General features: G+C 50.0%; 6 protein-coding genes and 3 long non-coding RNA genes across 11 annotated transcripts; 2 read left to right on the top strand and 7 right to left on the bottom strand.

Moving 5' to 3' along the window:
- Positions 1 to 1650: 1650 nt before the first annotated feature.
- LOC146543814 (uncharacterized) lies at positions 1651 to 3901 on the bottom strand. Its single transcript, XR_014884633.1, has 3 exons — positions 3763 to 3901; positions 3451 to 3643; positions 1651 to 2831 (listed from the first exon to the last, which is right to left on the bottom strand). It is a non-coding gene; the product is annotated as an uncharacterized LOC146543814 (long non-coding RNA).
- A 345-nt stretch (positions 3902 to 4246) lies between these two features.
- On the bottom strand, positions 4247 to 8395 carry LOC146543815 (RANBP2-like and GRIP domain-containing protein 8). The gene is made up of 6 exons (XM_085229563.1): positions 8321 to 8395; positions 6954 to 6955; positions 6628 to 6693; positions 6044 to 6155; positions 5136 to 5288; positions 4247 to 4507 (listed from the first exon to the last, which is right to left on the bottom strand). The coding sequence occupies exons 1-6, from the start codon at positions 8393 to 8395 to the stop codon at positions 4247 to 4249; spliced, it is 669 nt and encodes a 222-aa protein (XP_085085689.1).
- Positions 8396 to 20980: 12585 nt separating this feature from the next.
- LOC104911862 (uncharacterized) lies at positions 20981 to 30315 on the bottom strand. 3 transcript variants are annotated; one of them, XR_014884641.1, is made up of 3 exons: positions 30139 to 30315; positions 25257 to 29502; positions 20981 to 23514 (listed from the first exon to the last, which is right to left on the bottom strand). It is a non-coding gene; the product is annotated as an uncharacterized LOC104911862 (long non-coding RNA). The 3 variants fall into 3 exon arrangements; XR_014884642.1 differs by lacking the exon at positions 30139 to 30315 and having other exon boundaries at positions 25257 to 25500; positions 27344 to 30132; XR_014884640.1 differs by lacking the exon at positions 30139 to 30315 and having other exon boundaries at positions 25257 to 30132.
- A 3074-nt stretch (positions 30316 to 33389) lies between these two features.
- Positions 33390 to 35536, top strand: LOC100545707 (uncharacterized). The gene is made up of 3 exons (XM_010714109.4): positions 33390 to 33548; positions 33639 to 33789; positions 34291 to 35536. The coding sequence occupies exons 2-3, from the start codon at positions 33748 to 33750 to the stop codon at positions 35257 to 35259; spliced, it is 1011 nt and encodes a 336-aa protein (XP_010712411.1). The 5' UTR covers positions 33390 to 33548; positions 33639 to 33747; the 3' UTR covers positions 35260 to 35536.
- A 1299-nt stretch (positions 35537 to 36835) lies between these two features.
- On the top strand, positions 36836 to 41243 carry LOC146543816 (uncharacterized). The gene is made up of 2 exons (XR_014884706.1): positions 36836 to 38561; positions 41034 to 41243. It is a non-coding gene; the product is annotated as an uncharacterized LOC146543816 (long non-coding RNA).
- A 7539-nt stretch (positions 41244 to 48782) lies between these two features.
- On the bottom strand, positions 48783 to 49612 carry LOC104916727 (beta-keratin-related protein). Its single transcript, XM_010727741.2, has one exon. It carries the CDS (start codon positions 49352 to 49354, stop codon positions 49025 to 49027), a length of 330 nt encoding a protein of 109 aa, XP_010726043.1. The 5' UTR covers positions 49355 to 49612; the 3' UTR covers positions 48783 to 49024.
- Positions 49613 to 54071: 4459 nt separating this feature from the next.
- On the bottom strand, positions 54072 to 56839 carry LOC146543817 (beta-keratin-related protein). Its single transcript, XM_085229745.1, has one exon. The coding sequence runs from the start codon at positions 54440 to 54442 to the stop codon at positions 54113 to 54115; it is 330 nt and encodes a 109-aa protein (XP_085085871.1). The 5' UTR covers positions 54443 to 56839; the 3' UTR covers positions 54072 to 54112.
- Positions 56840 to 58960: 2121 nt separating this feature from the next.
- LOC146543818 (beta-keratin-related protein) lies at positions 58961 to 60182 on the bottom strand. The gene has a single exon (XM_085229275.1). The coding sequence runs from the start codon at positions 59530 to 59532 to the stop codon at positions 59203 to 59205; it is 330 nt and encodes a 109-aa protein (XP_085085401.1). The 5' UTR covers positions 59533 to 60182; the 3' UTR covers positions 58961 to 59202.
- A 4068-nt stretch (positions 60183 to 64250) lies between these two features.
- On the bottom strand, positions 64251 to 64621 carry LOC146543819 (beta-keratin-related protein). Its single transcript, XM_085229471.1, has one exon. The coding sequence runs from the start codon at positions 64619 to 64621 to the stop codon at positions 64292 to 64294; it is 330 nt and encodes a 109-aa protein (XP_085085597.1). The 3' UTR covers positions 64251 to 64291.
- Positions 64622 to 68542: the final 3921 nt, after the last annotated feature.

Below are 68542 nucleotides of genomic sequence, written 5' to 3' on the forward strand. Positions count from 1 at the left end.
TATTGCTTTGTAACTTGTTGTAATGCAAATAGCAACGTTAGTAATGGTATGATATAGTGGGTGATTTTCCTGTATTATCATTGCAGTCTCAAGAATTAGAATTATTAGGCATTATCTGGGTTCTTGTGTGCTTCTCCTATTTTTGTAGTAAATCAAATGTGAATTTGATCGTGCTTGATCAACCTGGTGGCCTTCTATGATGTTGTTACATGCTGGGTGGATGGGGGAAGAGCGGTAGATGTAGTCTACCTTGATTTTAGAAAGGCATTTGATACTGTCTCCCACGACATCCTTATAACAAAGCTGAGGAAGTGTGGGATAGACGAGTGGACAGTGAGGTGGGTTGAGAACTGGCTGACTGGCAGAGCGCAGAGGGTCGTTGTTGGTGGTGCAGAGTCTGGCTGGAGATCTGTAACCAGTGGTGTCCTCCAAGGGGTCTGTGCTGGGTCCGGTCTTGTTCAACATCTTCATCAATGACCTTGATGAGGGGATAGTGGCCTCCCTCAGCAAGTTTGCTGATGATACGAAGTTGGGAGGATTGGCTGACACGCCTGAAGGCTGTGCTGCCATTCAGCGAGACCTGGACAGGCTGGAGAGCTGGGCAGTAAGAAACTGGATGAGGTTCAACAAAAGCAAGTGTAGGGTCTTACACCTAGGGAGGAATAATTGCATGCACCAATACAGGCTGGGGGATGAGCTGCTGGAGAGGAGCTCTGCAGAGAGGGACCTGGGCGTCCTGGTGGACGACAGGTTGGCCATGAGCCAGCAGTGTGCCCTCGTGGCCAAAAAGGCCAATGGCATTCTGGGGTGCATTAAGAAGAGCGTGTCCAGCAGGTTGAGGGAGGTGATCCTCCCCCTCTATCTGCCCTGGTAAGGCCTCATCTGGAGTACTGTGTCCAGTTCTGGGCTCCCCAGTACAAAAAAGACAGGGATCTCTTGGAAAGAGTCCAGCGGAGGGCCACAAAGATGGTGAAGGGCCTGGAGCATCTCCCCTATGAAGAAAGGCTAAGTGAACTGGGTCTGTTTAGCCTTGAGAAAAGAAGACTGAGAGGGGACCTGATCCAGGTTTATAAAATCTGAGGTGTGGCGGCCATAGCGGTGAGGCCAGTCTCTTTTCAGTACGTGGAGACAGGACGAGGGGAAACGGACATAAGCTGCAGCATAGGAAGCTTTGCACGAATGTGCGTAAGAACTTCTTCACGGTGAGGTGACGGAGCACTGGAACAGGCTGCCCAGGGAGATTGTGGAGTCTCCTTCTCTGGAGATATTTGTCACGGCGTTAACGAGATCTATCTACACCCGTGACAGGGGGCGGTAGGCCCCTGCCCTCCCCTCCCCAGCCCACAAAATGGGAAGGAAGGGAGGAAAACAAAAAAACAGCGGCAACAATCTATGGAGGAAAACTTATTTTACTAATTATGATATCGGAATGCAAGATAACACAATATAATACAATCTGATTGAAATTGAGACTAATAAATCAAATAAAACAGGAGAGAGAGAGAGTTCCTGATACCGATTCAAACCTGAAAAGCTTGGAACGGCCAGGAAAGCACCCTCCAGCATCCAGTGCCAGGCAGTAAGAGACTGCCCCACCCGGAAGGGCCAGATCCCATGACTTCTGTAATGTATAGGGATAGGTGCCTGGAATTGGAGCATTAATACTTTAACTCCCAGTACACTACATGATGTTTTGATGCGGAATACTGAGAACCAAAACAAAACAAAAACATAAAACCATGACACAGAGTCATGTTTATGTGGAGTTTAAGTAGCATCTCTTACCAATATCGTATTTACTCAGTTCTACTTGCTCTGGTGCTTGGGGAGTGACATCTCCCATATCATCTGTGCTGAGAGAAGACCTCTCTTTAGAAGCTCCACTCCCAAAGAGGCTTTCAAACAATGTAAATAAACCACTTTTGTTTGCAAAAGATTCCACAATCTCTTTCAAGAAGTCCTCCTTGCCATGGCTTAAGTTCAGCAACATATGACCTAGAAAAACGTCATGTCACATAGGAACACTCAACTTAATCAAGGACAACAATATTTGATGCAGTGGGTTGTTCTTGTTGCTTCAGGCTGGCAATCAAGATTTCCCCTTATGATATTTACAAATTTTTAACTTACACTCTCCCTATAATTAAGTCACTCTTTTAGCGTATGGGCTGACAGCAGTGCCAAGGCATTTTTAAATCCAGTTCTCCAGAATTACTGTGTATTTTTATTATAAGGGCACTGCAATTGTCTTCAAAATAAGTAGCTGTCAGTCTCATCTATTCAGGAAGAATTCAGCCTGATGCCTGGTGTCTTCTTTGTTTTCATCTACAGCCCACAGGATAGTGAAGTCTGGAAACGACTACCTCAGCTTTACCAAAAAAAAAAAAGAAAGAAAAAAGCAGCAAACCTACTGGAACAAAAGTGACAGGAGAAGAACAATATTTTCTTTTACACTTGGGACTAGCAATGCTTACAAATAGTATATTAGTAGGCAAAAACCAGCAGACTAGGAGACATTGAAATTTAAATTCTATCTTAATATCCTGGAGATAAAAAGAAAAAGCCCATTACGTGTCAGGATCAAACCGCTGTTTTGCATTTCATACGCAGCCAAAATATAGAACGTCTTACAGTGTGTTCCAAGATGCCAAACGTGCTCTTTAACAAGCCATTAAGTCTGACATCAACTGTTCATAAGATTAAAATGGAACTACAGAATATTTATAATTAGTAGTTTTTATTACCAGACTGCTTTTTCGGTCACAGGCCAACATTTCCAGCATATCTTGCCCAGCACAATCTCTTATTAGTTTTGACTTTGGTTTAGGAATCTGGCAAAGAAAGAAAAAAATTGCTACAGCTTCTTCACAACAAAAAGCAAATTACTTCATTTAGTCTTGAACATTAGGGAACAGATTCTTATTGCTAGCACAAGAAAAGTTAAAAAACAAGCTTGTTTCTTTCCTGAAAAGGACACAAGGTGAGTAATTGAACAGTTGCAAATAGCTGTAAGAGCGCACAAGAGAAAGCGATGTCTTGAACGCAAGCAGCTGTGCAAAATGGAAAACTGATTCTATAAAGCAAAAAATTAAGCTTGATCAAGCTCTGCTGTCTACACAGTAAGTATGTGAGAGCTACTCAGGTCACTCCCCTCCCTCCCATACCAATAACCTTAATATTAGTTATTTTAGCTGCATTACAGAGAAGGGAATAGCCTACAGGAAATACACTCATTAGCCCTTAAGAATCATTTTACTTCTGACAAGTTAAACACATGAGACAAGTTCACACCTCTTGAAATCTTTTAAACAAGTATAGAAGAATAAGATTTGGAGAGGAGACAGCCTTAAAAACAGTAGCTAGTTTTTGGAATACAGGCATTCAGTGCACGTACAGTGAGAGCGTTTGAGAACTACAACAACTACGGGCACAAACTGAACAATGACTTACATGGAAACTTTTCAGATAACACAAGGCTGCGAGTTCACATGCATCTCTCCATCGTGCCTCATTGTTCTGGGCCGTTTTCAACAGGAAAGTTCCAGCATGCATGTAGAAGTGTCCTTTCATTTCAAGGAAGGTACGAGACAGCTCATCAGGTCCATTCGCACACAGTCTCACAGAGTGAAGCACACGATCGAAACTGGAACATAGAAAAGATTCATTTTCAACCATTTATACTAGACCCCTATCACTGAGTCTTCTCTGAGGCCTGTAGCTCTATTCGATTTTTTTTTTTAAACAGAATAGTTAAAACAATACCTTTCAAGGGCCCCTCTGCTTTCTCGAACATCTCGAGAAGCAAGTGTCATTTTAACCAAGCTAGAATAGGCCAGCAGATGAGCCTTCTTGACAGTTCTTCAATTATTTTTATCAGACTCCAAGTCTTGTACTGATTCAAGGTATTCCTAAAGAATAAAGTTCATCAGAGAATGAGGAACCACCATCTTTCTATGAAGGCAAGAGCTTCTTCAGAACACATTGCTACATAATCCAGTTTCCCAGGTGAGACATTAACATATTCTTCAATTCCGTAAGGCTTGGAACAGTTCTCTCCCTGATGGAGCTGCTGTATCTAGCTTAGACTTGAAGTTAGAAAAGAAACAAGGTTTAACTTTAGGAAGAAAATCCTAAGCATATCATTGGTTTCAGCAGACATTACATTTGAAGGAGTTCAGCCACTTGAGAATTAGCTGCCATTGTAAGGATACTAAGAGAATAACACCAGTTTCAAGGACATGGGAGATTATGACATGATCAAAACATGATTAAATACCTCGAATGTCTTTATGACGCACAAACACCATTCCAAGCTGGAGTCTACAGGTATTTTCTTCTCTGCCTCCTGACAATGAAGCACAGCATCTCTTAATCTATTATTTGAACGGTAGAGAGCAACCAGTCTGATGTTAAGGTAGGGATCGTCAGGTCTCGCATAGAGCTCGGTTTGAATCAAATCAAAGAGCTGATTCCAGCCATTTTTGCCTTTACACTCCAGTAACTGCTCCTATCAAATACGAAGGCAACATGTTAAAATTTCATTCTCCACAAGAGCCTCTTCAGCAACTACGTTACCTGACTGTTTCCTCACTGCTACTACAGACTACATTACTCAAACTGCTCTGCAAAGCTGGTAGGTGCTACAGAGAGTTTGACAAGCATTTTAGAAGTGGGGAGAAAAAAAAAAACTTTATAGAGTTTGCATCTTGTAGATGCTAAGTTAGAATCTAAGTTAAGATAGTCAAACCATCTGATTCAAAGATGCCACACCTTGATACAGAACAGCTTGTCTAAGAAAATAATAATAATAATAACCACAAAAAAAAAAACCACAAAGCACAAGCCTCCCTAGACTTCAATTTCATTGCTGTTGTGCTCCACAAAAATAACGCCTGTACAAAAGTGAGATCGTATGACTGAAAGCAGTATTAAGGGAATAGCAGCATCTCCTACACTTGACAGTTTTTAACTCAAATTAAAAAAATCTAGAAAGCAGAGTAGTCACGTAATAGAGACAATACTTAACCTATCTAATCTTGATCTCTTGGATATTATTACTACCACGGTTTTCCCATCACTTGACGCAACTGAAGTTTCTTCTAAGCACAGAACAGAGATCAGAAGTTGGAATTTACCTTCAATCTGTAAGCAGCAGGATTCCCAGGGAAGAGCCTGGCAGCTTTCTCAACCCAGTACTCTGCTCTTCCATCAGTGATGTCGTTACTGCATAGTAACTCTGCAATCTTCAGTACAAGATCTTTCTGCATTGGATTCAGCTCCACTGAACGCTAGTTTTCCCCACGCACACACACAAGAAAAAAGGATACCAGTAACATGATCTTGCAGTCCATGTAGAACAAGAAAGAAAACATGTCCCCCACTAAACAGACCCAGCAAGTCAAATTAGAACTATCAATAAATACTTTCTCACTACTGTAAAAAAAGCCTCCCTTTTGAAAGGCCACCATTGGTTTGTAACACCTGGACAAATGCTGGAATTCAGAACACCGTAAGAGAATCAATGCCCAAACCAGCTCCTCTGCCTCTCCCACTAGCTGCTGCTCTACTCAGACAGCGGACTAGGAGTACCTCTAGCCTAACCTAATACGGAGGCTTCCAGAAAATAGAATTAAGTCACAAAGACTGATGGCACTCAGTCACTGTGCTGGCAACAAGACTTGTGTGTGTATCCTCTCCCTCCCCAGTGTCCGAATAATGAAACGTGGACCATGAAGTTCACCTTTATACGCTTGCCTAATCAGAACTGTATTTGCTCCGTTCCCTCTATTTCTGAGGAAACAAACAAACAAAAAGCCCACCACTAACAAAAAAACAAACAATGCAACTGAAAAACACTCTCAGTCCAGTCTTTCTGTAGCAGCCAGATTACTGCTGTCACTATGGTATCCCTTCTGCAGAATTCTACAGGGCTAACAGATTCTTAGTACAAAGGGCAGCAGGAAGAAGACTATCAGAGCAGGAAGATCAAGTCCGTTTACAAAGGAATAAAGCCAGACATCAGGGAGGTGAGTGAGGTGCTTACCCTGCAACACGCAAAAGCTTTTTCTGTGTTATCCTGAGCTTCATAGATCTGTCCCAGAAACCTGTGAGCTTTGGGATCTCTCTCTCGGACACTGAGATAAATAGATGTAAATCTACAGAGTAAATAAACAAAGAAAGAAAAACCAGAAGGATCAGTATTCCTTAGTATTACAAGTCCCCCCACATCCTGCAGCTAACGTGGGAATTTAATCAGTCATCTAGCCATATTTACTTGTAGGTGTTTAATCTAGACCTTCAAGTAAGGAGCAACATTATTTCTACACGTACAGATGCTGCATGTTTGCCTGCAAGTACTGGCTTTCATTAAATAAAGCAGTAGCTCACAGAAACTATAAGGACATAACACGATGGCATAAAAGACATTTCAACCAGATAGGTTTTTACAGCACCACATAACTACCCATCCTTTAAGTTGCTGTTTTAGGAAGATTTAAATGGCACCACATTCTCCCATTTACTACTACCTTAAAACAGCATGACAACGGTCTTGATTTCTCCACTCTACTTCATTTAGCTTTCCTATCACACTTTAAAGAACAGAACAACATATGTAACATTTATTACCTTTTTGCAAGTTCATATTCTTTTATCTCAAAGTACAGCTTAGCAAAAAAGAATCCTTTCAACGATCTCGAAAAAAAATATGACAGGTACATTTTAGATGTACAGTACTTTTGAAGTAATTGAGTAGGGAGACCCTTCTTTTCAGCAGTGCCTAATACTTCCTAAAGTTTCTTCACAATTATCAGCTCCAGTTCACTCCTTGTACTCAGGGCTTTGTTTTCGAAAGATAGAGAAGTATCTTCCCAATAACTGGCAAAGGCTACCAAACCAAAATTGAGGTTAGTAGCAAAGCAAGTCTTCACATTTGTTACTTTTCACAAGCACACTTCTGACTAAAGAGAGAAGAATGGGGTTAGCTACATATATGCTGTTTGTCTTGTAAGCTATCTACATTGCAGAAGAAAACAAATGCCACAAATTAAGATTCCAGCTCTTCCTGTCCATGCTTCTGTCACCTTCCTCTCTTGCCTGCCCTGCCTCCTTTGTAAACGGGGTTGGAAAGAAACCTCAAAATAAATGCTGGCAGCCTTGCACAAGCCTCTTCTCCAAAATCAACACAACAGGAAAACAGCTACTTCCATCACCGACTGCGCTAAACAGCCAGTTGTAAGCACCACTGAAAAGATGAAACTAAACCCCGCAGCAGTTGGCCTCGAGCACGAAAAAAGGAGAGGGAATATTTTTTTATTGAGCCCCACAGCAATACCAACTCAGCACAGCACCGTGCTGCCTACACAACATCAAAGCCAACCGAGCAAAGCAACAGGACAGGTCCACCACCGTTGGAGAAGGTCAAAACGAGGATGCACACAGGCCTCACGCTCGCATCGAGGCCCCGCTGCATCGTGGTGTGCATTCACCCCATACAACACACTGCTGAGTGTTCCACTCTCAAGAGTTGGCTGCAATAAAACCAATTCAGAGCAGCAGAGCAGGACCTTTCTGGATGACACTGCTCCTACCAGCTGCATCAGTCAGCTCACTGCAACCCGCACACGTTTTCCAGATAGCAGGGAATCACCCGGCTGCCCAGCTACCGACGCACGACAGCAAAGCTATTTCCCCCCGCCTCTCCCTCTCTTCCTACCGGCATTTCACAACGCCGTCGCACAGACGGCAATAGCAGCTGCACAGCAGCAAAACGAGTCCGAAAAATTAACAGCACGCGTTCCCTATTCCAGCTCCTCGAGAGAGTGAAGGCCGGAAGCCCGGGGTCCGTGCCCACAGAACAGGAGGGAGCCGAACTCCGCCACGCCGCCGGTCTCCTTCGAAAGCCGCCGAGTGCTCACCGGTTTTAAGAGGCGCGCAGCTGCGGCAAACCGCGTTTCCAAGGAAGCGACTCCGCGCCCGCCCTAGGCTTCAACTGCCCGCCCACCCGACTCCAGCAGCCCCTTGGTAAGCTCCGACCCACCGGCGCTCCCGGGAGGGGAACGCCGCGACCTCCCTCCCCCGTACTCGAGGAACGAGGCCGCAAAGTGCCGCCCGGCCGGCCGGCCCCACGCTTCTCCCGCGCGTCGGGCCCGCCGGCCCCCGCCGGCCATCCTGGGCACCGGCCGAGCCCGCGGCCGCCCCTCTGGCCCGGTAACCGCGGGAGGAACGGAGGGACGGGGCGGGCGGGCAGCGGACCCCACAGAGGCCTGGGGGAAGCCGCGGGAGCGCCGCCGGCAGCGGCGGCCGGGCCCGCAGCACTCACCTCTCTGGGAGAGGAGGCGGCGGCCCCCACGGAGGCGACGTATAGCTCCACCTCGGGCTTCGTGCGCCGCACCATGGCGCCAAGCCCGGCCAGCCGGCCCTCGTCGTCGGCGAGCAAGGGCGGGCCGGGCCTCACCGGGAGAGAAAGAGAGAGGAATTGGCAGAAGACCGGCTCTCGCGCGTTACTAAGCGAGCTCCCGCGCCGCACGCGGCGGAACGCCCTCCGCTGCCGACCGCGGCGACGCGACGTCACAGCTGGGGGTGGGGCGGCACGCGCGCAGTGCCGAGCGTGCGCATGCGCGGCGCGAGCGGCCGGGGCGCGGTTCGCGGGCGCGGGTGAGGCCGTGCCGAGCCGCTTTCCTCGCCTGTGGCGACGTCCTGCGTCACCGCCGCTGCCGGCGTCATCCGTCAGCCGTCGGGCTTTGTTGCTCGGACTGCAGACGACGAGTTTCCAAACGTTGTAGCGGCTGCGGCCGGAAGCTCTGTGTTCCAGGCACCGCGAGTAGCAGAAGTAATTGGTTACTGCCAGGAGCAACTGATAGATGGCGAGATGTGCAAACCCAAAGGGCGGGGCTTAAAAAGCGATTTTCTGGTTGTCGGAGTTCTGTGATTGTGAGCACCGGCACTGCCCGGTGCTTTAATTCCTGCCAGGGAGTCCTGGCTGCTGCTGGCTGATCTCTTTTTCTGCCGACTCTAAGCAAAATGGGGCCACCAAGCTCCAAGTTACGTGAAGTCTCATTTGTGGGGAATGAATCACAAATCCACCCCATCCATAACCACTAAGCCCTAAGGCTGCTGCTATACCCAAGATACACTGACATCTGCACAGCTCTCTGCAGGAAAAACAGTACTCAGCTGATTCACATAGGAAGACCAGCAGCATCCGTGTAGCACCCCAAGTTAACTCTCCCTTTCATTTTTCTCTGCTAACGGTGATAGGTGCAGATGTTGCATTTAATTCCCCGAGAGCTGTATGGAAGAGGACTTCTTTTTCCTCTGCTTTTTCAGTTACTGGGGTTACAGACAGCTCATCGGCACCTGCCAAGCTAAATATTAAAAGTTGCAGCGTTGGAGCAAAGCATCGGCTTACTGATTAGAGCTGGCTCGAGAGCCACTGGAAGAAAGGTTTGCTTTTTAGCTGAGGGGGAGGTGAGTGAAATTGCTTTCTTACTGACAAGGCTCTGATACCAGTCAGTGTCTCTTGCTCATCCCTGAGGAATTGGCACCCCAGTGGTCACAAGACCAGGAAGGCAGCTCAGCAGGCAAGACTGTTACACTTGCTACTCTAGCAGATATCCTAGGGGTGCTACCCTTGCACCCTGACCATGCTCAGCTTGGCTTGCTGCCTGTCTTGAGACCTTGGTAGGAACTGACCACAGTGCTTGCAGCTGCCAGAGGCAGGAAGACTTTAGGCACAGGTCCTTCCCCCTGCAGGTACCTCCACTGGGCTTTCATAAGTGCTCCGTACTGTTACTTGAAGCAGGAGCTTCAGGAGCAGGGATTTCTCTTGCCCACAGATGAGTGATCCCATGCAGCAGAAAGGGGGCAAAACTGAGGCATCCATTCCCAAATCCCAGGCTCACGGCCTTCTTCAAGAGACCTAGGAGGGAACGTGGTTCAAAAAACAATCATAGAGTCATTCAATCATTAAGGTTGGAAATGGCCCCTAATGTCATCTAGTCCAACTGTCAACCCATCACCACCATGCTCACTAACCATGTCACTCAGCACCTGTAAAGGACCAACAAAAAAACACTTTCTAACTTTCTGCAGTGTGCTCGGTAGGTCTCAACATTATGCAAGGCCACTTCTGTAACAACGAGTCAGAGGAGGTTATCAGGCATGTACAGGACCTTATAAACAGACTGGTGATCAATCTTCTCCAGTCTGTCTCTCTGATTTTTATTCTTTCTGTTTTCCTCAGTCTTGTTTGTTTGTTTGTTTGTTGTTCTTATTCAATTGTTAAGTAACTGCAAGACTTACTTCAGTTTCTTATAAGTTCTATCTCTCGTCATTGAGTCACAAAGTTGTTAAGTAATTGTGAGGTTTATTTTGGTTTCCTAAGGTCGTATAGCTTAGCCACACAGTTTAAGACAGATTTTAAGTGTTGGAGTGCCAGTATTATGGGATAACTGTAATACACAGCTTTTCATTACAATTGATGAGAGTGTATTGTTCTACCTTAATCTAATTGGAGGTATTCATGAATCTGGTCACCTCTTCCATCCCTACAGGTGAGATGTGACAGTGCCACATCTACACAGCTGTGGAACACCTCCAGGATCAATGACTGCATCTCCTTCCTAGGCATCTCCTTCCTTCATCACAGAAAGGTGGAGTGTAGCAATGGAGAAGGAGAAAAAAAACAAACTCTCTCTTACTAAAGAGGAAGGCACTTGAAATAGTGTTAGGAGTCGTGCTTTCAGCAAGAACAGAAGTGAAGTCAAAATCACAGAAGTAAGGGGACTTGCTGGACAGAAATCAAGAAGGAAGGTGGCAGGCTGGGCAGACAGGGCAGAAGGAAGGTGGCAGCCAGAAGGAATGGGGCTAGCTAGGCCAGAATGGAGTAGGAAAGGAGCCTGCTGGGCAGAAATCCATCAGGGAGAGTTCTTGCTGGGCAGAAACTGAGAAGGAAGGGGGCTCACCGGGAAGAAACCCAGATGGCAGAGGGCTTGCTCAGCTCAAAGCCAGAAGGAATTGGACTTGCTCTGCTGAAACGGTGAAGAAAAGAGGCTTGAAAGGTCAAATGCCAGAAGGAATGAGGATTGCTGGGCCCAAAGCCAGAAGGAAAGGTCCTTGTTGGGCCGCAATGAATAAAGAAGGGGTTTGCTGCTCCTAAGTCCAGAAGGAAGAGGGCTTGTAAGACCATACCCAGAAGAAAGGGGGAGTGCTGGGCAACAAACCAGAAGGAAGGGGTCTTGCTGGACTGAAACCCAGAAAGAAGGGGTCTGGGAAAAAAAGGCAGTTGGAATGGGGCTTTCTGTGCAGAAACCCAGAAGGAAGGAAGCCTGCTTGGCTGAAATCCATAAGCAGTAGACATTGCTGGACAGGAACAGAGAGGGAATGAGTCTCTCTGGACAGAAACCCAGATAGAAGGGGGCTTGCTTGGCCCAAAGCCAGAAGAAATTGGATTTTCTGTGCTGGAACTATGAAGGAAGGAGGCTTGCAGGGCTGAACGCCAGAAGGATTGTGGACTTCTGGGCCCCAAATCAGAAGGAAGGGGTCTTGCTGGGCCAAAATCCATAAGGGAGAGATTTTGTGGACAGAAACTAAGAAGGAAAGGCACTTTGCTAGGACGAAGCCCTGCAGAAAGGGGGTTTGCTAGGCCAAAATCCAAAAGGAGTGCTTGCTGGGCAGAAACCCAGAAGGAAGGGGGCTTGCTGGCCAGAAAACCGTAAGTGAGAGTTCTTCCTGTGCTGAAAACCAGAAGGAAGGAGGCTTGCTGGCCAGAAACCCACAACAGTAGGGGCCTTCTGGCTTGAAATTCAGAAGGCAGGGTGCTTGCTTTGTCAAAATGCAGAAGGAAGAGTCTTGCTGTGTGCACATCTATGAGTAGGGCTTGCTGTGCCAAAATCCGGAAGGAAGAGGGCAGTGCTGGGCCACAAACCAAAAGGAAGGAGGTTTGCTGGGTGCAAACACAAAATGCAAGGGGTCTTGCTGGCCAGAAAACCCAGAAGGAAGTGTTCTTGCTGGCCCTAGCTCAGAAGGAAGAGGCTTTGCTGGACAAAAACCCAGGAGGAGGAGGACTTGCTGGACCAAAAACCAGAAGGAGGAGGTCTTGCTGGGCACAAGCCCCATTATTATCTCAAAGCCAGAAGGAACAGGGCTTGATATGCAGAAACCCAAACGGATGGGAACTTGCTGGGCCCCATGCCAGATGGAAGTGGGCAAACTGGTGCGGAACGCAGAAAGAAGGGTGCTTGCTGGGCCGTAATCCAGAAAGAAGGGTGCTTTATGTGTTGAAAATATGAAGGAATGGGTCTTTCTGGTCCAAAACGCTGAAGGAAGGGGCCGTGCTGGTCAGATACCTATAAGGGAGAATTCTTCCTGTGCTGAAAACCAGAAGAAAGGAGGCTTGCAAGTTTGAAACCCACAAGGATGGAGGCTATTTGTGTTGAATTGTAGGAGGAAGGGTGCTTGCTGTGCCAAAATCAAGAAGGAATGCTGCTTGATGGGGGTGAAATGCAGAAGAAAGGGGGCTTGCTGTGCGTAAATCCAGGAGTAGGGCTTTCTGGTCAAAATCCAGAAGAAAGAGGGCAAGACTGGGCCAAAACCAGAAGGAGGGAGGCTTGCTGGGCACAAATGCAAAATGAAAGATGTCTTGCTGTCCTGAAATTGAGAAGGAAGGATCTTTGCTGGGTTTAAATCCAGAAGGAAGGGGCCTTTCTAAGTGCAAAGCCAGAAGGAATGGGGCTTGATATGCTGAAATACAGACAGATGCAGGCTTGCTGAGCCCTATGCGAGGTGGAAGTGGGCTAGCTGGTGCATAATGCTGAAGGCAGGGAGCTTGCTGGACCAAGACACAGAAGGTAATGATCTTGCTGGTCCGATATGCAGAAGGAAGGGGGCTTGCTGTCCCCATATCCAAATGGAAGGGGGCTAGCTGGTCCCTCACCCAGAAGGAAGGGGGCTTTCTGGACCACAAACCAAAATGAAGGGGTCTTGTTGGGCTGAAACTCAGAAAGAACGTGCCTTTCTGTGCAGAAATCCCAAAGGAAGGGGTCTTGCCAGTCTGAAATGCAGAAGAAAGGTGGCTTGCTGGCCAGGAAGACATAAAGGAGAGTTACTCCTGGTCCAAAATGCAGAAGGAAGGGGGCTTGCAGATTTGAAACTCAGAAGGAATGGAGCTTGGTGGACTGAAACCTAGAAGGAATGGGGCAAGCTGGGCCAAAATGCAGAAGGAAGGGGGCATCCTGGCCCAAAACAGGGAAGGAAGTGGGCTTGCAGGCCCAAAACCCATAAGGGAGAGTTCTTCCTGTGCCAAAAACCAGAAGGAAGGAGGCTTGCAGGTTTGAAACCCTCAAGGATGGGGCCTTCTCCGTTGAAATGCAATGCAGAAGGAAGGGTGCTTGCTTTGTCAAAATGCAGAAGGAAGAGTCTTGGCTGTGTGCAAATCTATGACTAGGGCTTGCTGTGTCAAAATCCGGAAGGAAGAGGGCAGTGCTGGGCCACAAACCAGAAGAAAGGAGGCTTGATGGGAAGAAAAGCAAAACAAAAGGAGTCTTGCTGGCCAGAAAACCCAGAAGGAAGGGGACTTGCTGGACCAAAACACAGAAGGTGGAGGGCTTGGTGGGCATAAACTGAGATGGAAGAGGGCATTCTAAGCCTAAAGCCAGAAGGAATGTGCAGTGTCTGATGCACGGACTCAGGTGTGAATGATCTTAATTGTTTATTACAAGTTCTCACATCACTTACAATTACTTCACAAGTTTTCTTTTTCTACCTTTCCCATCCACCCCTACAACTTTCCCATCCACCTTTCAATATGCCAACAGAGCATTCTACAAAACACTCTTCAACCGTTCATGCAGGTGCTTATCCAATCAGAGCCATGAGACGTTCTTTCCTCTTCTAGAGGTGTCCTTGGTTCTCATGCTGTTTATCTTGCTCCACAGCTGCTGCTCTGAACAGTTCTTCTTGTATTCCCACAATTTCCCCTTTTTTGTTTATTTGCTAACTACTCCTATACTATGAAAAAATAACAATAATTATATTAATAAAATACTCATTATAACTCAATCAAGGCCTTGATTGACAGTACTCTAAACGTGAGAAAGGAGACAAGGCAAACATAGCATAATGACAAGAAATACTGTTAGCCTACTAAAAAGAACAAACACATGCTTCTGCAACCTGGAAATAAATCCTTGAGGGTCCTGTTCTGTGCTAATCTGTAACTGGTTAGGAAAAAGTCCTCAACTTTCGTATATTCTGATATATTGATTTTGAATGACCACTAAGATTTGTACAACAAATGCTTTTAGAGTGCTCACAACCATGCCTTTGGGCTAATAGAAAATTAATGGCCGTACAACTTTATGAAGTTGCATGTCAGATAGAATCAATATTAGTGGGTAAATACGCTAGAGCACTGCCAGGGGCATTATTACTCGACCCTTGAGAAACAACAAACTGCAGAAAAGGAGAGAGAAAGAACATATTGGCAGTGGATGTGATAGGCAGTGCCAGCAGAGCATCCCCTGCTTCAAAGTGCACCTTTCCTCTCTCACCCATCACAAATTCTCTCCTGCTTTTGTTCTTCTCAGGGTCCAAAGGGTATTTTCCATTTGCACACCACATCCGCATGGCCAGTGTGTGATACAGAGCCCAAGTGGAACAGCTGCTTGCAAAACAGAATAAATTATCAAGGTTAGCTCTCTTAGCGTGTGCCTTTGTCTCAAGTGATGCATGGTCATATTTTAAAAATCCTGATTGGTGGGATGAAAAAGAGTTAATCGTTCTATAATACAGGATCATCCCTTTGCTTGGGATTCCTTTCCAGGTCTTGTCTTGGCAAATCAGGAAAAGGCTAATTGATAGGCTGATAGCATCATAACTGAGCGTTACTAAGACACTATTAAAAGAGCTATTCCCATAAATCCCAGCACTGGTAACATCAAATGCTGTTTAATTCAGAGAATCACAGAATCACAGAATTGTAGGGGCTGGAAGGGACCTCTAGAGATCATCGAGACCAACCTCCCTGCCAAAGCAGGTTCCCTACACCAGGTCGCACAGGTAGGCGTCCAGGCGAGACTTGAATATCTCCAGAGAAGGAGACTCCACAACCTCCCTGGGCAGCCTGTTCCAGTGCTCCGTCACCTCACTGTGAAGAAGTTCTTACGCACATTCGTGCAAAACTTCCTGTGCTGCAGCTTATGTCCGTTTCCCCTCGTCCTGTCTCCACGTACCACTTAAAAGAGACTGGCCTCACCGCTATGGCCACCACACCTCAGATATTTATAAACCTGGATCAGGTCCCCTCTCAGTCTTCTTTTCTGAAGGCTAAACAGACCCAGTTCACTCAGCCTTTCTTCATAGGGGAGATGCTCCAGGCCCTTCACCATCTTTGTGGCCCTCCGCTGGACTCTTTCCAAGAGATCCCTGTCTTTTTTGTACTGGGGAGCCCAGAACTGGACACAGTACTCCAGATGAGGCCTTACAAGGGCAGAGTAGAGGGGGAGGATCACCTCCCTCGACCTGCTGGACACGCTCTTTTTAATGAACCCCTGAATGCCATTGGCCTTTTTGGCCACGAGGGCACACTGCTGGCTCATGGCCAACCTGTCGTCCACCAGGACGCCCAGGTCTCTCTCTGCAGAGCTCCTCTCCAGCAGCTCATCCCCCAGCCTGTATTGGTGCATGCAATTATTCCTCCCTAGGTGTAAGACCCTACATTTGCTTTTGTTGAACCTCATCCAGTTTCTTACTGCCCAGCTCTCCAGCCTGTCCAGGTCTCGCTGAATGGCAGCACAGCCTTCAGGCGTGTCAGCCAATCCTCCCAACTTCGTATCATCAGCAAACTTGCTGAGGGTGGCCACTATCCCCTCATCAAGGTCATTGATGAAGATGTTGAACAAGACCGGACCCAGCACAGACCCCTGGAGGACACCACTGGTTACAGATCTCCAGCCAGACTCTGCACCACCAACAACGACCCTCTGCGCTCTGCCAGTCAGCCAGTTCTCAACCCACCTCACTGTCCACTCGTCTATCCCACACTTCCTCAGCTTTGTTATAAGGATGTCGTGGGAGACAGTATCAAATGCCTTTCTAAAATCAAGGTAGACTACATCTACCGCTCTTCCCCCATCCACCCAGCATGTAACAACATCATAGAAGGCCACCAGGTTGATCAAGCACGATCAAATTCACATTTGATCTGCTACTAAAATAGAAGAAGCACACAAGAACCCAGATAATGCCTAATAATTCTAATTCTTGAGACTGCAATGATAATACAGGAAAATCACCCACTATATCATACCATTACTAACGTTGCTATTTGCAATACAACAAGTAACAAAGCAATACCAGTAAGGAGCACACAATTCCAGTCATTATAAGGGCTGGATGCTATTTTCTGCCTTGAGATGAGGCCAAGCGTGTCGTGCTGGAACCCTCTTAGGGCCAGTCCCTGTGGAAACACAAGCATATCCATGACCCCAAGTTTTCAGCAGTAAGGACCTTTCCAATGCCCTGTGGCCTTATTCCAAACATTGACCATTGGCCATTCCTTGAGCACTGGGGAGGCCCCAAAATGACGATCCACACGAGTTGTATCTGTATGATCATGATTCAAAAAATTCAGCACAAGCAAAGCCTTACATAATCTTTCTTGTGGTGTGTCTCCCATATTCCCCCTTTTTTGTTCATTAAGAATGGATTTCAATATTTGATGAGTATGCTCAATGATAGCTTGTCCAGTGGGAGAATGAGGAATGCCTGTAATATATCTAGCCTCCCATTCTTAGAGAAAAGTTCTAGTGGCCTTAGAAGTATATGCAGGTCCATTATCTGTTTTTATAGTATGTGGGATCCCCATAGCAGCATAAGCAGATAACCAGTGTTTACAGGCATCGTGACTACGTTCACCTGTATGTGCTGTGGCAAACGTAAGAAGAATGTGTATCTATTGTTACATGTACAAATCCTACATGGCCAAATTCAGGAACATGAGTGACATCTGTCTGCCACAGTTGAAGAGGTTCTGTGACATGGGGATTTCTCCCAGTTTAAGGCAAAGGAGCAATTGCTTGGTATTCTGGGCATGTTAGAATAATATTACAGGCTTGATCCACTGTCAGTTGGAATTGTTTTTGTAAGGCTCTCCTATTCCGATGGAAAAATTGATGGGAGACTCACGCTTGCTGAAATAATTGAGGGGTAGCAAAGGCGACTGTGCTTGATCAGCCTTACGGTTGCCCTTAGTTAAAGGACCAGGCAACGTAGTGTGTGATTGAGTATGCATAATGAAATAAGGAAGAGTACAGTGAGAGACATAATGTACAACTCGCTTGGGCCGTGCAAACAAAGCAGGGTTGTTAACTTCCTTAAGAAAAGATTCTTCAGTCTGCTGAATGATACCTGTAACATACAAAGAGTCAGTTATTGTATTAAGCTTCTGTTCAGAAAAAATTGAAAAGCTCAAGCTACCACAGTGAGTTCTACAATTTGAAGTGATCCATCGACAACATGTACATCTGACTGCCATCATGCAGCAGTCGCACACCAGAGAACCACTGCTTGGTGTGTCTTGCCAGAGCCATCTGTAAATACAGTAACATTATTAGGTATTGTAACATGTGAAAGTAAAATACTAGTAGCAAGGGACAGATCACTCAAATTATGTAGTAACGGGTGTTTGGGGGATGGGTGGAGATTTGTTCGATATAATCTTGCCATAGCAGTTTGTAAAGCGAGCGACTGTGCAAGCATCCAGTCTAAATCGTTTTTAGTAGCAGCCATGTAGATCCAATCAGGGTCAAGAGCTTGTAAAATTTGTAGACAATGTCGACCTCGCTATATTAGCATTGCAAACATCTCTACTCCTGACGTAATCGTTTTTGAAAATGTATGCAGTAAGAATATCCATTTGAGGATAATGAGAGGATCTTTTCTTGAGGTATGCCATTGACATAGCAAGCTATATGGCTGGTATGAGTTTGATATTCTTATTAGAAATACTGGAAGTGATAAACAAACATGATGGCTATGTCAACGTTGTAATGATGTTATTACAGAGTCTAAATATTGCAGCGCTTCTGGTGTCTTTTAGAGGTTAGATCTGGGTCTCCTTTGAGTAGCTGGAGTAGAGGGTGAGGCTCTTGAGTAATAATATCCAAAAGCAGTCGCAGCCAATTGGTGGTCCCTAATAATTTTTGCAGATCATTTAGTGTCTGTACATGACGTACTATTTTGAGGATTTGCGGTTGAATGGTGTGAGATGTAATTTTCCATCCTAAATACTTCCATGGAAAACTAAGCTGTACCTTTTTCTCTGCTATTTGTAAACCAACAGGTTGGACTGCCTGCCAGATGAACAGTAAAGTGTCCTTTAGATCCTCTTTTTGTTCTGCTGCTATGCTTCTGCTATATGTTCTGCTATATATCATCTATGTAATTATTAATAAGGACGGGAGGCCTAGCTTTTTTACTGGTTGTAATGTATTTGCTATAGACAATTGACATATTGTTGGATTATTAAGCATTCCTGATGCTAACACAGTCCAATGATATCTCTGAGCAGGGCATTGTTGGTTGATGGAGGGCATTGAGAAAGCCAAGCATGGTGCGTCTTTTGGATCTACTGGAGCAGAATCAAAAAATTCCTCTGGTTCCGATCCATTTCTGTCTTTAAGCAAGTTAGATGCAGACTGCAGAGATGCAGCAGCAGGAGACATAGGTGGGTTGGAGGAAGGCAGTGTGATGGTTAGTGTCAGGGGCAGAGCAGAGGGCGGCAGCGCAATGAGCGTTGGGGGCAGAGCTGAAGGGGGGGGTCCGCAATTTCTCTTCTCCCGGGCCGGGGCAGAGTCGGAGCTGCAGATCGAATCTGGACTGCAGCTGCTTTCTACACTGAGAGGCGGTGGCGGGTGGGAAGGAGGGCAATGAGAAATAATTAGAAGAAATTCTTCCTTGTCGAATTTAAGCCCTTCCGTTATTTGGTGCCAAACAGGTAAAAGTTTAGCAGCCATTCTGTCTTTAGTAATAGAAGCCTCCCAGAGTTTTGTGCCAATTTTGTCCCAAAGCTCTCCAGTAAATGAGAATCCACTTCTCGGAAATTCAGGGACATTTTTGCTTATCCATTTAACAAAAGTAACTGATGCTGAGGTAGATACAGGCTGTTTTTGAAACTTTAAAACTAACAGTAACACTTCAAGATTTACTTGTTGCTCCTTCGTTAGTGAACTCTCCACAGTTCCCGACTGCTCTCCTTCTGTCCTGCAGAGTGCTGCGAGTGCCAAACAATCTCTCCGCAGTTCAGTCAGGCAATGCTGCTGAGCCAGGCTCACTCAGCCTCAGCTTGTTATAACCATATATCCTACCAATATTCCCCCATCTTCCCCTATAACTCCCTACAGTCCCTGTATTTGGGCCTATATCTGGACCATCTAGCCCCACATCCTTCCATAGCCCACATTATACTCCCACACAGCCCACCATAGACCCTCCCAAAACACCCCAATGCTCCCTATAGCACTGCGTCCCTAAGTAACCCCTCACAGCCCTCTATTGTCCTAAATCCCCCTATATCCACCCCTATAGCCTCCTATACCCCAATACCCTAATAGCTTACCACAGTCCACTATAGCCCCGTATGCCTCCATATACCCTGACAGCCTTCTGGAGCCCCCTATCCCCCTCACAGCCCTCACCAGCTCCCCATAGCCCCTATCACCCCTCTATCTTTCCGTTATCCCCCCTTATATCTCTCCCATAGCTCCCTGTACCCCATAACCCCAACAGATTTGGATGCTGGGGGGTGCGCGTTGTGTGGGGATAGGCGATGGATATCATATATCCGTATCCATCCCACATCCATCCCATATCCGTTTCCCACATCCATTCCATGTCCATTCCATATCCTTATCCCATCACACTATCATCACACTCCCCTCCCATATTCTTCCCATACTGATCCCATACCCATCCCATATCCACAGCCCCTCCCATATATATCTCACTTCCCCATATCCCATCCTGTATCCATCCATATCCTCACATTCCAGTCCCATATCCCTAATCCCAGGCCCATATCCATATCCCAACCCCACATCCCAGTCCCACTCCCAGCCCTTCACCCCACACGGAGGTGGTTTATGGCTGCACAGGTGCCCTTCCCTGTCCCGGTGCCGCCCTCCGTCCCTCCCGGCTCTGGCGTCGCTGTCCTCAGCACCACTCCCGTCGTGCCGCGGTTCCGTCTCGGCGCTGCCCGGACAGCTCTGCCGTGCAGTGGCTCAGCCAATTGGAAACAGCGGCGTTGCCGCTGACCAATGAGAGGCTGGGGGCGGGGCAGCACAAGGCCGTTGGTAGGAGGAATGCGGGCAGGGGGCAGGGCGGAGGGGCGGGGCCTCAGGGTGCACCCTATTGTTTTATTTATGATTTCATTCGCAGTTGCAATGGCAGGCCTCCTGCAAGCAGAAAACAGAGCTACATCTTTTATTCCTATTCCCCGACGCTGATCTCTTTCTCCCCTACTTCCTCATTGGCTGAGTACTTTAGGTTCAAATCTTCTCGATACTTCACTAAATATGGAAACACTGGACAAACATAAATTTTTGCTGCATAAGCGTAAATCTGTAGTCAATTAATTAACTTATTCCACACCTGATCACTATTTTGCAGATATCTGCTTGTCCTTCTTTCCACAAAGATAAGCTCGGGAGAAAGACAGGGGAGTACCTTGGTGTCTGTCAGTCACATCTCAACCTTCTCATAGAGTGAGACAGTCCGGCCTCTTGTAAAGGCCCTAATTTCTTTGATGTTTGCTACATCTGTTTTTCTTTTGCTGGGAGTTTCTTATCCTAACAGAACAACTCCACAATATGTTTTCTAATCCCTAACACTATATTCACATTGTTTGGAACATTTAACAACTATTACAGTTTTGCAAGAAAGAATTAAGTAATAATTCAGTAATAATGTTTCTAAAACATGCAGCTAACATATACAGTAATATTTTACTTCATAGATCAACTGTTTCTAAGGATAAGTTACGGAATACAAATGCATTATGTTCTACTTCCTCAAACCAATTGCTCTTTTTAATATCAAATGCAGAAACCATTCCCACGATTCCCCCCTCTTTTTCTTTCACAGTGTTGATTTCTGCAATTCCCTCTTATTTTTTTTTTTTTTTAAGGTACGATTCTAAAAACTTCTTCACTTTCTTTGTTCTCCATTTCGTCTAATATCATCATTTTATCCGAGTACGGTGGTGGTTCCACTACTGTTTGCTTCAGCAGTGCAATTTCGACTAATCGCTGTACCAATACCCTCACGCAGGGGATAATACAGCAACCGATGGCCGTCAGGACTCCTGCTACCACAGTCAAAGAAGTAAATATGGACACAATCATCCCTTTCCAGTTGCCAAACCAGGACTCCAACCACCCAGTGAGGGAATTATCTATTCCTGAGTTTTCGGCTAATTCACTGGCAAGAGTAGTAAGCCCCTGTAATGCTCTAGTTGTCGTGCCATCCGGGGCTGTGTTATTTGGGATAAAAGTACAACAATGAGTGCCCAACATTATGCACACACCCCCTTTTTCAGCTAGTATTGTGTCTAGGGCAATCCTGTTCTCCCAGGCCATCCTGCTTGTAGCATCCAATTGCTCTGCAAATCCCTTTATTGCCTCCTTTGTATAGTTTATAAATCGCTGCTCATTATAATAGACGTAGTTTATCCAACCCATTTTTTTTTGTAGTTTATCAACCACATTTTTGTTAATTATCACCCCCCAGAATAGAGATTCAAATCCTGCAGCAATTTGATTTCTAGCCTTAAATTCATCAGGGACACCTCTGGGCATCCCAATTGAGTCTATATATATTGTATCATCACCAAATGGGGCTCCTAGGCTCCTTCTGTTCCTTTTGCAAATGTGTGATAGATCCTTCTCGAATGCCAGAGTGAACGGTAGAGCCAGCACAGGTACCTCCCCAATTAGATTGGAGAATGGACATAAGATCTTCCCACCGCAATACCATCAGAGATCCTCTCTGGGGATTCCCAGCCTTGAATAGTCCCCTTCTAAATCTTTCATAACATCCAAGGTTTCACTGCATAGTGAGAAATTCCCTATAGGCCTGGTAGCCCTCACATTCTGTCTTGAGAGACAAGCTGTATGGCCATAGGGAATGCAGGAAGGATTTTGGCATCCATCTCCGATTTCAGGGGAAACAACAGGGAGAGTGATTTACAGGCTCCATTTCCCCAGGTGGTTTTGTGCTGGTACAGGGCGATAATACATTGCATCCCTTGAAAATCCTTGGTCCACTCCAGAGGAAAGGGTACTGCCTGAGCTACAAGCCGTCCCGATTCGCAGTTGCTATGGTTGAGACTCCAGACAGTATACTTAATCCATTCCATCCAGCCTTTCACATCCCTGTATCCTGTCTCAATTTCAAAGGTTTGTCTGAGATCTTTTATTTCCTTAATTACTACAGCTGCAGGACTTTCAGAAGGATTTTTCTCTCCCTTTTTCTTATCCTGGACATTAGTGTATGATCAGCTACTCTGAATCTAGCTACTGGGTCTTTTCCCCATATGTTTATTCCAATGCCAAAAGTGATGTTTAACAAGGCTATTGGCCTTGCTAATTTGCTATTGTCACCGGATTACACTGCAAGGCCTGGCAGTCTGGTTGGATAATTCCCTTAAACATACTAATTTGTTCTTTTAGGGTGTGTGATTGCAACGTATCAAATATTCCTGGGGTATATGTCCAGCCTCGATAAGGCAGTCGTCCACCATACATTATTCCACCCCCCACAAGGGGATCTCTTACTCATGCCTAATTCAGGACACAGGTATTTCTATTCATGACCCAATTGTCATTGGGCACTTAGGCTCCCTCAGGCTATCACATTGCAAGCATCGAATGCGACGGTCTGAGGCGTTTCTTTCCTTGTTGCATTTACCCACGTCTTAACAGGGTATCCTCCTGCTCCCCTCTGCTGGTCATCCTTTTTCCAAGCAATCAGTTGACTAAGACATTCTTTAAAGGTGATCACTGTCAGAATCAACACTACTAATTGGTCCCTCTCCTGCATCATTATTAACTCTTAAACATCTCTAACGTTACTATAGTGAAGAATAGGATATACTCTACTAAAAATACAAGTATATGTATCCTAAATGCCTCCCTACCCATACTGGTTATAAAAAAAAAAATAATTACAGATTAGTTTATTTACAATATCTTTCTAATTTTTATCTTTAGAGGATCCTCCATGGCAACAATTTCCCACACTTCAGGGTTAGCAGAGGGTTTTACTTGAGTGTAGTGAATCCAACCTTTCTCGGCTGTCCTGACAGCTATTTCTGTTGTCAGAAGTACTTGTAACTGTCCTTCCCAGTCGGGTTGCAGCTTTGCCTCTTTCCAGGTCTGGATGAAGACTCAATCTCCAGGTTGGAATGGATGAATCAGAAATTCCAGAGGTGGTGTCAACTGTGCTAACAATCCTTGGATCCTGAGAGACGATAGTGAGGAAGACAATCTGAGTATATAGTTCTTAACAAACATATCTTTAGTTTCAAATTGCAGTACCTCATTTTTCCTTCCTAGATATGGTAACCCAAATAACATTTCATATGGGGAAACCCCCCATGTCCTTTCTTGGTGCTGTACAGATTCGGAGAAGTGCCAGAGGCAAACATTTAGTCCAAGGTAGTTGAGTCTCTAGGACCAGCTTAGTGAGGTGTTTCTTTATTGTCTGATTCATTCTCTCTACTCTTCCTGACGATGACATGAGCCTGGGGGTATAAAATTCCCACTTAATCCCTAAGGTGTGCATTAGTTTCTGTAATATGTGTGAAGTGACTACCTTGGTCCGAATCAATATATTCTACCACTCCATATCTAGGGATTATGTGTTCCAAAATTATTTTGGCCACTCTATTTGCAGTGGCAGATACTGATGGAAATGCTTCTACCCACCCAGTTAAATGGTCTACTAACACTAACAAGTACTTGATCTTTCCTACATTTGGGAGTCCCGTAAAATCTACTTGAATACTTTGTGATGGTTGAATCCCCAGCTCTCTTCCCCCTTTAGGCTGGTTTCTGATACCTTTATTATTCACTTTCTGGCATACTACACATCCCCTACAGACCTGTTTAGACAGAGTATGTATTCCTATACTTACGTATTTTCATAGCACAGCATCACACATGGCTTGTACTCTCCAATGACTCCCTCGATGCAGGATGATTAAAATTTCCCTTGTCACTGCTTTATTTAATACCTCTATCCCATCTGGAAGGGTCCACCTTCCTTCAGACTCTGTGGCCCCTAAGTTCTTAACGGTTTCTTTTTCTTTTTCACTGAAAATTTGTTTTGGAGGAGGTGGTACCTCAGGCACAAGATAATTCATATTGTAAAGCAGCCTCACGGGCTGCTTTATCTGCTGCTCGATTGCCCTGAGCAATGATTGAATTCCCCTTCTGGTGACCTCTGACATGCACTATTGCAATTTTGGTGGGTAGTAGTAAATTTTCTAAGACTTGTCTGATTAATTCTTCATGTACCAATTCCTTCCCTTTGCTGTTGATTAACCCTCATTCCTCCCAAATCTTTCCAGAAGTGTGTACCACACCATATGCATACTTTGAATCAGTTTCCTCTTCTCCCTTAAGGAGATGAAGTGCTCGGTTCAAGGCATATAATTCACATCTGTGCAGACCAGTCATTAGGCAGCCGGCCCATCCCTCTCACCTCCCCATTTGTTCCCTCTACTACAGCATATCCATTGTGTCTTTTTCCTTGCACCACCCTTGAGGACCCATCGATAAACAAAAGCTTTCCTTCCTCAAGGGGGGTCTCTTGCAGGTCAGATTTTACTTTTGTCTGACACTTGATTAAATCCAAGCAATTGTGCTCTACGCTTTCCTTTCCCTCCTGACAGGTTATTATTTGTAATTCCAATAAATTAGTATCTGCATCAGGTACATACAATAATGGTCCTGTTATTGTCTTACTTCCTAATCTCAATTCAGTGTATAACAGTCATGCTGCTCTTTGGTAGATTTCCATCATGCTGAATTTGTTTTCCTTGTGTGTAAGCAACAATCGCTCTTACCAGATGGTACCATGAGTGGGTACCACCCCAAAGCACATTTAGCATCTGTCCATATATTTAAGGTTCTTGTCAAGGCAGTTATTTCAGCCTTCTGAGTGGAAGCCCCCACAGGTAATGGTTTTGTGTCATTTACCTTGTCAGCAGCAGTTACTGCATATCCTGCCCTACAGTTTCCTTGTCTCACAAAACTGCTTCCAATGATGAACCCAGGAATCCTCAGCGTCATCCAACGGTTCCTCCTGCAGGTCTGACCAGCTGGCACAGACAGTCTCCGTGCAGTCGCACACTGCTGGCTTGGAGGTAGCTCTGCGTTGGTGTTCTGGATGTTCAGCAAATTGCTTCCTTCTCCTTGATCAGTTGTGCTTTCTGTTGAGAAACTTGACAGCCATTTAAATCAAGAAATTCAGCAAACTCACATCCATTGTACACAGTCCTCCTTTGTTACAGGGGCATCCACATACTGCAGTAAGGTTCTACCATGGGATAGAGGAACCCAAATCTCAGGCTCACAAGCTGACCAGTTCTCAAAAATCATTGGGCTGTTCTCACAACCCTGGGTAACACTGTCCAGGTTAACTGAACTTTTTTTTATTTATTTATTTGGTTGGTTTTTTTTTTTCCTTCGCTCCATATTGGAGTTTTCTTATTCAAAGGCATTTTAGACTTTCTTTGGCAAAACCAGGCTGAAAAAGGTGTACTTCAAATCCAGAATGGCAAACCCCACCTACTTATTCCTTAACTTGATTAATAATGATATACACCATGGGTTGTATATATTCAACATTTCCATTAATTGCCCTCAAATCTTCTACCTAACTATATCTCTTGCCATCCATTTTTCATTTGCATGATTGGGGTGTTGTATTTGAACTTCTATCCAATTAATAATAAAAAATTCAAAAAGTTATTTATTATTTCTTTTATCCTCCTACAATCTTGTTTCCTAAAAGGGCATTGCTTTACCCTGGCTGGGCTGACTCCCGCCTTTAACTTAACTTTTATTGGGTTGCATTTTTGGCTCTGCCAGGCATTGCTGATGCCTGCAATCCTGTGTATACCTGACTTAGGATTTATGTAACTTCTGGGGGTACAACATTGCTTTTCTCAGTTTTGTTAAAGCCAAACTTAAAATTTTCAGTCAATTGGTCTTGCTTGACACTTAGCTCCAATTTTCTCTACTGAATTTAATCTCTACATTCAAATGTTCTGATACGTCATGCCCAAGTAATGGTTTTGGAGAACCTGGCATGTACAAGAATTTATATATTCCTACTTGTTCTCCTAGCCTGTATTTAATTGGTCCCCCCAAAAGTAAACTTCTCTTGCCAATAGCTCCTACAACAATTACAAAATCATCTACGGGTAATAATTCTTGATGTAGCACAGAGTAAGAGGCACCCATATCAGAAAATAAACCTCTTTACCCTGCTTCCCCAGCTGCTTTTGGTCCAGTGCGGGTGGAACTCTTCCTGAGCCCTTCCAGGCTCCCCCTTACCTCTTCTTCTAGGTAAGGACATCCCTGTTACACCTTGCTCAACTTTGCCTTCCTCAGCCTGTGTTTTTCCCAAGCCCTTTTCACTTTCCAGACTTTCATCATCACAGGCATTACTAACTTATATTTCAGTTTCACTCCTCCCTTCCCCAGGCTTCCAGTGCTCACACTGGGATATCGGGTTTCCCAAGCATTCTGCAGATGACGGCTATTCTCATTTTCAGTGTCCCATCCCATCCCCATTCACAAGCAATGCACCCTTTACAGTTACAGCGGGAGGCTCCGGCCCCCACCTCTTTCTTCCACTCTCTGAGTTGTTTTTACAAGCCGCAGTGGGGGGGGAAGGGGTAGTGCGGGGATGTGTTCTCGTGCTGGCCCAAACTCTAATATCCCAAACTCACTGTTTCCTTGACCTTTTTTTTTTTTTTTTTGCTGTTTTTGTTGTTGTTGTTTGTTTGTTTTTCCACAATTCCACTAATTATACCTCAACTACATTTCCACGTACCGTTCAAAATTGCATTTCCACGTACCGTTCAAAATTGCATTTCCACGTACCGTTAAGACAGTTTCTCCCACTGCCTTCAAAGTCCACAAATCAAACAATACAATTCCTCAACTTCCACAAACACCCAGCACTTGGTCTTATGATTAGAGTACTTAATGATAAAACTGGTCCCATTACTCCATTTACATTCCTGGTTTCTTATTCAATATTCCCCCTGACTCACCAGCAATGTTTCTCCAGTGAGCCAAAATACAACCCAGGGGTCTTCTCGGTATCACTTTAGACACCCTCTGTTCCGTAACAGCCTTGTACACGACATAACAAAACACAACATAACATCTTCACAACACAAACATTTAGCAATCACGAAGACGGGGACAATAATCAGTACAATTTATCCTCAGGATCCTTCCTCTTTCTGCCTCCCTCCAGAGCACAATCTTCCTCTGTATTCCTTTCCCACACTTGCATAGGTGCCCATCTCCTTCTCCAATAAACAACATACCAATGATAACATTATTTCCATCCATGAGTAGAAATCAGGCCCTAGAAATTGATCTAATTGTTCTGCTACATTTATAGGATCCTCAATTAAGGAATTCTTCTTGAAACTCCTAACTTTTCTTCTCATAAAAACAGCAGGCATTAGCATACCCTATTTCCCTTTGATCTAAGGAGACTGCCCTAAGAGGACAAAGTGAAGTATTAGTAAGATTAGTGTTAGAGAAAGGAAAACTCTCCAGGTCCCATTCACATTGCTCCAACTCCCTCAGTAACAGATAGTGTATCCTCTCTCCAGGACCCTGCACAGATCAGCAGCACGGCCGCTCTCTTACTCTGGAGAGGTCACTGCCGCTTGCATTACTTTAGAAATTCAAGGGGGGGGGGGAGGGGGGGAAGTTATCTAAAGGACCCCATTTATGATCTTTCTGGTTCTCTTTCCTATTTCCTCCCCTTCCTGGTCCAGACCTTTCCTTACTAGTAACAGACTGGCTTCTTGAATCCAGCAAACAGCGTAGTCTGATTCCTCCTTTGAAAAGGGGGTTTTATTCTTTACATAAGAATTCAGAATCTGACACACCCAATCTTTGTCAGATCCATATCTGATCAGAATATTTATTTTCCCCTTATTGGCTCTCTAGGCCATCTTTGTACACAATATTTAAGCATCTTTTTCTTATCCTTGTCCCTGGTCTTGAGATCGTCTTTCCAATTCTGAAACATTTTCGTAAGGGGCTATCTTTAGGCACAAATCTGGGGACTTTTTTTCCCCTGCTCTCGGGGAAGTTTCCCCATCCCTCCGGAGTGCTACTGTAAACTACCCAGCCCACAGGTCACCACATTCCGACTCTCGGATTTAGGGCCAATCCCTCTGGAGTACCTTACTCAGATTCTCGGATTCAATAGGGGTGCACTGCTGGCACTTTGTTAAGTGCACAGGGTACCGTACACCAACAGCTCCCTCCCGAGACTCTTCCTTCCACCAGCACAGCCGCTCCGTCCGTCCCTGGCCGTGCCCCTCGCGGGACAACGGAACCGCAGGTCGGGACTCCGCACTCGTCTCAGTCACACACACTCAAGAGTCTCAACCGATCCCCAAGGCAAGAATTAAATTCCTTACCTTGGTCCGTGCACGAAGTTACTGGGTCGCAGTGGCCAACACCCATGCCTACCTGCCCCTTGGCTTTTACAGAGCCCATCCTTTATCTAACAGTCTCGGTTTCTTATCGGCCGTCCCAAGGAGTCACCTCACCACCCAGACAGGACCGCTGAAATCAGCGGGGTGCACCTATCCTGTCCAGGGCAGTAGGGAGACACCCAAAGAGGCAATAATAATCCCGGATGAGCCCCCAAATTATTGGAAATATCCAAATAATTTTGTTAGGACAGTATCTCTGATAAAAGCAGTTTTTATTCGCCATTGCAATGGCGGGCATCCCACAAGCAGAAGCACCTATGGACACAACATGGCAGTCTTTATACCCTGTTTCCTCCCCTTGCCTCCCCCCTCTGCCCTGTTTTCCCACTGGCTGGGTACTCCAGGGTCACAATCTTATCAGAACGTTTTTACATTGGTTAATTACTTGTTAATTTGTTTGTTATCTGGTGTCAGTCAGCAGCCATCCCGTTGTTTCAAAGATGTCTCAGCGCTCTTCCTGTCGTATTGATATGGTGATTTGCTTCCAAGTCTTCGTTAAACAAGGAGCAACGGGGGGGAGGGGGAGATGATGCCAGGCCTTCTGATGTCCCTTCAGGCGCTTCCTCGGGCATGCCATCACTTGTTCTCTGGTTTGATCTCGTGCAAGATATTCTTGCAGCGTGTATGACAAAATATACATATATACACCTATATACAGAGCATGCGTTCCTGGGAAGGGTCATCTAGAGGATAAGTGACGTAAACTATCAGAGAACTCCCCCAAGTTAAGCAGAAAGACTTCCAAAAAGAACTATGACAGCGGAGATCATGAAATAAAAAAAATATATTATCCAATTCTAATGCAGAAATAACATTTGATTCCCACACCCTGACACGCATTCCTAAGTCGAGGTAGCCCAATCTCAAACAGCAGCACGCTGGGTCTCCCATTTGAACCAGTGCAGTCACTTGTCTCCTCTATTAAAAGAGGAGTCACAGAAAATATTAGGTCCAGTTGTTGATCACAGCAGCTCTCCAGAAGCTGCCAGTTACTCAATCGGGAGGAAGTTCTCGACAAGAAGGAAATTACCCCACCTGGCAGATACTAAAAGGTGGGCAGTGTGCTGACAGGGTTAGCAGAGGAAACCCACTCCATCCATAGCTGTGAAGATCTGATTTGAAGAAGGGCAGCCAACGCGTGGAGCTACAGCCTCCTGCTGCCTCCCAGTTACTCCCATTAACCACCCCTTCACAATCCCAGCACCTCCCAGTATCCCCACCCACATTCCCAGCGGTTCCCAGTAAATTCCAGAGATTCCCACTTCCCTACTGCAGTGGTCCCACTACATCCCCGTGACCCCCGATATTCTCTAGCCCACCTTACATACACTTCCAGCGCCTCCCTACTGCCTCCAGGGGGACAACAGTTCCTCCCAGCGACTCCGTCCGTCCGTCCGTCCGTCCCGCCCGCCGTACACACGCAGAACGCTTAGGCTCCGCCCCTCCCCCTCTCGAGGCGGTGCAACCAATCAGCGCGGACCAGGGCAGAGAGCCCATCCCCCGCCCTGCCCGCGGAATAAGTGCACTCAGTGGGAGGTCCCGCCTCCTCATTGACCAATGGAAGAGCTCAGAGGAGGAGTGGCAGCGCGGAGTACCAATAAGAGAGAAGTGACTGTGTAGCGTGAGGGGAAGGTGCTAGCGCAGGGGTTAGGTGGGTGTCCTGACGTCCTGGTAGTGTTGTGCTCTCACGTGTTGTGGCGCGTCCTTACTGTGGACTTGCCTGTCCCCAGAGTGTTCCCACATGACTCTGAGATGTCAGCAAATGCCCCCTGTGTGTTCCAGGGTCCCCTTTGTCCCCAGCACATCCCACATGGATCACCACCTGCCCCACATTTGCCCAGTGGGGTCCCCCACCAAGCATAGAAACTTAACAGCAAAGTTTTGTTACCGTTAAGTCGAGTATTTTTTATTAGTGGTACCTGGGCCCTGGGTGGAAGTGGGTAGGGGCAGTGCCACGAACTTGGGGACGTCCTCACAGGCACAGGTGGGGGCTGGGGGACATGGGGATCCTGCAGTGGGGGCCCAGGATTGTCCTCAAGGCAGTGACTTCCAATGGCGGCAGCCTCATGAGGTGATAGAAGGGGAAGTTTGTGGTTTCCCAAGCTCAGGGAGCTTGGGGACCTCATGGTGGCACCACAGGGATGGCAGCAGTTTGGTAGCACCCATGGGGACAGCAGTGGGCACTGCAACCACTTGGGTCCCAAAGGAGAGATGAGACCCCACCTGGACACCTGATTCCCCAGGAGGAGGTGACCCTAAATGGAAACCTGGGTCCCCAAGGGGAGGTGTGCTCTGGGCCTCATTCCTAGGTTGTCCCTTCTCTGTACATTGGTGTTCAAGTGGTGACATGTCCACAGGTGGCAGATGGGGACAGGTCCATGGGGAACATAGTGGTGTTCCCACCTGCATCCTTGGGGAAGTGTCACCTTCTGGACTGCTGGTCCCTCTCAGATATTTGGGTCTTTTTTTTTTTCTGGAGTTGTTCCCCTCCGATTCCCTGGGTCCCCAGGAATTATCCCCAGCCAGATAGCTGGGTCCCCAAAGAGACATCTTCACATGGATATATGGGGCCCCCTGAGATGTCCCCAACCAAACACCTAGATATTTGAGAAGTGTCCCCAACCCAGATACTTGGGTCCCCAAGAGGTATCCCCAGCCAGATATAACTGACTCCTTAGAAAGTGTCCCCAACCAGCCACTCATGTCTCCATCTGGCCACCCAGGTCCCCAGTGCATGTTCCCCTGCCCTGATTCTTTGAGTCCCTTTGGCCTCACTCCAGTTAACCTCAGTGAGAGCCTCAGCCTTGTCAGCATCCACACTGGTGCTGGTGGGACTAGCAGAGGCCTTGGGGACACCAGGGATGATGGCAGCAGTAATGGAGGAGGCCAAGATAGCAGTGGTGATGGTTGAGGCACCACTGAAGGGGCTCAAGGCCATCTTGGTGCCGGTGTTGATGGAGGTGGCGGAGCTGATGCCAGTGCAAAGGTTGCAGGACAGAAGGCTCTACCAAGCCTTGGAGGCCCTCTACCAAGCTCTACCACTGGTGTCAAAGAACTGGAGCAGGAGCTGGGACAGAACCAACAACACCAATGGCTTCTGGGAATCCTGTGAAACATCACCATGGGGCTGCTGCTCCTCTGTGCTCTGCTGCATGAGTACAGACCAGTAGAAATCAATAAGGTCAAGTAGGAAGCCTTAAAGGTCTACTTGAATCACTAATGGCAGAGAATTCTACAGTCATCTAGGCACCAGTTCAGTCCAGCAGAGACCAGTTCCAGTCAGTAGGGACCAGTCCAGGATGGTAGGGACCAGTACCTGCTGGTAGACACCAGTTCGGACCAGTAGGCACCAGTTCAGGCCAGTAATCACCAGTTCGGGCCACTAGGGAGCAGTACAGAGCAGCAAGAAACCCTTCTCTGACCAATATAGACCTGTATGGACCACTAGGGTATTCTACAGACCAGTTTAGGCCACTGAAAACCAGTAGGAATTAGTAGAAACTACCATAAACCAGTAGGGACCAGTACATACTGGTAGGGAGCACTGTAGTTTTTCCCCTTCCCTAACCAGACTAGATCAGCAAGGACCAGTATGGACTGGTAAGGACCACTGTAGACCTGTAGGAAGCAGTACAGAGCATGAGGGAGCCCACACTGACCAGAACAGACCAGTATAGAGTCAACCAGTATGGACCAGGGGACAATGGGAGAAGATGGGGGCACTGAGAGAGAATGGGGACAATGGGAGGGGAGGTGGACATTGGAAGGAGACACGGAACAATGAAAGAGGATGGGACACTGGGAGGGAACAAGGGACACCAGGAGGGACTGGGGACACCAGGTAATGGAATCTCCATTCCCTTTGATACCCCAGTGTCCCCTCCTCTGGGCTCTCCCATTGGTCAGCGAGGTGAGGTGGACATGATGTGGGATGTGCTGAGGGTGACACAGGAAAGCCACCTTGTCCCTTGCCTGGCCATTGTCATCAAACTCTGCCAGGTGGCCCTGTGGGCTGTGGAAAAATCTGGGGGACACCTGGCTACCACTGTCAACCATCAGTGTCACAAAAAGTCCCACTAGCACACCCAGCCTGGACCACTGCCACCAACACCACCACTGCCACCAAGGCCAGAAAAGCCACTGATGCTTCTTCCACTGTTAGGGAAGTGTTGGAGGAGGCTACATGGGGATGGCAGAAGGGGGAATGCCCCTAAATGTTCCCACTAAAGATCTCGAGATTGTCCCCAAGAATACCCCCAAGTCATGGGAGACATTGTGGGGGCACGCCGGGACAGCACTGGAGACACTAGGGAGGTGTCAGGACAAAACCAGAGTCACCATTGAAGCTGTGATGAGGACAAGCTGAGGACAAGCTGGGGGTCTGGGGGACATCAGACATCAGGGGACACTGGGGGCGGTGGATGGTCAGGAGATGAGGAAAAGTGGAAAAATAACCCCAAAATGAGGAAGAAACTCTGGAAAAGGGAGAATCTACCTCCCGGAAATCAGAAACGGAACAGAACCCGGCATGCCCCCACACCACATGTTTCCAGCCAATCGTCCTCTGGCTCTGCAGGAAGCTTTCCTTTCCCTTTGCAATTCCCTGCGGCAGCGCCCAGCCCCGTTTTGGATTCGCTTTCCTTCTTTTCACTGTTACCGAGGTCGGCTGAATCCCCACTCCGAGTATCCACAGGGATGGACCCATAGGTCCCCAGCTTCAGATTTAACGGTATTTTCCCCATTTTGCAGAAAATTGGCTCAAAATAAGCTGTTTTAGTAATCTGTTTTAATACTTATTGTTATATGTTTTCTGCTGTAGCACTAATTGCTGCTAACTGCATTAATTTGTTGGAGTTTGGGTCTTCTGTGCAATCCAGCCTGAAAGCAACGACCTTGGGACCGGCATTTGTCGCCCCGCTGCACCACCTATGTGGACACAGGATATCACCAGGGCCATCGGCCCCTCTGAGGTGGGGCAGAGTGCGGAGCTGTCCTGGGGGCGGGGACAGGGAGCGGTGGGGGGACAAGGGGTCAGGAGGTGACAGAAGGGGGGACAAGGGGACATGGGGCAGGGAGTGACAGAGGGAACAAGGGGTGGCAGAAGGGGACAAGGGACAGGAGGTGGCTGACCGGACAAGGGGACAGGTTGGGAGGTGACAGCAGGGAGAGGAGGACAGGGGACAGGGATGGCAGAGGGGACCAGGGGACAGGGAGTGGCAAAGGAGGCAAGGAGATAGGAGGTGGGGGGGGGACATGGATGGTGACTGAGGGGACAGTAGTTGATGGTGGCAGCATAGTGGGGAGGGATCAGAGAGGATGGGGTGGCTGGCCATGACCTGGAGACATGGGGACCAGGAGACAAGGCTTGGGGCTATCATCAGGAAGATGGAACTGGTAGGGACCTGGTGGGGACAGCAGAGACAATACAGAGGTCTTGGGAGGACCACCACCTCTCATGTCCTCATCCGCAGGTGTCCCCAGAGCTGCTGCAGCCCCTGGTGACTGTGGTGGCCACCTTGGGCAAGTTGGGAGCCATCCCTGGTGACATCTCCCTGGGAGGGAACATGGGCTCACTGCGGGCCAGGCTGCTGACCTTCAGCTCTGGTGTGCGCAGAGCCATGGTGCACCCAGATGGCGATGCCACCCTCCTCCGACGCACCCTGGGGGCATCCAAGGAACAGCCTGGTGCCCCCACAGCCATCACTGACTCATGGCAGAAGGCGGTGACCACAGTGAAGGACATCTGGGCTGAGCTGCAGGAGGATGCTGCATGCCTGAGGGATGCCTGTGGGAATGTGGCTGCTGCCAAGGCCACCACTGAGGCCACCAAGGGCCACTTGGTGGAAGCGGTGAGACGAGAGGACAAAGCACACAAAGGGTTGATAGCTGCCACCAGAGTGGTGCCTTTGTCCTCAGAGGTGGCCCAGGTCACAGAGGTGGTGGCAGCCCATGATATGCGGGTGGCAGAGGCCAGGGAAGGGCTGCAGGCAGCCACCAAGGCCACCGAGGAGGTGGCAGTGGCGGTGGTGGCAGCAGTGGCAGCCAAGGAGAGGGGACAACATGCGGCAGTGGCCCATGGGCTCCTGGTGCAGTTGGTAGCTGCCTGTATGGGGACCTATAACTACTATAGTCATGTGGAGCATTGTCTCAAGGACATCAAGGCCATGGTGGGTGTCACTACTGGAGATGCTGGCCCTGATGTCCTCAAGGCCACCCAGGGGGACATGGGTATCCCCAAGAAGCTAGCAGAGATAGTGGTGGTGGCCGAGGTGCTGTGGGATGCCAGTGCCCGCCTGACCCGGGAGTACCTCTTGGGGACACTGCGGAGTGTTCGGAGCCTACTGGCCACCTCCAGTGTCACTGAGGCCACCAAGGTCACCCAGTGCTGCCAAGAGGCCACCAATGCCCTCCCTGGGCTGCTGCCACCGGGGCTGTGCTAGGGGACAAACACGTCCATCAGGGACCAGTGGTACCAACACCACCATGAAATCATGGAGACTGCAGATGGGGCCTTCAGGACCGCCATTTCAACCACCAATGGAGTGAGGGCTGTCACAAGATGTCACCCCAGTGTCACCTCCATGCATCCCCTCAACACCTCCAGAGACAGGGATGCCACCACTTCCTGATAAAAATGGGAAAACAGTTTTGTTTTATAAAAATTATTTTGTTTTATAAAAATGGTTTTGTTTTATAAAAATGTTACCGCTTGACGAGTTTCTGGCTCCGTGTCACTTTATCCCTAATGTCAGCAGGATATCCTATGTCAGCAGGATCCTCATGCATCTCCTCTTGTGTCCCCTTCTCATGTCTATCCTCCTGTTCCTCTCCAGGTCCCTATGTATCACCTTCTCATGTGTCCCTTTCACATCCCTTCTATGTCCCTATATGTCACTTCCCAGTGGGCCCATGAGGGGTCCTGGTACCCCCAAAGCCATCTCAACCACACAAAGGGGTCCTGGTGTCCCCATGGGTAGCTCCTGGTGTCCGCATTGTTGGTTCTGAGATCCCCAAAGCTACCATGACAACAAAAGGGAATTCCCATGGGTGTCCTGGTATCTCCAAGGCCACCACGGTCATGTCCCTGTCATCTTCTGTGTGCATCACCACATGTCCCCCCTCCTGGAATGGGATAAGATTGGAGACCTCCAGACCTTGCAGGAAGGTGACAGCCCCCAACCACCAAAATCAACAAGTGTGGTCCAAGAGTGGTCCTGTTACATCCTGCCACAGGCCAAGGGCTCCTGGAGTCACTAAAGGGCCATTTGAGGGGTCTTGAGGGGCTGCCAGGGAGGCAAGATGGCAGGGTTGGATAAGGAGCTCCAGTCTGCAGGTCTGTGGTGTTCACTGCAAACCCTGGGACTCCAACTTCTGTGGGACTCCCCAAAAAAGATATCCCTAAGGAGTCCCCAACCCCAAGGGGACCCCTCATGTCCCACAGGACCCCTCAATCTCCATGGGATGCCTGTGACCCTTCCAAAATTCCCCAACGCCAGTGGGACTCCCCACACCCTCCCAAATACAGTAAGCCCACTTGAAAAAAGGCAGAACCTATGGGAATCCACAGACCCTCCCAACTCCTATAGGACTCCCCCCAATAAAAAAAAAAAAAAAAAAAAAAAAAGGGACCCCCAACCACAATGGGACTCCCCAAACTTAATAAGACCTCGTCCAAATAAATAAATAAAATAAAATAAAATAAAATAAATCAGAAGAGTAGCCCCCGGAGTCGCCAGTCTCAATGGTAGACCAACCCTCCCAACCCCAATAAGACCACTCCCTCAAAAAATCAGTACCCCTAAGAGCCCCTAACCTCTATGGGATGCCTCCTTTATATCACTCTAATGGGACCCAAAATTCCTCTCCTGATGTCTCTCAGTGTCTTTGGTACACACAGCATCTCCTCATTGTTCCCTCCCTGGTGGTTCGGTGCACCAGGTCCCCTTGGGCCCTGTCCAGGAGGCTCTGGGACCCCAATATCACCCTCAATTTCCCTTTGTTCCCACTCCAGTGGCTCTGGGATCCCAATGCAGAAGTCATCACTGAAAAATCATAATTTTGTTTCTTCATCAGCAACTTCAGTTGAACCCAGAACTTTCTCACACCTCCATTAGAAATAAAAGTAAACTGCAAGTTGATTGGCTGCTGAGACTTTAACCGCAGAAACCTGTACATCTTCCAGGAAGGGATGTCTGGCAAGAGATTAAATAACCGTTTGCAGGGTCTTGCTTTGCAGGTCACCAACTCATTCACTCATCATACCAGAAAGGGGTGGAGAAAGGGGGAAAAATCGTTTTCCCCAAACTCACTGTAAATGACAGTAACTTTGGTTAAAATAAAATAGTCCAAGCATTTTTTTCTTACTTTTAAGGAGACAAAAGCTTAGCATGAATGTGCCAGGAAGGGTGGAAGCAAAGAGCTTTAGAGCACCGTAGCTAACCACAGCACTGTTGCTGGCATGGCTCTGCCCTACAAAGCACTGCTTCAAAGAGCACTTCATGGCCAGAAAAGGCAGAAGTGGTTTAAACGTATACCAGTAGAAAATAACGCCAAGTCTTAATCAAAGACGCATTTCTGTCCTCTTTCGTGTTTCTACACAGCGCTCCGCACTCAGATACGAGGGAAGGACACAGACGGCCACGCCCCAGCAGGCGCAGGGCACAGAGCAGCACTCCTGCAGAGCCACCTCGTCCCTCCGCTGCGCGGCCATCCGCTCCTCACAGCGCTCCGACGGGAGCCCCCTCGCAGCGTGAGCCCGGGGCACGGAGCAGCGGGTGGGGCACCTACTGGCACCGCTCTCACGAGGCCCTCAGCCCTCCTCGTGGGAGCGGACGAAGGCTGCTGCGGGCGCCGCAGTGCGGACGTTCGCTCCGCTTGTCCTCTCAGGAAAGGAGCGGCGGGACACTGCCTGAGGCAGGCCGGGGTCGCGGTACGGCGAGCGGGTATCTCGGTTCTTCCTGGGGCTGCGAGCGTAAGCGGCGCTGTGCCGGGGGGGCGAGGCAGTCCCTGGCGCAGCCCGCGCCCCCTCTCCCTCTCAGCCCCTCCACCCTCCTCCGCCACCTGAGCGCTCGGAGCGCCGTTCCCGCTCCGGCACCAACCCACCGCCACCCTGGCCGGACGCCAACCAACGCGCGCCGCAGCGTGCGGCTACTTCCGGAGACGTCACTTTCGGCCAGCGCGCGCGGCCACTTCCGACCAGCTCGCGGCTACGTCTGGGGACGTCACTTCCGGCCCCGCGCTCCGGATGCGTCACGGGGAGGGGGTGGGGAGCGGCGGTCTCGCTGTGGCCATTAACCGGGGCCCTGCTCCCGCCGAGCTTTGTTGGTGCGGAGTAACGGTACCGGGCTCGGCAGGATCCGCTCGGCGCGCTGCTGCCGTGTCAGAAGGCGGTTTCTCCACTTGAGGTGGAGGACGGGGCCGCGGGGAGAGGCCTGTGAGGTGCCGCGCCGCCTCCTCATGCCACGACCCAGGGCTGGCGCGGAGGGCGCAGCCTGCGCAGCACTGCCAGGCCCGTTAGGCAACGGCACACTGCTGGAGCCTGCTCGTAGCGCACCTCACGGCACTAATGACTCGTAAGAGACGGCAGGGTTCCCTGAACGCCCCACTCATGTGATAGCGGAGGCATTGGGTTTTGCTTTTCCCTTAGCACCGGGTGCCGGTGCAGCAGGCAAGATCTGGGTGCAAATCGGGGCAGAGCTTGGAGGACTGGCACTGCGTGCAGCCGAGTCAAGGTCTAGATCAGGTGTGGCTCAGAATAATCCCTAATTACAAACAGTGCTGCATGTTCTCACATTGCTGACTTCTCGATGCTGTTTTAACTGTGTTAGAAGCACAAGAGGTGCGTGTGTCTGCATACGTTCAAGCTTTGGGGGCGCAGAATTATTCCCTCAGATCATCTGGTTGTGAAAAGACTGCCACAGTGGGTAGTTAGTACCACATGCAACTTGCTTTCCTTGCAAATGGAGCATTCACTTATTAAGTTCACTGAAATGCAAACACGGAGACTTCAGAAGCTGTTAACATTGCCTTCTTCAGCCCCACTGCTGAGGTCCTCTCTGTTTTAATGTCAATTTTTTTTAGTTCAGCCAGATTGAGCCTGGACTGCAGAACTGGGTTCAGAGAAGTGGGTTTCAAACTAACAACTACATCACAGATCAGCAAAGGCCAACAGAATTCTTACCACATAACTTGTTTCTCCACGCAGTGCTTTTTAGAGCCAAGGAAGCCTAGCATCATTCCTTTCCTCTTAAGAGTTCCATTTTGAGGACTCTCCCAGACAAGCCTGAGAAGAGTTCCTGCAATTCCCACTCATTAACATTTCAGAAGAAAGTCTGTTTGATTAAGGCACAAGTCCTCCCAGAAATCTGAATTTCAGAAATGCAGCTAAGGGCCGAGGGAGATGAGAGCTTCAAAGGAGAGGGTAGGGAGGAAAAAAAGAGGTGGTCTTTTGAACAAGCATGATTTTCGCCTACAGAAAAGCCTCTCCTTTCTCTTTTACTGACACTTATTGCCTATGTGAGCTCAGTGCAGTTCTAGGTAGCCTGCTGCTCTTGCCATTTGAGGATAAAGCTTCAGGCTTATGAAGATTAGATGCATTTGTTTTCTTAACACATGGAACATATACTGTAAAGTATAAATACGTATGATATATGTGTTCATTCTGAATATGTGATATTCACTAAGCCAAAAAAGGGAAAAATGGAGGAATTTACGTCAAGTTTTTAGCTACATTGTCTGAAATACAAGTGTGCAGAAGTCATCACTGAAAACTCTTAATTGTGTCTCTTCAATCAGGAACTTCAAGTAAACCCGGAATGTTTTTTACGCCTCCATTAGAAAGAAAAGAAAAGTAGCAAAAATAAATGTTAAGCTGATTGGTTGCTGAGACAGCAATGATTTTATGCACAGAGGTCTGTACAGCATCCCCCAGGGAGGGGTGTCTGGCAAGAGATTTTGCAGGTCATCAACTTGTCTAGAAATTTGTTTCTAGTTGTACTAGAATGAGGTGGGGAAATGACTTGTTCCCAAACTCACTGTGAACGACAGTAACTTTGGTTAAAATAAACTAAAAAGGTAGACAGAACTTTGTCTCCTTTATTAACAGATTCAGGACAAATTTAAAGGGCAGGGGAAGGGGAAAGGGAATGGGGACATCATTCCCCAAAAGAGAAACAGGGCTGCACAGGGCAGATAGTGGATTCTGAGGTGGTGGTGTATAAATAAAGGGCAACAGTCCCTGTTAAGTTCTCCACTCACACACATGCACACAGGTTCTTGCATCCCACAGCTATCAGGACTGGATACTTAATAGTAGGATGTGACAAATAACTTGTGAGCATGCTGGGCTAGCCTCAGGGAAAGGCAAGCCTGTTCATGGGATTGCTTTTGCTCAGGGACCTGGGGGCATGGGATGGGTAGTGTGGAAGGATGGGGATGTCCATTGTGTACCTCGTGGTGATTTGATGCTGGGTGAGAACAGCCAGTAATTTAAATTATATGATGTTAAATTACTACATAATACCACGTCATACTATTACTATGATATGCCTTGTTAACAGCAGTACGGTAGTAATTACCCAGGTTAAGAATGAACTCCACTGGAACCAGAACTGGCTTCTGCATGCAGCAACCGACACTGTGAATCATTCTTCCCACACTGAAGGACTGTTATGACAGATGAAGTCCAAAGTTATGAACTAAATGAATACCGTGGACTGTGTACATTATTGGCTCATAAATAATGAGAATAATATATGTGTATATACATAAAAAAGCAAGATAGGTGATGGTAATTAGTTAGGATGTGTAGAAAATGTGGAACCTGAGCATGATGTAAATGATATGGAAATAAGGGGTGGATATTGTCACAGTTTCAGCTGAGACAAAATTCTGTTCTTCAGAGTGTCTGGTATGATGCTAAGTTTTCGTTCTAAGAGAAAAACTATGTTGATAACACATCAATGTTTAATAGTTGCTGATAAGCAGTTTTGTGTAGAGACAAGTCCATTCACGGTGAAGGGCCCAAGTTGCTGTGAGGGAACAGAATGAGAACAGACAAACTGGCCAAAGGGATATTCTATACCATATAGCATCAAGTAAAAAAAATATATATTTCTTATAATTACTCTTTCCTTTTTCTCTAACTTAGTGTATAGATTTATCTCAATCCATGAGTTCTACTTTGATTTTTAAAATTTTCTCCCTCATCCCACAGGGAAGGAGAGTGAGTGAATGACCATGTGGTGCTGAGCCACCCGCCAGGTTAAACCACAACACCGTGTTGTGCTGCCAGACAAGCTGCTGCTCGGGGGCCTAATTGCTGCGTGGTAACAAAGCTGACCTGCAACACCGCACCTGTGGGACCCGATAGCACTAAGGTCAGCTCCCTGCTGTGCTAATAAAGAAAACCCTTACAAACATCTTACCAAGATTTACTGTACATTTATTCTTAACACATGGAGCATAGTATAAATATTTCATACTGAATGACATTTACTGAGCCAATGACACTGCTGACAACTAATGATGATAGTGGAAGACACGTTATAATACACATGATAATGACTCTTGGCAACATACAGTGAGATGTTAAGACACAGGATGACATATGATGGATGACAATACATGATGATATGCAACACTGACTTGTGACAACAGATGATGACACGTCATGATACACAGCAACAAGTGATATTGAGTCACAGTGATGAATGATTGCACATTTTGATGTGTCTTGACTCAAAAAGACAAGTGATGATATGTAATGACACTTGACAATAATTTGTGATTGGTGGACTTTAAAATCTCATGGCATGTGATGACAGATAATGACAACTCATGATGATGGACAGTGATATGTCATGAGACATGACACAATTTTGTATCATGACAACAGATAACACAAATGATACACTGGATTGACGCATGACAATGGATAGCACGCAATGATGAATGACAGTACTTCATGACACGTGTCAACACACAACGATGAGTTGTGAATATGAATGGCAACGCATGATTTGGAGCAGAGTGGTTGCAAGCTGTACAGAGAGAGATATCATAGAATCATAGAATGGCCTGGGTTGAAAAGGACCATAACGATCATCTAGTTTCAACCCCCCTGCTATGTGCAGGGTCACCAACCACCAGGTGGTTCAAGGCCAGGCTGCCCAGAGCCACATCCAGCCTGGCCTTGAATGCCTTCAGGGCTGGAGCATCCACAACCTCCTTGGGCAACCTGTTCCAGTACCCTCTGTGTGAACCTCTTTCACCACCCTCTGTGTGAAAAACTTCCTCCTAATATCCAACCTAAACCTCCCCTGCCTCAGTTTAAGACCACTCCCCCTTGTCCTATCACTATCAACCCTTGTAAACAGTTGTTCCCCTTCCTGTTTACACTCTCCCTTCAAGTACTGGAAGGCCACAGTGAGGTCTCCCCAGAGCCTTCTCTTCTCCAAACCTTTCCTCATAGGAGAGATGCTCCGGCCCTCTGATCATCTTAGTGCCCTCCTCCGGACCCGCTCCAAGAGCTCCACATCCTTCCTGTGCTGGGGGCCCCAGGCCTGGATGCAGTACTGCAGATGGGGCCTCACAAGAACTGAGTAGAGGGGGACAATCACCTCCTTCTCCCTGCTGGCCACCCCTTTTTTAATGCAGCTCATAACACAGTTGGCCTTCTGGGCTGCAAACGCACACTGCTGGATTATGTCCAGCTTCTCATCCACCACGATCCCCAAGTCCTTCTCCATGGGCTGCTCTCAAGAAAATCTTCCCCCAATTTGTATAAATACCTGGGACAGCCCCAGCTCAAGTGCAACACTTTGCACTTGGCCTTGTTGAACCACATTAGGTTTATGTCCCTGTCTGGGACCCTCTGGATGGCTTCCCTTCCCTCCAATGTATCGACTCCACCACTCAGCGTGGTGTCCTCTGCAAACTTGCTGAGGGTGCACTCGCTGCCATCATCTGTCATTGATGAAGATGTTGAAGAGCACCGGTCCCAAGACCGACCCCTGAGGGACACCTGAGGGACCAGCCTCCACCCTGACACAGAACCATTGATCACAACCCTTTGGCTATGACCAGCCAACCAGTTCTTAATCCACTGAACAGTCCATCCTTCAAATCCCAGAGGGAAGGATGTGGTGAGGGACTATGTCAAAGGCTTTGCAGAAGTCCAGGAAGATGACATCCACCGCCCTTCCTCTGTCCTCCGTTGCTGTCACTCCATCATAGAAAGCCACCAGATTGGTCAGGCACGATCTGCCCTTTGTGAAGCTATATATATATTTTTAAAAGAGTAGAAAAGTATATGGTTGTATGTACTTAACTGTGGAGAAGAAAAATAACAGTAATAAAGATTTTCCTGTTTCAGAGATAAAACGAAAGGCAGGAAATATGTATAGACATTTTTTCTTGGTCCCAAGAGCTCTCAATCCCAATATGTAAGAAGTCAAGCAGGGAAGGTAGCAGACCAGTTTGACTAAGTTGAGCCCTCTACGTCAAACTAAAAACAAAATACACAGGCAGCAGAGGCAGCGATATACATCCTATGAAGAGAACAGTGATATGGCTTGGGAATGCAGGGATCCAGTTACTGCTCTCACCACACCACCCAGTTCAGAAAATCCAAAGCCAGGGATTGGAGGATGAAGAACCGCTTGCTTCAAGAGATGGCTAAGTTTGACACCATCAGGAGACCCTGAAGGTACACAAGCCCAAAGGACCTGATAAGATGCGTCTGAGGGAACTGGCAGATGAAGTTGGTAAGCCACTATCAATCGAATCAGAGAAGTTCCCAGTCCAGTGACTGGAAAAGGAGAAACATAAGCCCCATTTTTGAAAAGGCAAAAAGGATGACCTGGGAAACTACAGGCCTGTCAGTTGATCATAAAGGAAATCTTCAGGAAACTATACTAAAGCAAGCCGAAAACAGAGGTGATTGGTGACAGCCCTTACTTCACTAAGGGCAAATCATGCATGACTGATCTGTTCTTCTATGGTGACATTGTAGCATTAGTGGATAAGGCTCAAGCCCGAGCTTCTGATGTCATTTGTCTGGACTGACGTAGATTCGACAGATTCAGTGGATAATGAATTAGCTGGACAGTTACACTCAGTGGTTGTCATCAACCACTGTCGCTCACTGTGAAGGCAGAGATCAATGGTGAACTTCAGGAATCTATCCATGGAGCCATTCAAATAACATATTGATGTTGTACTAAGATACCTGGTTTAGTGGGCAATGTTGGCAATAAGTGGATAGTAGGACTAGAAGATCTGGAGAAGAGGAGGCTCAGGGGAGATCTTATTGCTCTCTACAACTCCCTGAGAGGAGGCTGTGGCAAACCGGGGACTGGCCCCTGCCCCCAGCACAAGAGGGAATCAGAGTCACCAAGGCAGGAATCACCAGATGTGATGCTTTCTGCTCTGCAGTGCTCCCCACAGACAAAGCCCAGACGCCAAGGTAGAGCCCCAGCCCTCGGCCCAGAGGAATACATGGGCAGTGCTGGTGCAGCCTCTCCCTACCCAACGAGAAGTGGAAGCAATCCTTCTTGTCCTCTGTTGCTTAGACACCAGAGACAGAGGTACCCACTGATGAAAAATAAAATCTGTTGGGTTCGTGAAGCACACTGTGAGATTATCTGAGGCACGGGTGATGGTAACATGCAGCATTATCTCATTTCTTTCAGGGGTGGTTGCTGGGAAAAACACAAGGGCTGTGGTCCATGGGTTTCTACAAATGCACTACATCCCAGTGATTGCACTGCTTTTAGCTGTGCTGCTGTCTGGGCTGGTGATGACCTGTACTGCTGTGTCATGGATGTGGCAAAAATGTCTGTGAGTTGGCTTTTCCCCAAAGTAGTTTATCGCTGCATTTGGCAATGAAGCAGTTGTGGTGACAGGATCCTGGACGACCAAATCAGCTGCTGGCAGCATGCTGCTAGGATTAATGTTGCAAGGTCTTTTAAGTGTCCTCTTAATTCCCATCAGTGAGTAGTGCTTTCTGAAACGCATTCTCACACAGCGTGCAAGAGAGAAGAGACAGCTCCAGGACAAGCTCATCCTGACAGTGACTGGGAGAGAGACCAAATTGGAGACAAAGGCAGAGCAGAGATGGGAGAGGCAACAAAAGAGAGTATACTTGCCCAAGAAAACAATAATTTCTACAGCGGATCCAGTCCATTCCCCTGCACCTTTGAAGCAGAGTTTGAGTACCTGTGCAGCAAAATCAGCACAGATCCTTCACTTTGTCTCCCAACAGCTCTCCCATGGACAGTGTCTCTTCCCCAGATACCCACAGTTCTCGGGGTTCCCCATAGCCATCTAGTGCCCCGATTACTTGTGTCAGCAGGGCTGGGGTTCCCTGGAAGACCCCACTTTCTGAGTAATAAAGACACCCTGTCCAAAAGCATCTGTTTTGACCATTTCCATTGAGTTATAGTGCATAGGGCTGAGGCCAGCACTTTGTGCAAGGGAAGCTATAGGATAGCTGCACAGCAGTGAGGGACTCCTTGGTTCCAGTCTCAGCTTGCTTTTCTAATTGGACTGTCACCCAGACTCCTTCCGGAACAGGGAAGTGCTGGGGAGAATTGATATGTGAAGAGTTGTCCTCAAGCTCTTCTGGGCTACTGACCTGAATCAGGGCAAGCAGCGAGAGAAGGAAGCGCCTGGAAGGAGGAGTTTCCAGCACTGAGCACATCTTGGAGAAACAACATGGTAACAAAGGCTAGCAGTACAGTGCTTATACCTGCAGGTGAATAGACGACAGCCTGCCCTATGGCAGTCATAGATTAGAAATCACAGATTGGAAGGGATCTCAAGGACCTTCGAGTTCCAAACCCCGTGCCACAGACTAACACAGCTAACTGGTAGATAAGGCACTAGATAAGGTGCTCAGGGCCTTATCCAACCTGGCCTTGGAACTCCTTCAGGGATGGAGCAACCAAAACCTCTCTGGACAACCTGTTCCAGCACCTTACCACTCCCCCTTGTCCTATCACTATCTAGAAAAATTGATTTCCCTCGTGTTTGTAAGCTCCTTTTAAATACTGGAAGGCCACAATGAGATCTCCATGCAGCCTTCTCTTTTCTAGGTTGAACAAACTGAGCTCCTTCAGCCTGTCTTCGTATAGGCTCCAGCCTTCTGATCATCTTCATGGCCCTCCTCTAAATCCTCTCCAAAACCTAGACAACTTTCTTGTGCTGGAGGCCCCAGCCTGGACACAGTACTTCTGAGGGAGCCTCACAAGGGCAGAGTAGAGAGAGACAGTCACCTCCCACACCGTGCTGGCCACCTCTGTTCTGATGGAACCTGGGATAGCATTTGCCTTCCGGTTGCGAGAACACACTGCTCGCTCATGTTTAGTCTTTTGTTTACCAGGACCCCTAAGTCCTTCTCAGCAGTGATATTCTCAAGGACTTGTCCCAGTTTGTATGCGTATCTTGGATTACTTCAATCCAAGTGCAAAACCTTGTACATTGCTTTGTTGAACCCCATTTAGGTTCACATGAGCCCACTTTTTGAGTTTATCAAGGCCCCTCTGGATGGTGTTCCTCCTTTCTGCTATATCAAATGCATGGTCAGCTTGGTGTCACCAGCAAACTTGCTGAGGGTGCACTTGATCCCATCATCCATATCATTGACATGTTAAAGAGTACCGGACCCAAGACAGAACCCTGGGGGTCACTGCTCATTACCAGCTTCCACCTGGACACGGAGCCATTGTCCACCACCCTTGGGCTGTGACCTTTAACTGGTTCCTTATCCATTGAATAGTCCACCCATCAAAGCCATATCTCTCCAATTTGGAGACAAGAATGTGGTTGGGGAGCATGTCAAAGGCCTTGCACAAGTCCAGGTAGATGACACCAGTTGCTTTCCCACTAACCACCGAAACCATCACTCCATCATAGAAGGCCACCATATTGGTCAAACACGACCTTCCTTTGGTGAAGCCATGCTGGCTGTCTCGGATTCCCTGCTTGTCCCACAAGTGCCTTAGCACGTCTTCCAGGACCAGTTCCAAGACCTTCCCATGCACAGAGATGAGGTATGTTGGCCTGTAGTTGCCCAGGTCCTCCTTTTTTACTTTCTTGTAAATGGCAGTGATGTTTCCCTTTTTTTAGTGTCTGTGGATTTTGTCTGATGGCCACGACGTTTCAAATATGATGGAGAACAACTAAGCAATCACCTCAACCTGCTCCCATAGGACCCTGGAATATATGCTGTCCAGCCCCATGGGCTGGCGCGTGTTCAGTCTCATGCATCAGTCGTGGACTTGCTCCACCCTTACAGCAGGAGGGGAGGAGTTTGCTCCCCCAGTTTCCACTTAGAGGGGCATGTTCTGATCTGGGGAGGAGTGCTTGGATTAGTGCCCAGTGACTGATGCAGGGATGGGTCTTGTCCATGTCAGTAAAAGCAGCAACTGGTTAAACAGATCTACAGGCTCTCCTGCTCTAATGCATTTTTTTCAGTGGGACAGTGTGTCCCAAAGGGTTACAGTGTGTCTGTGTACATCAGCGACGCTTGGCCCGTTTTCATCACGACAACTAAGTTGCATCCAGTCCAGCCCTTCTGTAACACAGAGGGCTCCCTTGCCTCCTGTCCTTCCCTGCCTGTGTCTGCACTCCGGTCATGAAAGCCGTCCCATCACGTCTCGCTGAGGCCTACGATCTCATAGTGCTGAGCCTGGGCTAAAAATTCCCATTCCCCCCTGCTTATTTCTCCTGACGCGTGCATTTGTGGCGAGGCATTGAAGTTGGTCCCTTAATGAAATGAAGTTGTGTCGCAGCCCAGCGATAGCTGCAGACATCCATCTCAACACCAAAACCCACTGTTTTAAAGTGAGGCTGGCCAAGGAATGGAAAGGATGGCCCCGAGAAGCTGTGGAGTTGTCATCCTTTGAGATACTGACACCTGACTGGACTACGTCCCCACCAACCAGCTCAAGTTGATCTTGCTTCAGCAGGTGGCTCGGACTAACAAGCCTCAAGATGTCCCTTCGAACCTCCACAGTTCTGCTACTCTGCGTTACTTCTGTTACTCTTTCTGCTCCGCTTGGTTGAGTTTTCTCCTGCACAACATGCGCGTGCACACGCGCACAAACACACGCACACACACACACAAGAAGAAAGAAAAAAACAAAAAAGGAAAAGGAGCAATCCACAAGCTGTGGAGCTGGGACCAGAAGCACTTGCATGCTGATCTCTCCCAGGCACCGTTCCTGTTCCAGCCACGCTCTTGCCTTCTCAACCATAGGCTTGCGATTGTCCTGGGAAGAGATGGATCACGATGGGACTCGGTTTCCCCCGCAAAAGAGAATTTGGCCCTTCCCAACTAGCTTTGTCAAGCTCAGGCGTTTCTTCCTTGGTCAAATTCTCCTCTTTGTGAAGGAGACGGTAAACAGACTCAGTGTCTTTCTCCCTCCCAAAATGGAGTGCGGGAGATCGCCTGTTTCATGCCTCCTGGCTTTCTGTGCTTTTCAGTGTCCCGGGACAGCTGGCTTGGGCCCTTGTGGAGAAGGAGTTGGAAAGCTGACTGTCTTGTGAATGGGTGATATTCCTTGAGTTGAGTTTCTGGCTCGATACAAAAATGTTTCCTACCAAAGTAGCGTGAGCCAGCATCGGTTCTTACTGCCGCAGGAGGTTCTCATATCCCTGCAGCAGTGAAAGCAGCCCAGGAACTCGGCACAGAAAATGCGGTCTCCCTTCACACTTTGCTGCGTGGCTCCTGAGAGGTGCCAGTGAGCAATGATTGTCCTTCCCAGAGAGCTCTCAGCATGGAATGATCTTATGTCCCTTGCGAGGAAGGGAAGACACTGCACTATCAAAGCCCAGAACTACGGAGTCCCCCAGAGTTTTGCCAGGGGACAAAGTCTGTTGCATACTGCGCTGGCGGGGGCTGGGGAAGGAGGAAGAATGAAAGGAGACTCGTTTCCAAAGCTGATGCTCAATGTCTTTAATGAGAAAAGGAGAGGAACATGCACCAGCTGAGAGCTTCAGCAATGCCCTTTGGACATTCTGCAAAGCTCAGTGATAGCAGAAGAGCACGGATGGTAAGCAGGGGGAAGAGGGCGGGCGATGAGGAGGAGAAGTTGGTGGGAACTCGGCTCCTCTGCAGAGCGTGGCCATGCCCTCAGGGCTGGCTCCAGGGCTGCCTTCAAGGCCCGTGGTGCTCATGCACAGGCAGGTGATCCATGGGCTTTAGCAGAAGAGATTGCCACGTCCCAGAGTCCCACAGAGCCCACGGCCCAGCCCTGACCACCCAAAGCCCCCCAGGCCCAGGGAGCCCCCAGCACCGATGGGCACACTGCCAGCGCTGAGAGAGCTCCCCACGGCAGCGGACGCTGTGGATCCCACGGCTGTGCTCTGAGGGAAGGAGCTGAGGATTGGGCCCGGCAGCGTCACCACGACTGGTGGGGGCTGGATCGCAACGCTGGAGTCGGCACAACGAAGGACACACGGCTCGTTGCAGCTGTTGGCAAGCGGGGCTGGGCCGCAGGCGGCTGTCTGGCACGGGCTGTAGCACGACATGTCTGGCGGAGGCGGGGGGTGACTCTGCAAGATGGAGGCGAGAGTGAGCTGAGGGCTCGAGCTGTCTCTCAGCGCGCTCTGGTGTCACGAGCCAAGAGTTGAAGGCCCTGCCGTGGCTGCTGAGGGGGTGTTTGTGAGTATTTGGGTAGGCTTGGGGTGGGTATTTGTGGGTAGTTTAGGGATGATGGCAGGGAGGGAAGCTCCTCCTGTCCAAGTGAAGCTCCTTTCCAGGGCAGGCCCTCTCCAACCCGCGCTTGCTCCATGACCAAGGGTCCATGTCCAGTCTGCAAGGATGTTTCCCTCACAACCCACAACCATCATTCTAGTCAGCCTTGAAGGCTGGCCTGGAATTTTCAGCTGTGAGATGAGGCTCCTCATCTCACCGCATCCTGAGGTCGGAATGATGAAGAGGATGCCAACTCTTTCAGGGGGGATGAGTTTATCCTTGCTGCTATTGCCTCAGTCGGGGAAAGATGTTCTTCTGCGGTGCAACAGAGAAGCATCGCTCTCAGCATCAGTCTGTGGAGGTCCTGCTCGTGAGCCCTTCTTCCCTGCTGGTGGTTACTTATTCTTCCAGAGGCAAGACCTCAACTTGTTCCCTCTACGGCTTTTCCCTCTAAAAAAGCTCTCCTTCTCCTTCCACAGCTCTGCCCTTCTGTCCCCGTCACTCCCCCCGCTTCTTTCAGAAGGAGACAAGTGCGAGCCAAGCGCTACAGGGCTACTGAAGACAGAAGCCACTACGTATACAGAGAAGGCATCTCTGGTGGGAGTAGCTCTCGTGAGCAAATTCCACGCCGTGCTACTAATGCAAAAGGTGCCTCAAGGATGGTGGAAGAAGAGGCCAAGGCACTGGTTAAAATTTCTGGCCGCACAGCCAGGGCCTCAAACGGCTTTCAAAGGAGCCCTCCAACGCCCCGTTTCAGATGGAAAAGCCACGCTCCCCAGTTCCCCTCCCCCAATACAGACAGGCACGGTTGGCAGTCCCAGACCGCTTGCGGAGGACAAGGCAGGAAAAATGCACGCAGCCCCCCTCCTCGGGAGGCGTTCTGACCAGTGAGCAGACAGAAGGCAAAGCGAGCGCGGACTTACTGGCTTCACAGAGGAGAGCAAGGCCCAAGCAGGGAATAGAGCAGCGGGGAAACGAGGCGCCTATTTATACTGAGCCTGATGGCCCCGAGGGAGCTGAAGTGGCAAAAACACAAGGCGCCTTCAGAAGGGGTAATTTTGGCTTCCCAAGCTCTGCTGGTAGATGAAAGACATTCCTCCTTCACCTGAAATGCTTAGCTCCCTGGTCATGGTGCGTAAGGCTGAAGCAATCTGGTTGATAGCAATTCTGTTGCTTCCTCAGGCCGACGCTCGTGAGAGGTCTCGTTGCCATTGCTGGTGAAGACTTGCAGAAGAATCGGGCCGTGCGCAGGTGCTGTACATGTCCTCCCCTTCCCGAAGATCATGGCCCCCGCTGGGTCGGACTTTGCGCGTGGAGCACTGCTGAAGGGAACGCACAAGCGTCTTGCACTGACGGGCTGAGCCTGACCCTGAGCAAGAGCGGTGCCGGCAGGCTGCGGAGGATCTCAGAGCACAGGCAAGCGTCTGCAGGAGACTCAGATGCCCGGCTGAGGGTGGAAGGTGATGTTCAGCCCAGGCCCCCCGTGATCTGGAGAGAAGCTTCACAGCGCGTATGCAGGGAGGGAGACAACGAGACTGTAGCTGGAGTGGGTCAGGTCGCTCCATGGCGAGTCTCTGCTCCCCCCGGCCGTGATGAAAAAAGCACACGCTTTTTTTTTTCCTGACCTGCAAAGGCTTCCAGCTGTTTCCCTTATTCGGGCAAGGTCAGAGTGTTTTCTGTGGGCAGGGCACGGGCTGTGCCTTAGCAAACTGGATTTACTCGTTACACATCTGGGGAGAGGCTGGAGCACCAGGAGGCCCTGATGAAGGAGGGAGGCTGCTGAGTCATGCCTGGAAGTGGGCCGCCACCAAGTGGGTCTGCTTCAGCATTCCCTTGCCAGACCACACCGGCCTTTGGCCCTTTCCCTAGTCACTTCTTTTTCCAGCCGTGCACCGTGGAGAGAGAACCTGGCTTCCTTTCTCTTGGTAAGGGACAGAGAGGCGCAGGTAGTGCCTTTTAATTGCAAGGCGGCCCTAGCAGGCCACCTGCGACTGACCAGGAGGTGCTGAGCCACTGTAAGGAGCTTCTGCTCCACCTCACTCTGAGTCATCCATCCACACCTTGGCAGCCGGGAAAGGAAGTGAGACGTGCTAAGGGCCCTAGGCACAACCTCCCGTCCTCGTTCCTGCAGAAATGCAGCTTTTTGCACAGCGTTGTCACAGCCATTGGCATCCTGCCCGACCACTTGGCAGTGCCTTGAAAGGAGCTGTCATGCTCCTCTTGGTGAAAGAGCAGTCAAAGGAGGACGGGCCCTGATGCCCGCACTCCCATCTCACTCAGAATGTTTAGGAAGGAAGACGGTTTGAGAGTGGGTGGCTTCTGTTCCCATGGCGGGTTGCTCTCCTTCCAAGCGAGTCTCCCCCCTGTATCAGTAACAAACGCTTTGCTGAAGTCCGGCTAAACAGGGCTCCACAGCCTTTTCCTCGCCCACCGTGCTGGCCTTCTAGGATAACTGGGAGGAGCTCCGGTTAGTGAAGCAGGAGCTGCCGTGCGTAGAAAGCCGTGCTGACTGGCTGTGATCATTGGGTTGTCCTCGACGCGCCGTGTGATGGCACTCGAGACAATGTGCTCCACGACCTTCCCTTGTACCGAAGTCAGACGGAGGAGCCTGTAATTCATCGGAGAGTCATAGAATCATGGAATCATTTGAGTTGGAAGGGAGCTTTAGAGGTCATCTAGTCCAACTCCATTGCAATCAACAGGGACATCTAAAACTCGATCGCGTGCTCAGAGCCCCGTCCAGCCTGACCTTTGTCTTACATTCTTTTACCGTCAGTAGCCCATTTGTTCTCTCTCCTTATCTTAATTGGGTAGACTCTTCCATCTGCTTCTTTGTGCCGGTTGGCTGGTCGATCCCGTAGCCCTGTCACAATTTCTGCCACGCTGGTCTTTTGCCTGACTCCTGCGCAGCGACGCTTGGCCCCTTTTCATCACGACAACTAAGTTGCATCCAGTCCAGCCCTTCTGTAACACAGAGGGCTCCCTTGCCTCCTGTCCTTCCCTGCCTGTGTCTGCACTCCGGTCATGAAAGCCGTTCCATCACGTCTCGCTGAGGCCTACGATCTCATAGTGCTGAGCCTGGGCTAAAAATTCCCATTCCCCCCTGCTTATTTCTCCTGACGCGTGCATTTGTGGCGAGGCATTGAAGTTGGTCCCTTAATGAAATGAAGTTGTGTCGCAGCCCAGCGATAGCTGCAGACATCCATCTCAACACCAAAACCCACTGTTTTAAAGTGAGGCTGGCCAAGGAATGGAAAGGATGGCCCCGAGAAGCTGTGGAGTTGTCATCCTTTGAGATACTGACACCTGACTGGACTACGTCCCCACCAACCAGCTCAAGTTGATCTTGCTTCAGCAGGTGGCTCGGACTAACAAGCCTCAAGAGGTCCCTTCGAACCTCCACAGTTCTGCTACTCTGCGTTACTTCTGTTACTCTTTCTGCTCTGCTTGGTTGAGTTTTCTCCTGCACAACACGCGCGCGCACACGCGCACAAACACACGCACACACACACACAAGAAGAAAGAAAAAAACAAAAAAGGAAAAGGAGCAATCCACAAGCTGTGGAGCTGGGACCAGAAGCACTTGCATGCTGATCTCTCCCAGGCACCGTTCCTGTTCCAGCCACGCTCTTGCCTTCTCAACCATAGGCTTGCGATTGTCCTGGGAAGAGATGGATCACGATGGGACTCGGTTTCCCCCGCAAAAGAGAATTTGGCCCTTCCCAACTAGCTTTGTCAAGCTCAGGCGTTTCTTCCTTGGTCAAATTCTCCTCTTTGTGAAGGAGACGGTAAACAGACTCAGTGTCTTTCTCCCTCCCAAAATGGAGTGCAGGAGATCGCCTGTTTCATGCCTCCCGGCTTTCTGTGCTTTTCAGTGTCCCGGGACAGCTGGCTTGGGCCCTTGTGGAGAAGGAGTTGGAAAGCTGACTGTCTTGTGAATGGGTGATATTCCTTGAGTTGAGTTTCTGGCTCGATACAAAAACGTTTCCTACCAAAGTAGCGTGAGCCGGCATCGGTTCTTACTGCCGCAGGAGGTTCTCATATCCCTGCAGCAGTGAAAGCAGCCCAGGAACTCGGCACAGAAAATGCGGTCTCCCTTCACACTTTGCTGCGTGGCTCCTGAGAGGTGCCAGTGAGCAATGATTGTCCTTCCCAGAGAGCTCTCAGCATGGAATGATCTTATGTCCCTTGCGAGGAAGGGAAGACACTGCACTATCAAAGCCCAGAACTACGGAGTCCCCCAGAGTTTTGCCAGGGGACAAAGTCTGTTGCATACTGCGCTGGCGGGGGCTGGGGAAGGAGGAAGAATGAAAGGAGACTCGTTTCCAAAGCTGATGCTCAATGTCTTTAATGAGAAAAGGAGAGGAACATGCACCAGCTGAGAGCTTCAGCAATGCCCTTTGGACATTCTGCAAAGCTCAGTGATAGCAGAAGAGCACGGATGGTAAGCAGGGGGAAGAGGGCGGGCGATGAGGAGGAGAAGTTGGTGGGAACTCGGCTCCTCTGCAGAGCGTGGCCATGCCCTCAGGGTTGGCTCCAGGGCTGCCTTCAAGGCCCGTGGTGCTCATGCACAGGCAGGTGATCCATGGGCTTTAGCAGAAGAGATTGCCACGTCCCAGAGTCCCACAGAGCCCACGGCCCAGCCCTGACCACCCAAAGCCCCCCAGGCCCAGGGAGCCCCCAGCACCGATGGGCACACTGCCAGCGCTGAGAGAGCTCCCCACGGCAGCGGACGCTGTGGATCCCACGGCTGTGCTCTGAGGGAAGGAGCTGAGGATTGGGCCCGGCAGCGTCACCACGACTGGTGGGGGCTGGATCGCAACGCTGGAGTCGGCACAACGAAGGACACACGGCTCGTTGCAGCTGTTGGCAAGCGGGGCTGGGCCGCAGGCGGCTGTCTGGCATGGGCTGTAGCACGACATGTCTGGCGGAGGCGGGGGGTGACTCTGCAAGATGGAGGCGAGAGTGAGCTGAGGGCTCGAGCTGTCTCTCAGCGCGCTCTGGTGTCACGAGCCAAGAGTTGAAGGCCCTGCCGTGGCTGCTGAGGGGGTGTTTGTGAGTATTTGGGTAGGCTTGGGGTGGGTATTTGTGGGTAGTTTAGGGATGATGGCAGGGAGGGAAGCTCCTCCTGTCCAAGTGAAGCTCCTTTCCAGGGCAGGCCCTCTCCAACCCGCGCTTGCTCCATGACCAAGGGTCCATGTCCAGTCTGCAAGGACGTTTCCCTCACAACCCACAACCATCATTCTAGTCAGCCTTGAAGGCTGGCCTGGAATTTTCAGCTGTGAGATGAGGCTCCTCATCTCACCGCATCCTGAGGTCGGAATGATGAAGAGGATGCCAACTCTTTCAGGGGGGATGAGTTTATCCTTGCTGCTATTGCCTCAGTCGGGGAAAGATGTTCTTCTGCGGTGCAACAGAGAAGCATCGCTCTCAGCATCAGTCTGTGGAGGTCCTGCTCGTGAGCCCTTCTTCCCTGCTGGTGGTTACTTATTCTTCCAGAGGCAAGACCTCAACTTGTTCCCTCTACGGCTTTTCCCTCTAAAAAAAGCTCTCCTTCTCCTTCCACAGCTCTGCCCTTCTGTCCCCGTCACTCCCCCCCGCTTCTTTCAGAAGGAGACAAGTGCGAGCCAAGCGCTACAGGGCTACTGAAGACAGAAGCCACTACGTATACAGAGAAGGCATCTCTGGTGGGAGTAGCTCTCGTGAGCAAATTCCACGCCGTGCTACTAATGCAAAAGGTGCCTCAAGGACGGTGGAAGAAGAGGCCAAGGCACTGGTTAAAATTTCTGGCCGCACAGCCAGGGCCTCAAACGGCTTTCAAAGGAGCCCTCCAACGCCCCGTTTCAGATGGAAAAGCCACGCTCCCCAGTTCCCCTCCCCCAATACAGACAGGCACGGTTGGCAGTCCCAGACCGCTTGCGGAGGACAAGGCAGGAAAAATGCACGCAGCCCCCCTCCTCGGGAGGCGTTCTGACCAGTGAGCAGACAGAAGGCAAAGCGAGCGCGGACTTACTGGCTTCACAGAGGAGAGCAAGGCCCAAGCAGGGAATAGAGCAGCTGGGAAACGAGGCGCCTATTTATACTGAGCCTGATGGCCCCGAGGGAGCTGAAGTGGCAAAAACACAAGGCGCCTTCAGAAAGGGTAATTTTGGCTTCCCAAGCTCTGCTGGTAGATGAAAGACATTCCTCCTTCACCTGAAATGCTTAGCTCCCTGGTCATGGTGCGTAAGGCTGAAGCAATCTGGTTGATAGCAATTCTGTTGCTTCCTCAGGCCGACGCTCGTGAGAGGTCTCGTTGCCATTGCTGGTGAAGACTTGCAGAAGAATCGGGCCGTGCGCAGGTGCTGTACATGTCCTCCCCTTCCCGAAGATCATGGCCCCCGCTGGGTCGGACTTTGCGCGTGGAGCACTGCTGAAGGGAACGCACAAGCGTCTTGCACTGACGGGCTGAGCCTGACCCTGAGCAAGAGCGGTGCCGGCAGGCTGCGGAGGAGCTCAGAGCACAGGCAAGCGTCTGCAGGAGACTCAGATGCCCGGCTGAGGGTGGAAGGTGATGTTCAGCCCAGGCCCCCCGTGATCTGGAGAGAAGCTTCACAGCGCGTATGCAGGGAGGGAGACAACGAGACTGTAGCTGGAGTGGGTCAGGTCGCTCCATGGCGAGTCTCTGCTCCCCCCGGCCGTGATGAAAAAAGCACACGCTTTTTTTTTTCCTGACCTGCAAAGGCTTCCAGCTGTTTCCCTTATTCGGGCAAGGTCAGAGTGTTTTCTGTGGGCAGGGCACGGGCTGTGCCTTAGCAAACTGGATTTACTCGTTACACATCTGGGGAGAGGCTGGAGCACCAGGAGGCCCTGATGAAGGAGGGAGGCTGCTGAGTCATGCCTGGAAGTGGGCCGCCACCAAGTGGGTCTGCTTCAGCATTCCCTTGCCAGACCACACCGGCCTTTGGCCCTTTCCCTAGTCACTTCTTTTTCCAGCCGTGCACCGTGGAGAGAGAACCTGGCTTCCTTTCTCTTGGTAAGGGACAGAGAGGCGCAGGTAGTGCCTTTTAATTGCAAGGCGGCCCTAGCAGGCCACCTGCGACTGACCAGGAGGTGCTGAGCCACTGTAAGGAGCTTCTGCTCCACCTCACTCTGAGTCATCCATCCACACCTTGGCAGCCGGGAAAGGAAGTGAGACGTGCTAAGGGCCCTAGGCACAACCTCCCGTCCTCGTTCCTGCAGAAATGCAGCTTTTTGCACAGCGTTGTCACAGCCATTGGCATCCTGCCCGACCACTTGGCAGTGCCTTGAAAGGAGCTGTCATGCTCCTCTTGGTGAAAGAGCAGTCAAAGGAGGACGGGCCCTGATGCCCGCGCTCCCATCTCACTCAGAATGTTTAGGAAGGAAGACGGTTTGAGAGTGGGTGGCTTCTGTTCCCATGGCGGGTTGCTCTCCTTCCAAGCGAGTCTCCCCCCTGTATCAGTAACAAACGCTTTGCTGAAGTCCGGCTAAACAGGGCTCCACAGCCTTTTCCTCGCCCACCGTGCTGGCCTTCTAGGATAACTGGGAGGAGCTCCGGTTAGTGAAGCAGGAGCTGCCGTGCGTAGAAAGCCGTGCTGACTGGCTGTGATCATTGGGTTGTCCTCGACGCGCCGTGTGATGGCACTCGAGACAATGTGCTCCACGACCTTCCCTTGTACCGAAGTCAGACGGAGGAGCCTGTAATTCATCGGAGAGTCATAGAATCATGGAATCATTTGAGTTGGAAGGGAGCTTTAGAGGTCATCTAGTCCAACTCCATTGCAATCAACAGGGACATCTAAAACTCGATCGCGTGCTCAGAGCCCCGTCCAGCCTGACCTTTGTCTTACATTCTTTTACCGTCAGTAGCCCATTTGTTCTCTCTCCTTATCTTAATTGGGTAGACTCTTCCATCTGCTTCTTTGTGCCGGTTGGCTGGTCGATCCCGTAGCCCTGTCACAATTTCTGCCACGCTGGTCTTTTGCCTGACTCCTGCGCAGCGACGCTTGGCCCCTTTTCATCACGACAACTAAGTTGCATCCAGTCCAGCCCTTCTGTAACACAGAGGGCTCCCTTGCCTCCTGTCCTTCCCTGCCTGTGTCTGCACTCCGGTCATGAAAGCCGTTCCATCACGTCTCGCTGAGGCCTACGATCTCATAGTGCTGAGCCTGGGCTAAAAATTCCCATTCCCCCCTGCTTATTTCTCCTGACGCGTGCATTTGTGGCGAGGCATTGAAGTTGGTCCCTTAATGAAATGAAGTTGTGTCGCAGCCCAGCGATAGCTGCAGACATCCATCTCAACACCAAAACCCACTGTTTTAAAGTGAGGCTGGCCAAGGAATGGAAAGGATGGCCCCGAGAAGCTGTGGAGTTGTCATCCTTTGAGATACTGACACCTGACTGGACTACGTCCCCACCAACCAGCTCAAGTTGATCTTGCTTCAGCAGGTGGCTCGGACTAACAAGCCTCAAGAGGTCCCTTCGAACCTCCACAGTTCTGCTACTCTGCGTTACTTCTGTTACTCTTTCTGCTCCGCTTGGTTGAGTTTTCTCCTGCACAACACGCGCGCGCACACGCGCACAAACACACGCACACACACACACAAGAAGAAAGAAAAAAACAAAAAAGGAAAAGGAGCAATCCACAAGCTGTGGAGCTGGGACCAGAAGCACTTGCATGCTGATCTCTCCCAGGCACCGTTCCTGTTCCAGCCACGCTCTTGCCTTCTCAACCATAGGCTTGCGATTGTCCTGGGAAGAGATGGATCACGATGGGACTCGGTTTCCCCCGCAAAAGAGAATTTGGCCCTTCCCAACTAGCTTTGTCAAGCTCAGGCGTTTCTTCCTTGGTCAAATTCTCCTCTTTGTGAAGGAGACGGTAAACAGACTCAGTGTCTTTCTCCCTCCCAAAATGGAGTGCAGGAGATCGCCTGTTTCATGCCTCCCGGCTTTCTGTGCTTTTCAGTGTCCCGGGACAGCTGGCTTGGGCCCTTGTGGAGAAGGAGTTGGAAAGCTGACTGTCTTGTGAATGGGTGATATTCCTTGAGTTGAGTTTCTGGCTCGATACAAAAACGTTTCCTACCAAAGTAGCGTGAGCCGGCATCGGTTCTTACTGCCGCAGGAGGTTCTCATATCCCTGCAGCAGTGAAAGCAGCCCAGGAACTCGGCACAGAAAATGCGGTCTCCCTTCACACTTTGCTGCGTGGCTCCTGAGAGGTGCCAGTGAGCAATGATTGTCCTTCCCAGAGAGCTCTCAGCATGGAATGATCTTATGTCCCTTGCGAGGAAGGGAAGACACTGCACTATCAAAGCCCAGAACTACGGAGTCCCCCAGAGTTTTGCCAGGGGACAAAGTCTGTTGCATACTGCGCTGGCGGGGGCTGGGGAAGGAGGAAGAATGAAAGGAGACTCGTTTCCAAAGCTGATGCTCAATGTCTTTAATGAGAAAAGGAGAGGAACATGCACCAGCTGAGAGCTTCAGCAATGCCCTTTGGACATTCTGCAAAGCTCAGTGATAGCAGAAGAGCACGGATGGTAAGCAGGGGGAAGAGGGCGGGCGATGAGGAGGAGAAGTTGGTGGGAACTCGGCTCCTCTGCAGAGCGTGGCCATGCCCTCAGGGCTGGCTCCAGGGCTGCCTTCAAGGCCCGTGGTGCTCATGCACAGGCAGGTGATCCATGGGCTTTAGCAGAAGAGATTGCCACGTCCCAGAGTCCCACAGAGCCCACGGCCCAGCCCTGACCACCCAAAGCCCCCCAGGCCCAGGGAGCCCCCAGCACCGATGGGCACACTGCCAGCGCTGAGAGAGCTCCCCACGGCAGCGGACGCTGTGGATCCCACGGCTGTGCTCTGAGGGAAGGAGCTGAGGATTGGGCCCGGCAGCGTCACCACGACTGGTGGGGGCTGGATCGCAACGCTGGAGTCGGCACAACGAAGGACACACGGCTCGTTGCAGCTGTTGGCAAGCGGGGCTGGGCCGCAGGCGGCTGTCTGGCACGGGCTGTAGCACGACATGTCTGGCGGAGGCGGGGGGTGACTCTGCAAGATGGAGGCGAGAGTGAGCTGAGGGCTCGAGCTGTCTCTCAGCGCGCTCTGGTGTCACGAGCCAAGAGTTGAAGGCCCTGCCGTGGCTGCTGAGGGGGTGTTTGTGAGTATTTGGGTAGGCTTGGGGTGGGTATTTGTGGGTAGTTTAGGGATGATGGCAGGGAGGGAAGCTCCTCCTGTCCAAGTGAAGCTCCTTTCCAGGGCAGGCCCTCTCCAACCCGCGCTTGCTCCATGACCAAGGGTCCATGTCCAGTCTGCAAGGACGTTTCCCTCACAACCCACAACCATCATTCTAGTCAGCCTTGAAGGCTGGCCTGGAATTTTCAGCTGTGAGATGAGGCTCCTCATCTCACCGCATCCTGAGGTCGGAATGATGAAGAGGATGCCAACTCTTTCAGGGGGGATGAGTTTATCCTTGCTGCTATTGCCTCAGTCGGGGAAAGATGTTCTTCTGCGGTGCAACAGAGAAGCATCGCTCTCAGCATCAGTCTGTGGAGGTCCTGCTCGTGAGCCCTTCTTCCCTGCTGGTGGTTACTTATTCTTCCAGAGGCAAGACCTCAACTTGTTCCCTCTACGGCTTTTCCCTCTAAAAAAAGCTCTCCTTCTCCTTCCACAGCTCTGCCCTTCTGTCCCCGTCACTCCCCCCGCTTCTTTCAGAAGGAGACAAGTGCGAGCCAAGCGCTACAGGGCTACTGAAGACAGAAGCCACTACGTATACAGAGAAGGCATCTCTGGTGGGAGTAGCTCTCGTGAGCAAATTCCACGCCGTGCTACTAATGCAAAAGGTGCCTCAAGGACGGTGGAAGAAGAGGCCAAGGCACTGGTTAAAATTTCTGGCCGCACAGCCAGGGCCTCAAACGGCTTTCAAAGGAGCCCTCCAACGCCCCGTTTCAGATGGAAAAGCCACGCTCCCCAGTTCCCCTCCCCCAATACAGACAGGCACGGTTGGCAGTCCCAGACCGCTTGCGGAGGACAAGGCAGGAAAAATGCACGCAGCCCCCCTCCTCGGGAGGCGTTCTGACCAGTGAGCAGACAGAAGGCAAAGCGAGCGCGGACTTACTGGCTTCACAGAGGAGAGCAAGGCCCAAGCAGGGAATAGAGCAGCTGGGAAACGAGGCGCCTATTTATACTGAGCCTGATGGCCCCGAGGGAGCTGAAGTGGCAAAAACACAAGGCGCCTTCAGAAGGGGTAATTTTGGCTTCCCAAGCTCTGCTGGTAGATGAAAGACATTCCTCCTTCACCTGAAATGCTTAGCTCCCTGGTCATGGTGCGTAAGGCTGAAGCAATCTGGTTGATAGCAATTCTGTTGCTTCCTCAGGCCGACGCTCGTGAGAGGTCTCGTTGCCATTGCTGGTGAAGACTTGCAGAAGAATCGGGCCGTGCGCAGGTGCTGTACATGTCCTCCCCTTCCCGAAGATCATGGCCCCCGCTGGGTCGGACTTTGCGCGTGGAGCACTGCTGAAGGGAACGCACAAGCGTCTTGCACTGACGGGCTGAGCCTGACCCTGAGCAAGAGCGGTGCCGGCAGGCTGCGGAGGATCTCAGAGCACAGGCAAGCGTCTGCAGGAGACTCAGATGCCCGGCTGAGGGTGGAAGGTGATGTTCAGCCCAGGCCCCCCGTGATCTGGAGAGAAGCTTCACAGCGCGTATGCAGGGAGGGAGACAACGAGACTGTAGCTGGAGTGGGTCAGGTCGCTCCATGGCGAGTCTCTGCTCCCCCCGGCCGTGATGAAAAAAGCACACGCTTTTTTTTTTCCTGACCTGCAAAGGCTTCCAGCTGTTTCCCTTATTCGGGCAAGGTCAGAGTGTTTTCTGTGGGCAGGGCACGGGCTGTGCCTTAGCAAACTGGATTTACTCGTTACACATCTGGGGAGAGGCTGGAGCACCAGGAGGCCCTGATGAAGGAGGGAGGCTGCTGAGTCATGCCTGGAAGTGGGCCGCCACCAAGTGGGTCTGCTTCAGCATTCCCTTGCCAGACCACACCGGCCTTTGGCCCTTTCCCTAGTCACTTCTTTTTCCAGCCGTGCACCGTGGAGAGAGAACCTGGCTTCCTTTCTCTTGGTAAGGGACAGAGAGGCGCAGGTAGTGCCTTTTAATTGCAAGGCGGCCCTAGCAGGCCACCTGCGACTGACCAGGAGGTGCTGAGCCACTGTAAGGAGCTTCTGCTCCACCTCACTCTGAGTCATCCATCCACACCTTGGCAGCCGGGAAAGGAAGTGAGACGTGCTAAGGGCCCTAGGCACAACCTCCCGTCCTCGTTCCTGCAGAAATGCAGCTTTTTGCACAGCGTTGTCACAGCCATTGGCATCCTGCCCGACCACTTGGCAGTGCCTTGAAAGGAGCTGTCATGCTCCTCTTGGTGAAAGAGCAGTCAAAGGAGGACGGGCCCTGATGCCCGCACTCCCATCTCACTCAGAATGTTTAGGAAGGAAGACGGTTTGAGAGTGGGTGGCTTCTGTTCCCATGGCGGGTTGCTCTCCTTCCAAGCGAGTCTCCCCCCTGTATCAGTAACAAACGCTTTGCTGAAGTCCGGCTAAACAGGGCTCCACAGCCTTTTCCTCGCCCACCGTGCTGGCCTTCTAGGATAACTGGGAGGAGCTCCGGTTAGTGAAGCAGGAGCTGCCGTGCGTAGAAAGCCGTGCTGACTGGCTGTGATCATTGGGTTGTCCTCGACGCGCCGTGTGATGGCACTCGAGACAACGTGCTCCACGACCTTCCCTTGTACCGAAGTCAGACGGAGGAGCCTGTAATTCATCGGAGAGTCATAGAATCATGGAATCATTTGAGTTGGAAGGGAGCTTTAGAGGTCATCTAGTCCAACTCCATTGCAATCAACAGGGACATCTAAAACTCGATCACGTGCTCAGAGCCCCGTCCAGCCTGACCTTTGTCTTACATTCTTTTACCGTCAGTAGCCCATTTGTTCTCTCTCCTTATCTTAATTGGGTAGACTCTTCCATCTGCTTCTTTGTGCCGGTTGGCTGGTCGATCCCGTAGCCCTGTCACAATTTCTGCCACGCTGGTCTTTTGCCTGACTCCTGCGCAGCAACGCTTGGCCCCTTTTCATCACGACAACTAAGTTGCATCCAGTCCAGCCCTTCTGTAACACAGAGGGCTCCCTTGCCTCCTGTCCTTCCCTGCCTGTGTCTGCACTCCGGTCATGAAAGCCGTCCCATCACGTCTCGCTGAGGCCTACGATCTCATAGTGCTGAGCCTGGGCTAAAAATTCCCATTCCCCCCTGCTTATTTCTCCTGACGCGTGCATTTGTGGCGAGGCATTGAAGTTGGTCCCTTAATGAAATGAAGTTGTGTCGCAGCCCAGCGATAGCTGCAGACATCCATCTCAACACCAAAACCCACTGTTTTAAAGTGAGGCTGGCCAAGGAATGGAAAGGATGGCCCCGAGAAGCTGTGGAGTTGTCATCCTTTGAGATACTGACACCTGACTGGACTACGTCCCCACCAACCAGCTCAAGTTGATCTTGCTTCAGCAGCTGGCTCGGACTGACAAGCCTCAAGAGGTCCCTTCGAACCTCCACAGTTCTGCTACTCTGCGTTACTTCTGTTACTCTTTCTGCTCCGCTTGGTTGAGTTTTCTCCTGCACAACACGCGCGCGCACACGCGCACAAACACACGCACACACACACACAAGAAGAAAGAAAAAAACAAAAAAGGAAAAGGAGCAATCCACAAGCTGTGGAGCTGGGACCAGAAGCACTTGCATGCTGATCTCTCCCAGGCACCGTTCCTGTTCCAGCCACGCTCTTGCCTTCTCAACCATAGGCTTGTGATTGTCCAGGGAAGAGATGGATCACGATGGGACTCGGGTTTCCCCGCAAAAGAGAATTTGGCCCTTCCCAACTAGCTTTGTCAAGCTCAGGCGTTTCTTCCTTGGTCAAATTCTCCTCTTTGTGAAGGAGACGGTAAACAGACTCAGTGTCTTTCTCCCTCCCAAAATGGAGTGCGGGAGATCGCCTGTTTCATGCCTCCCGGCTTTCTGTGCTTTTCAGTGTCCCGGGACAGCTGGCTTGGGCCCTTGTGGAGAAGGAGTTGGAAAGCTGACTGTCTTGTGAATGGGTGATATTCCTTGAGTTGAGTTTCTGGCTCGATACAAAAACGTTTCCTACCAAAGTAGCGTGAGCCGGCATCGGTTCTTACTGCCGCAGGAGGTTCTCATGTCCCTGCAGCAGTGAAAGCAGCCCAGGAACTCGGCACAGAAAATGCGGTCTCCCTTCACACTTTGCTGCGTGGCTCCTGAGAGGTGCCAGTGAGCAATGATTGTCCTTCCCAGAGAGCTCTCAGCATGGAATGATCTTATGTCCCTTGCGAGGAAGGGAAGACACTGCACTATCAAAGCCCAGAACTATGGAGTCCCCCAGAGTTTTGCCAGGGGACAAAGTCTGTTGCATACTGCGCTGGCGGGGGCTGGGGAAGGAGGAAGAATGAAAGGAGACTCGTTTCCAAAGCTGATGCTCAATGTCTTTAATGAGAAAAGGAGAGGAACATGCACCAGCTGAGAGCTTCAGCAATGCCCTTTGGACATTCTGCAAAGCTCAGTGATAGCAGAAGAGCACGGATGGTAAGCAGGGGGAAGAGGGCGGGCGATGAGGAGGAGAAGTTGATGGGAACTCGGCTCCTCTGCAGAGCGTGGCCATGCCCTCAGGGCTGGCTCCATGGCTGCCTTCAAGGCCCGTGGTGCTCATGCACAGGCAGGTGATCCATGGGCTTTAGCAGAAGAGATTGCCACGTCCCAGAGTCCCACAGAGCCCACGGCCCAGCCCTGACCACCCAAAGCCCCCCAGGCCCAGGGAGCCCCCAGCACCGATGGGCACACTGCCAGCGCTGAGAGAGCTCCCCACGGCAGCGGACGCTGTGGATCCCACGGCTGTGCTCTGAGGGAAGGAGCTGAGGATTGGGCCCGGCAGCGTCACCACGACTGGTGGGGGCTGGATCGCAACGCTGGAGTCGGCACAACGAAGGACACACGGCTCGTTGCAGCTGTTGGCAAGCGGGGCTGGGCCGCAGGCGGCTGTCTGGCACGGGCTGTAGCATGACATGTCTGGCGGAGGCGGGGGGTGACTCTGCAAGATGGAGGCGAGAGTGAGCTGAGGGCTCGAGCTGTCTCTCAGCGCGCTCTGGTGTCACGAGCCAAGAGTTGAAGGCCCTGCCGTGGCTGCTGAGGGGGTGTTTGTGAGTATTTGGGTAGGCTTGGGGTGGGTATTTGTGGGTAGTTTAGGGATGATGGCAGGGAGGGAAGCTCCTCCTGTCCAAGTGAAGCTCCTTTCCAGGGCAGGCCCTCTCCAACCCGCGCTTGCTCCATGACCAAGGGTCCATGTCCAGTCTGCAAGGACGTTTCCCTCACAACCCACAACCATCATTCTAGTCAGCCTTGAAGGCTGGCCTGGAATTTTCAGCTGTGAGATGAGGCTCCTCATCTCACCGCATCCTGAGGTCGGAATGATGAAGAGGATGCCAACTCTTTCAGGGGGGATGAGTTTATCCTTGCTGCTATTGCCTCAGTCGGGGAAAGATGTTCTTCTGCGGTGCAACAGAGAAGCATCGCTCTCAGCATCAGTCTGTGGAGGTCCTGCTCATGAGCCCTTCTTCCCTGCTGGTGGTTACTTATTCTTCCAGAGGCAAGACCTCAACTTGTTCCCTCTACGGCTTTTCCCTCTAAAAAAAGCTCTCCTTCTCCTTCCACAGCTCTGCCCTTCTGTCCCCGTCACTCCCCCCGCTTCTTTCAGAAGGAGACAAGTGCGAGCCAAGCGCTACAGGGCTACTGAAGACAGAAGCCACTACGTATACAGAGAAGGCATCTCTGGTGGGAGTAGCTCTCGTGAGCAAATTCCACGCCGTGCTACTAATGCAAAAGGTGCCTCAAGGACGGTGGAAGAAGAGGCCAAGGCACTGGTTAAAATTTCTGGCCGCACAGCCAGGGCCTCAAACGGCTTTCAAAGGAGCCCTCCAACGCCCCGTTTCAGATGGAAAAGCCACGCTCCCCAGTTCCCCTCCCCCAATACAGACAGGCACGGTTGGCAGTCCCAGACCGCTTGCGGAGGACAAGGCAGGAAAAATGCACGCAGCCCCCCTCCTCGGGAGGCATTCTGACCAGTGAGCAGACAGAAGGCAAAGCGAGCGCGGACTTACTGGCTTCACAGAGGAGAGCAAGGCCCAAGCAGGGAATAGAGCAGCTGGGAAACGAGGCGCCTATTTATACTGAGCCTGATGGCCCCGAGGGAGCTGAAGTGGCAAAAACACAAGGCGCCTTCAGAAAGGGTAATTTTGGCTTCCCAAGCTCTGCTGGTAGATGAAAGACATTCCTCCTTCACCTGAAATGCTTAGCTCCCTGGTCATGGTGCGTAAGGCTGAAGCAATCTGGTTGATAGCAATTCTGTTGCTTCCTCAGGCCGACGCTCGTGAGAGGTCTCGTTGCCATTGCTGGTGAAGACTTGCAGAAGAATCGGGCCGTGCGCAGGTGCTGTACATGTCCTCCCCTTCCCGAAGATCATGGCCCCCGCTGGGTCGGACTTTGCGCGTGGAGCACTGCTGAAGGGAACGCACAAGCGTCTTGCACTGACGGGCTGAGCCTGACCCTGAGCAAGAGCGGTGCCGGCAGGCTGCGGAGGAGCTCAGAGCACAGGCAAGCGTCTGCAGGAGACTCAGATGCCCGGCTGAGGGTGGAAGGTGATGTTCAGCCCAGGCCCCCCGTGATCTGGAGAGAAGCTTCACAGCGCGTATGCAGGGAGGGAGACAACGAGACTGTAGCTGGAGTGGGTCAGGTCGCTCCATGGCGAGTCTCTGCTCCCCCCGGCCGTGATGAAAAAAGCACACGCTTTTTTTTTTCCTGACCTGCAAAGGCTTCCAGCTGTTTCCCTTATTCGGGCAAGGTCAGAGTGTTTTCTGTGGGCAGGGCACGGGCTGTGCCTTAGCAAACTGGATTTACTCGTTACACATCTGGGGAGAGGCTGGAGCACCAGGAGGCCCTGATGAAGGAGGGAGGCTGCTGAGTCATGCCTGGAAGTGGGCCGCCACCAAGTGGGTCTGCTTCAGCATTCCCTTGCCAGACCACACCGGCCTTTGGCCCTTTCCCTAGTCACTTCTTTTTCCAGCCGTGCACCGTGGAGAGAGAACCTGGCTTCCTTTCTCTTGGTAAGGGACAGAGAGGCGCAGGTAGTGCCTTTTAATTGCAAGGCGGCCCTAGCAGGCCACCTGCGACTGACCAGGAGGTGCTGAGCCACTGTAAGGAGCTTCTGCTCCACCTCACTCTGAGTCATCCATCCACACCTTGGCAGCCGGGAAAGGAAGTGAGACGTGCTAAGGGCCCTAGGCACAACCTCCCGTCCTCGTTCCTGCAGAAATGCAGCTTTTTGCACAGCGTTGTCACAGCCATTGGCATCCTGCCCGACCACTTGGCAGTGCCTTGAAAGGAGCTGTCATGCTCCTCTTGGTGAAAGAGCAGTCAAAGGAGGACGGGCCCTGATGCCCGCACTCCCATCTCACTCAGAATGTTTAGGAAGGAAGACGGTTTGAGAGTGGGTGGCTTCTGTTCCCATGGCGGGTTGCTCTCCTTCCAAGCGAGTCTCCCCCCTGTATCAGTAACAAACGCTTTGCTGAAGTCCGGCTAAACAGGGCTCCACAGCCTTTTCCTCGCCCACCGTGCTGGCCTTCTAGGATAACTGGGAGGAGCTCCGGTTAGTGAAGCAGGAGCTGCCGTGCGTAGAAAGCCGTGCTGACTGGCTGTGATCATTGGGTTGTCCTCGACGCGCCGTGTGATGGCACTCGAGACAACGTGCTCCACGACCTTCCCTTGTACCGAAGTCAGACGGAGGAGCCTGTAATTCATCGGAGAGTCATAGAATCATGGAATCATTTGAGTTGGAAGGGAGCTTTAGAGGTCATCTAGTCCAACTCCATTGCAATCAACAGGGACATCTAAAACTCGATCGCGTGCTCAGAGCCCCGTCCAGCCTGACCTTTGTCTTACATTCTTTTACCGTCAGTAGCCCATTTGTTCTCTCTCCTTATCTTAATTGGGTAGACTCTTCCATCTGCTTCTTTGTGCCGGTTGGCTGGTCGATCCCGTAGCCCTGTCACAATTTCTGCCACGCTGGTCTTTTGCCTGACTCCTGCGCAGCAACGCTTGGCCCCTTTTCATCACGACAACTAAGTTGCATCCAGTCCAGCCCTTCTGTAACACAGAGGGCTCCCTTGCCTCCTGTCCTTCCCTGCCTGTGTCTGCACTCCGGTCATGAAAGCCGTCCCATCACGTCTCGCTGAGGCCTACGATCTCATAGTGCTGAGCCTGGGCTAAAAATTCCCATTCCCCCCTGCTTATTTCTCCTGACGCGTGCATTTGTGGCGAGGCATTGAAGTTGGTCCCTTAATGAAATGAAGTTGTGTCGCAGCCCAGCGATAGCTGCAGACATCCATCTCAACACCAAAACCCACTGTTTTAAAGTGAGGCTGGCCAAGGAATGGAAAGGATGGCCCCGAGAAGCTGTGGAGTTGTCATCCTTTGAGATACTGACACCTGACTGGACTACGTCCCCACCAACCAGCTCAAGTTGATCTTGCTTCAGCAGGTGGCTCGGACTGACAAGCCTCAAGAGGTCCCTTCGAACCTCCACAGTTCTGCTACTCTGCGTTACTTCTGTTACTCTTTCTGCTCCGCTTGGTTGAGTTTTCTCCTGCACAACACGCGCGCGCACACGCGCACAAACACACGCACACACACACACAAGAAGAAAGAAAAAAACAAAAAAGGAAAAGGAGCAATCCACAAGCTGTGGAGCTGGGACCAGAAGCACTTGCATGCTGATCTCTCCCAGGCACCGTTCCTGTTCCAGCCACGCTCTTGCCTTCTCAACCATAGGCTTGCGATTGTCCTGGGAAGAGATGGATCACGATGGGACTCGGTTTCCCCCGCAAAAGAGAATTTGGCCCTTCCCAACTAGCTTTGTCAAGCTCAGGCGTTTCTT

The sequence above is a fragment of the Meleagris gallopavo genome, chromosome 8, assembly GCF_905368555.1.
Source record: "Meleagris gallopavo chromosome 8, MGAL_WU_HG_1.1, whole genome shotgun sequence".
NCBI classification, from domain to species: domain Eukaryota; kingdom Metazoa; phylum Chordata; class Aves; order Galliformes; family Phasianidae; genus Meleagris; species Meleagris gallopavo.

Coding starts and splice junctions, on each gene's coding strand:
- LOC104916727 (XM_010727741.2), bottom strand. CDS start 49,354: ATGTCGTGCTACAGCCCGTGCCAGACAGCCGCCTGCGGCCCAGCCCCG.
- LOC146543815 (XM_085229563.1), bottom strand. CDS start 8,395: ATGGTGCGGCGCACGAAGCCCGAGGTGGAGCTATACGTCGCCTCCGTG. Junction 5,289..6,043: donor AAGCTTTTGCGTGTTGCAGG/GTAAGCACCTCA, acceptor GGGGAAAACTAG/CGTTCAGTGGAGCTGAATCC. Junction 4,508..5,135: donor CTGCTGCTTACAGATTGAAG/GTAAATTCCAAC, acceptor CGTATTTGATAG/GAGCAGTTACTGGAGTGTAA.
- LOC100545707 (XM_010714109.4), top strand. CDS start 33,748: ATGTGGACACAGGATATCACCAGGGCCATCGGCCCCTCTGAG. Junction 33,790..34,290: donor GGGCCATCGGCCCCTCTGAG/GTGGGGCAGAGT, acceptor CCTCATCCGCAG/GTGTCCCCAGAGCTGCTGCA.
- LOC146543819 (XM_085229471.1), bottom strand. CDS start 64,621: ATGTCATGCTACAGCCCGTGCCAGACAGCCGCCTGCGGCCCAGCCCCG.
- LOC146543817 (XM_085229745.1), bottom strand. CDS start 54,442: ATGTCGTGCTACAGCCCATGCCAGACAGCCGCCTGCGGCCCAGCCCCG.
- LOC146543818 (XM_085229275.1), bottom strand. CDS start 59,532: ATGTCGTGCTACAGCCCGTGCCAGACAGCCGCCTGCGGCCCAGCCCCG.